Source organism: Gossypium hirsutum, chromosome D08, assembly GCF_007990345.1.
Source record: "Gossypium hirsutum isolate 1008001.06 chromosome D08, Gossypium_hirsutum_v2.1, whole genome shotgun sequence".
In the NCBI taxonomy this organism is placed as follows: domain Eukaryota; kingdom Viridiplantae; phylum Streptophyta; class Magnoliopsida; order Malvales; family Malvaceae; genus Gossypium; species Gossypium hirsutum.
In genome coordinates, this window is record NC_053444.1 from 34,276,533 (window position 1) to 34,348,621 (window position 72,089).

Below are 72,089 nucleotides of genomic sequence, written 5' to 3' on the forward strand. Positions count from 1 at the left end.
GGCTCAATAGCCACACATAGAGCATGATTTAATCACATCGAAATTTAAGCTCTCTTACTCAAGAACTTACCTCGGGTGTTGTCGAACGATCCCGCTAACTATTCGACCACTTTTTCCTTCCCTTTATCGGATTTATTTCCCCTTTGCTCTTGAGCTTAATCAAACAAATAAATTGATTTCATCATTTAGGCATCAAAAGATGAACACAAGGCACTTAGCCCATATTCATACATTAGACATTAAAGTCTCATACATGCAAAAATCATGCATCAACACAACATATTAGCTAATTTCTTTCCCCTTGGCCGAATATGCATGTCCATTTTTGGGGTCGATTTCAACACTTAATACACACATATACACACTAGTAAAGCATCCTCCCCCTTTTCATCGATTTAACACATGCATTGCTCATCAACATGCAAAGTTACATTCGGCCTTAGCACACATCTTGCTAGCCGATTCTTCTCCCTTTAGCAACCAATGCACATATGTGCTCACACAAAAATGCTAAAAAGGAGGTTCAAGAATCATCAAGCCATCATCACATGCATCATTAACAAGCTTCATATTTTGCATGCAATGGCATTAACACAACCCCCACCTAGGCCGAATCTTAACTCATCCTCATGCCTCATCACCACAACATCAAACACCAACCAAGAATGATGCATCCATGGTCAAGTGCCATTTCCATCACATAGCAAGATTTAGACCATGGGCTAGGTAGAACTCAAGCTAACAACTAAAACATGCATGCATCTCATGGAACATCATTAAACATACCTTGGCCTAGCTACATGCATGGCCGAATCTCTTCACCTTTCTTCTTCTTTCCTCCTTAAAATTTTTGGCCAAGGATGAACCAAAGGATGAGAAATTTTTTTTCTTTGTTTTTCTTTCTAATTTAGGCTAAAATGGAGGTGAGAAAGGATGAACACAAACTTTTCTCCTTTCTTCTCTTGAGCTCACGGCAATGGGGGGGGACAAACACTACACACACACATTTTTTTTTTGTTTTCCATTTCTTTATTACCCATACTTCTTATTTTATTCTTCCACTAACAAAACATGTTTCATGACATGTTTTGCCCATCATTCTTTGTCATGGCCGGCCACTACTCATTAGGGGGGGAAATTTGACATGCAAGTCCCCCCCTTTGTCCACATCACTAATAGGTCCTCACACATTGACCTATCACATTTTTGAATTTTCTCACATAAGTCCTATTGACTAAATTCACATGAAATCAACCAAATTGAAGCTTGAAATTTTCACACATTCATAATTACATATTCTAGACAATAAGTATCACATTCAAACATTTCGGTGACTCGGTTTAGCGGTCCCGAAACCACTTCCCGACTAGGGTCAACTTTGGGCTGTCACAATGATGAGTAATACTGAGAGTTAATATAGTAGGATTTTAATTTTTAGGAGTAGATGGATTTAGGAAAACTAAATTAGCATTTTATTATTATTAGGGGTTTTTTTATTTATTTATTTGCTAAATTGAATATTTATTTTATGTTATTTAGAAGGATTGTATTAATCTCTTTATGGATGATTTAAATTTGTTTTAGGAAAGGAATAAAAATATATCTTTAGTGGTTTTATTTTTTGTTCGGTTTTAATTTTTCATGTAGGAACCCCACACAAAGGAGACACAACAAATTGAACTATTAAATGAGCAAAGGAGGAAGCACCTACCATAGCAGTTGGAACGACCACGATCAATCAGGTAACTTATTTCCTTATCTTTTTATGGGCTACACATCGAGGATAATGTGTTAACTAAAGTGTAGGGGTAACATAGAAAATTTTCATTTTTATTCTTTTCTTTTCTTTTGATTTTTATTGTCATTTGTGTGCTTGAGCTTGTAGAAATACAAGTGATTGGTTAGGAACATGTACATAGGTTGCTTGTGTTTACAAATAAATTTGGCATGATGATAAGTGAGTTTAAATTTTTTATTATTAGACTACTAAGTTCTGTATGTTACACAATAAATAGGCATTAAGCAATCAACTGTACCAAATGATATAGAAAGTATAAGGAAATGAGTGTGCTAGTATGAATGATAAATAGTTGAATTTGAGTTTGTTTGGTTGATTAAATTTGTGCATATTGAGATATTTAAGGGATGAACTAAGGCATTTTTTGAAATATATCCAGAGCCAAAAAGCTAACATATATTTAGTCTCTTTTAGTATTGAATTTTGAGCTTGTTAACACTTCTTGATGAACCTCATTACAAATCCTGAGCCTGAAACATTAATTTGTATTTGCCCTTTTTCTTTGGTCTTGCACTACACGACAATAGACATCTGGTCATACATATTGAGTTTTAAGTAGATATATCATGGCGGATTTTTAAAAACAGAGTGGAATAGGAAAGATTGGTGGGATATAGGAATTATAGGGTAGCCTAAAGTGCAAAACAAAAGAAAAATCCAAAAAGAAAATCAGTACGAGTGGTAAAAGTTCTTGAAAAGAGAAGAAGGCATTTGTGAGTGATATGAATTGAAAAAGAAAGTCACAAAGTCACAAAAATAAGAAAAACTCATTCAGTAGTGCTAAAACCTCGTAGGCTTGCCGTAGCTACTATATCATGCTATGATTTCCTCTATGGAGAAACAAGGAAGGTGAAAGAAGAAGAAATAAGGTGGTGAGCGGGTAAGGGTCGCTAAAGGGGAAGAATAGGGATTGATACAATGTGTCAAACTATTTCATGTTTGTAACCCTTTTTGATGCTTACTATTTTTGAATTTCATACTTGTTCTAAGCCTGAGAACATTACAAACCAAAAAGTCTTATGTGACCTAAATATCCTTATGCATAAATGGACATTACATTAAACAATCACATACATTACTATTTGTATTATGCTCGAATAATCAAATTACTTGTATGATTTGTTGATGAATTGTTATAGGTGAGGCCTTTAATGATTGTATACTTTGAAATGCACTGAACTTAGATGTTTGGGGTCAAAAGTGGTAAATCAAATATTTATCATGTTAAAGTTTTTCATGAACATGAAATGCCTAGTCATATGCTCCAAAATCAATCCTTGTATTCTATTTGCTCAAGGTTCATCTCTTTTATTTCTTACTTTTTTTTATGTTGCTTGAGGACAAGCAATGACTTAATTTTAGGGGAGTTTGATCTGTTGTAATTCAGTGTAGTAGATTAAACTAAATTTCGCAATTTAGGAGCTTTAAAGGAAGCAATTTCATTAAGTTTTAATTATGTTTTTGTAAGTTTTCTTAAAGTTTATAAAATGTGCAAAGTGAGTCTTTTATTGACCACAGGGGCTAAATGCTGCCTAAGGGTGAGCTAATGAACTTTATAAGTTTGTAGGAGACCATTAGGAGTCGTAATAAACCAATACTGGTCACTATGTCATAACACGGAATAATTAATGTCGCAACATAGGGAGCAAAATAGAGAAATCACGAGACTACCTTTGATGTCATGATAGAGCCTAAGGATATTGCGACATACCCTTGAAGATATCTCAAGAGGAGTACATTGACTCCTATGTTGCAACACAGGTTCCGGTGTGTCGTAACATTGACAAGGGACGGCAATTAACACGGGCCAAGGGGCGTTTCTGTCCACACAATGAAACTTAAAGCTCAAGAACGTCAGCTAACCTAGGGCTAAGGACGATGACTACCTGAAATCTATAAATAGGCTCATTTGTCACACATTATTGAGACTAATTCCTTAGCTTATAATTTTCATCTTAAGTTTAGTTTAGTTTTTCTATTTTTCTTAGGTTTTAGTTTACTTCCGTTTCGTCTTTATTTTATTTCAAGAGATCTGATTTGTGAATGGGATAAGATGCTGTGGATTCATTCTTGCTCTTAATATAAATCAGGTGTTTTCCTAAATCTTATATTTTCGATTCGCTCTTATGTCTATCTTTTATATCAATTTTATAATATTTACGAAAACCATAAAGAACTAATCCTTCTATGGGGGATTAGCAAGTGGAGGTATGATGAATTGACTCTTTTGTAGGTTACTCAACGGATCAATTTTTCAGGAAAAGAATAACATGAAACAAACCCTAAGCTTGACAACCCTAGGAAGTTATCAAGGTGGAAATTAACCCAAAATTGGTATGGTCCATTCATGAACGCCTTAACCTCGAGTCGGTCTAGACTGTGAGGTCTGAAGATAAGTAGTCCTTGTTGACTCATTATTTTAGTGGAAGATCAGAAGATCTTGTTTAGATAGCGACTAGTTGATTAACGAGGAACCTGAAGCAACAGTTAATGAAGATTACCGAAGCGAGCTAATCTCCCATTACTAGATTGATTAAGTCTAATTTTCAATCTCTTGATATTTACTGCTTTACTTTATATATTTTATTATTATAGATATCTTAAAAACTCTTTTTATTTTTACTTTCGTACTATAATTTATTTCGAGTACTAATTAGATCTTTTGGTGTTTACATTAAAATCGATATATCATTAGCCTCCCTTAGGTATGATCCTCGGAGTACTCACCTACTCTGTTGTAACTATATTACATCTAGACCGATATGCTTGCAAATACTGCCTCGTATAGATATATTTTACTACAGTATTCACACATTTGACATTAGTACATCCAGAAGCGGTTAGTATGATTTGATGATCTAGGTCGCTCCACACCTAGAGAGGGTTTTCAAAAATTTGGTGGAGAAAACGTTAAACATGTGGAGTGTGAAAGAAGAGAAAAGGCTAAGGCTCCTATCAAGAGGGATGTTGGTCCCATTGTCATGGCTTCGCGACCCATTAAGTGGGCCAAAGATGATAGACCTCGGTAGAGTAATGTGGTAGTTAGTACTAGAGGTAGGACTCTGAACTGTGCTTTATACGGTATGCATCGTTCTAGTGATTGTTGGAGCAGGATGGGTGCTTGTTTGAGGTGTAGGTCCAAAGAGCATAAGATTTAGGATTGTTTGTGTCGTAATGATCAGATCCAAGGTTAGGTGCAGAGTAGGGTTCAAAATCAGAGGGCTGGATAGTAGCCTTAGAAAGGTTAGGGTTAAAATAGAGCTGGTAATGTTAGGGAAGGATAAAAAGCACCGTGTCAGGGTACGAATCAGATTGATGCTAGGTAGCCTGCCCTTGTCTATGCGGCCAAATGTAAAGAGGATCGTGATGCAACTGACATCATAGTAAATACTTTACATTTATTTTTGTTGAATACTTCACTTTGACAGATATTGGGTCTACCCACTCGTATGTTTCTTGTTTGATGGCTGATAAATTAAGGATTGGGGAAGAAGAAACTGTTAGTTATGTAACTGTAGTTAGTCCCTTAGGACAATCTATTACTATGAATAAGATATATAGGAGATGCCTGTTGGAAGTTCAAGGGGAAGTATTTCTTGCTGATCTGATGGAGTTGCCCTTTGGGGAATTTGATCTAATTTTTTGTATGGACTAGTTAGTAGAACACCAAGTCAGTTTAGACTGCGCTTTGAAGAGGGTCACTTTGACGACATTGATTGGTAAGGAGATTTTAATGGTTGGTGAGCGTAAAGATTAAATATCCAATGTGATCTCTGCTTTGGTAGCTGTGAAGTTAGTTCTTAAGGGATGTGAAACTTATCTGGCTTATGTTTTGGACCCAAGTGTTAGTGGATCAGTTGTGGAAGGTATCCATATTGTGAAGGAATTCCCAGTCGTTTTTTCGAAAGAATTACTTGGATTAATTCTAGAGCGGGAGGTCGAGTTTGGAATAAATCTATTGTTTGGGACTGCTCTGGCGTCCATTGCTCCCTATCGCATGGAACCTAAAGAGCTTAAGAAGCTTAAGGTTCAACTTTAGGAACTTTTAGACCATTGGTTCTAAGACCAAGTGTTTCTCCATGGGAAGCTCTGGTCTTATTTGTCAAGAAGAATGATAGGTTTATGAGGCTTTGCATTGATTACCGAGAACTAAAAAAGTTGACTGTAAAGAACAAGTATCCCTTACCAAGGATTAGTGACTTGTTTGATCAATTCAGAGGTGCTACGGTGTTTTCCAAGATCGACTTAAGGTCTGAATATTATCAGTTGAAGGCGAAGGAATTCAATGTACCTAGGACCGCATTCAGGACTCGGTATGGTTATTATGCGTTCTTAGTGATGGCCTTTGGTCTTATGAATGCTTCGACAGCTTTCATGAACTTAATGAACTGAGTATTTCAGCCATACCTTGACCAGTTTTTCTTTTTCTTGATCAACAAAATTTTGATCTACTCTAAGTCCGGATTCGAGTATAAGGAACATTTGATGGTTGTTCTAGATTCTTCGTGAGGAAAAACATCCTACAGGGCGCGTTTTCTCTGCCTGATAGTGAAAATGCACCCTGTAGGACGTGTTTTTTATCCAATAGTAACTTTTCCCAATAGGCAAGAATCTCAACGGCTATAGGATTTACAATTTTCCCCTATATAAACCCTCCAATTTTCATTTTTTTCAATTCAAGTCTCAACTTTCAATTTTCGCAATTTGATTCTCAAGTTTCTTGTTCTCGATTTTTTATTCTCAATTGTTAATTCTCACTTTTCTAACCTAAATTCCCAATTCCAAAGTTTTTTTTTTAATTCTTAAATGGCATTTCAACCTATTCTTTTGGATGACAAGCACATCTTTGGCGTTCAATTACAAAATGTTAAGAAAATATTATTTAATTATTTATTCTTCATCCATTAATTATTATGATTTTAAGAAAATAATATCAAAATATTTAATTTCTATTGTTTATATACTTAGCTCGAAGATCAAATTTTGGAGACATACATAAACAACTTAAATGAAGGTGCATTGGAGGTCATTCATGGACACTTGCAACATGCAGGATTTTTATACACGGCTTGCATGCTTGGTGGGACTAAATTGGATCCCCTACTCATTAGTGTAACACCCCTAACCTATATTCGTCTCCGGAACAGGGTTACAGAGCATTATTGTTTACAAAATAATTACAATTAATTCATGTCATTTACTATTCACATTTGAAGTTAATTATATTTTATTATATAGTCTTTTTAAATGGGCCATCAAGGCCTAAAATAGGCATTAGAAACAAATTGGTACAAAACTGAAAACTCAGAGAATTTTTCGTAAATTTTCAAAATTTTTCCTAGGTACAGGGGACACATGCCCGTGTCTTAGGCCATGTGGGCATTCGGTGTGGGACACACAGTCGTGTCCTAGCCTGTGCCCTTACCTGTGTAACTCTCTAACTTGGGTCACACGGCCAACCACACACCAGTCTGTTAGGTCGTGTTAAGGGTGTAGGGGTTACACGGTCACACACCCGTGTGGAAATACCTAGGCATTCTATTTTAAAATTTCAAGGTGCAAGGGACACACGGCCAGACTACACGCTCATGTGCATGGCTGTGTGTCACACACAACTGAGACACACGTTCGTGTCTCTGCCCGTGTGGATGAAAATTTCTCAGCCTTTTTGACATCAACCTACACACAACATTAAATACACTAACATATCCCAACCAAGCAATCAAATCCAACCCATACATGTTCTAAACATAATAAAACATTACATATACATCAATTACTTATACTTACCCATTTAACCCATTTCATTGTTGTCTCAAATTCTACTACTAATTACCCACATACAAACATTTAAGATTCACAACCACAATTCGAACTATTTTATTGCCAAACCAACCATATACATGCTATATAAACCAAAATTTACATTTCGAAAACTAGTAGATTAAACTGGATAGTGTGGCTTGATGTGTTGATCCAATCTCTCGATTACACATTAATCTATAAGAACATAAAACAACACAAGTAAGCTTAATGAAGCTTAGTAAGTTCAATAGATGAAAATGTAACCCCCTATAATTTGGGCCTAGAAGTATTAGGCCTTGAGCAAGGGAAAGATTAGGAAATTGTGCACAAAAGTATGTCTACTTTAGTGGTTAAGGGTCCTGAGAGGAGTTGCAAAAGTCCTAGGTTCAAACCTGAGCTTTAGCAAAAATTTTGGTTTTAAGTGGATAAAACCCTAGATGCTTGGATGTAGGCCTTTTAAATTATTGTGCTAAAAAATGACATAAAGAAGCATGTGGTCTAGTGGTTGTGCCATTATTAAGGTTGCAAGGGAGCTTGGGTTCAAGTCTTGGCTCTTGCAATTTAATTTGATTTTTCTTTTAAAGGAACCTGGACTTTGCCTTTTAGACCTTTTAATTCATTGAAGTTAAAATGTGGCACAAATGAGCTTGTGGCCTAGTGGTGGTGGAGTGAATTGGCTGAAGCGAGAGCTTGGGTTCGAATCCTTTGGCATGCAAAAAGTATTTATTTTATTTCCCTACAGCATGAGAAGTGAAGTTAGACTGAAACTCTGCAAGGTGAAGTTTGAATTGGTCTTGGAATTGTTATGGAGAATATCAATGAGGGATAAGGGGAGGGATTCGTGGAGATTTTCAAGGAGTTTGAAGGGGGAGGAGAGTAGTGGCCGAATGGGACTCTAAGGCCTTAGGAATTTCGGCTAAGGGGTTTTCTCTCAGTTTTGGTTAGTTTGTCATCAGTTTCTGAAATTGTGAATGCTCTTTTCTTTCTCTGCTCTCTTGTGCCGAATTTACAAGTGGGCATTTGTGCATTTCGGGTATTTGACTCCTACCATTCTGGTAAATTAAACTATTTTGTTTTCAAGTCAATTCCTCTCCCCCATTTTGCACCAACATCTGTCGAAACCTCCTCTTCTTCTCTATTCTTTTCAAGTTCGGCCAACTGCTTGTTTCATCCCTTCTTGCCTATTGATTCTTTCGGCCAAATCTATCGCTCTAGCCTTTGGGACTCTTCCTCCTTTTCGGCTTGTAACTGAAAGGTCTCCCCTCCCTTTTCTATTTGGATTCTTCTCTTCTTCGGGTGCTTCTTACTTTAGCCGAAACTCAACACTGTCCCCTTTCTGTTTCGATTCCGCAATTATTTTTGACAAGGCGATAAGTGGTAGTATTCCCTCTTTCCATTCAAATCTGGTTTCTTTAAACTTTTCTAAAATCTAAATATTCTTTTGGTTGAGAAGATGGTATTCGTGGATTTAAGCCACATTTTCAATCAACCCTAGCTAACAAGATCTTTTTATAATTCAGATTCTCGACAAGGCGTGTGATCAATTTTGGGTTAACGATCTTAGAGGATTTAGCCACCCTCATTCAATCAAGGTAAGGTGGGATTTTTGGGCTCAAAGTTAAGAAGTGGTTAACTTGATTCGTCAGTTAACTAACTGAAGGTTGGAATGAATGTTCGTTGGTGCTCAAGAGTTTTTGGCAAGTGTTCGCAAATAGGTGTGTACACACCCTGATCTGACTGTAACACGGCAAAAGCGAAAAAGCGGGAATACGGTGATTGAGGCCACATGGGCGTACAAACGCTCGTGTGGTGAACCGAGCCCACGAAACATGGGTTAGACTATAGAGGCCACCACGAGCATTCTCGTGCTCTTGGGCCGTTATGGGCCACGTTGGGCTGAAAGAGGTCACGTGGGGCCAAAGGGCTCGTGGGCCCCACATGGTTAAAATCCACGTTAAATGGAAAATTCTGTACTGAGCTCTGTAGTTCGCGTAGCCGTGATTGAATTTGGGCTAAATGGGCCACACGAGCGTGTGGGCCCACATGGGGCCGAATATGGACCGTGGACCCATTTACACCGTTATGACCATTTAGGTTATCTATGTCGCTCGAGGCGACTGTAGACCTTCAGAAAGGTTGTTAAATGACCGAAATACCCTCGATGGGTAAAATTATCGAAATACCCCCGGAGGGTAAAATTGCTGAAATACCCTCATATGGTAAAATGACTGTTATACCCCTAGAAATTGAAATATGTGTATGACTAACTTGTTCTATGATATATATGACTGATTCTAAGCATGGCATACTGCATAAACGACATACTGCATGGGGTTGGGATCTTGTATTGGATGAAGTGATTGATATGTGAGGGTCGCATGGGTCGTATAAGACGACTATTGACCCACCGATGGCTATAAGCCGATTATGTGATTGGCAGCTCTGCTGCAATATTGATTAGTGCCGCAACCGGTGCTACATAAAGAGTGTAGGGATGGGTGGGTCAATTTAATCCCCACAGGAGTGTAGGGTTGGACAAGAGATGGAGTGCAGGGTTGGACAAGAGATGGAGTGCAGGGTTGGTATGGGTATTTATGCATTGCATATACTGATTCTGATATTGAGATGGGCTTAGGCCCAAATATATGTGATATGTGCCACTTGTTATAGGCTTGGGTCCAACTGAGGCTGATGGGGGCTAAGGCCCAATTGCCACCGTTACTGTATTGGGCTAAGGCTACACTGTACTGTTATTGTTAAAGGGCTCAGGCCTAGACTGATTCTGTTTCTTAATTAGGGGAATTACACACTGAGTTTTCGTAAACTCACCCCATTTTTATCCTTTCAGGTAATCCACAGTGTTAGACTGTTCGGAGCTACGAGGGACTCGGAGAGGGCCATACAACCGCACTAGTTTTCTTATATTTTTCTCATTTACTTAAGCAATTTGATTTTGATTCGGTTTGTAATAAGGCCTCTATAACTTCTGGATTTTAAATTTGGGATTTGATGTGATTATGATTTATATCTGCTAGAAGTAGAACACAGTTTTCCAAAACAATAACTATTTTTCTAACACTAAGTTTCCGCACCTCAATTTTTAAATATAACGTTTTTGTAAATCATTTGCTTCAACTTAAGCTTCCGCAACAATAAGGTTTTGAAGGTGATAACTTTTTAATAAACCTCGATTGAAAATAAAAAAATGCAAATTGAGGTTTTATACAAGTTTTAAATGGCAAGAAGTTCGAAATTTCAAGAAAGGTTTTTAATGAAAACATGGTTTTTGAAAAACACTTCAATGTGACAGCCAGATTCGGGCCTAACTTCTAGGTCGGGTTTGGGGTATTACATAAACATTGATCTTACCAAACTTAATATAATAAACTAAATTGTAAATAAATCATACATTATCCCTGTTAAATACAACATAAGTCAATGAACACACTTCCTTCAGATCGATATCATTAATAATCAATATATCTTTCAATTCATTCAGATAGGTCTTTTACCAATTCTAATTGAATAGAGGAACGAATTACGGATATGAGTACATCGTTTTCTTTGTGCCATAGTCGAACTATGGTCTTACACATGCATTGCCATGGCCCAGCCATGGTCTTTCATTCATAGTGTCATAACCCAGTTATGGTCTTATCATCAGAATGTCATAGCCCAGCTATGGTCTTACTTATAAATACTGCCATGGTCCAACCATGGTCTTACGTTCAAAGTGCCATAACCTAGTTATGGTCTTTTCATTAAAATGTCATAGCACAGCTATGGTCTTACATATAAACATTGCCATGGTCCAACCATGGTCTTATCCTTCAATTCATCCTTTGCTATAAAACGATTGTACTCTATCCTACGTTCAACTTGTTTTAAGCATTCATTTCAATTTCATATTTTAACAATAAATTTTAATTTCAATAATAAAAATATGAATAAATACATTATATCATTCATCAATTAATAAATAATCATGAAAGTTTAACCATACGAACTTACCTGGATTGAATTGTAAAATTGGTAGTAGTTCAGGGACTCTTCAGCTAATTTCTCTATTTCTCGTTAATCTACGAGCTCTTGATCTAAAATGTAAAATTTTTTATTCATTAGCATATATTTCAATTTCAGTCAATTTCACAATTTATTCAGATTTTGAAATTACACAACTACCCCAACTTTTACAGTTTTTTTTAATTTAGTCCCTCACCAATTAACTCATTGAATGAACTAATTTTTCTCAATTAGTCCCTAACTTGCAACTGTGTCTTTAATTCCTTTAACTCAAATGGTGTCATTCTGTATGGTGTTACTGATATCAGAGCTGTTCTCGGAATTACATCAATTACAAATTCAACTTCACGATCTGGTGGTAAACCTGACAGTTCCTCAAGAAACATATCAGTAAACTCATTAACAACTGGTAATTGTTCTAACTTCGATTCAGAACCCCGAGTATCAAGAATGTAGGCTAAAAATGCCTCATTACCTTTTCGCATTAATCTCTGAGCTGAAAAAGCTGAAATAATTCTAACAATTTCTTTCAGATTCTCAGACTCAACAATAATCACCTCTCATGTCTGACATTTTAGATCAATCCATTTTTCCCTACAATTTACTATGCATGCTTCGTCAACCAATCCATTCCCAAAATAACATCAAATTCTCGAAAGGGTAGCAACACCAAATCAGTAAGGAATTCACAGCCTTTTATTTTCAATGGGCAATCACGACACACTAAATTAACTATTACACTTTGGCCTAATGGATTAGCAACTTAAACATCATAATTAGTAGGTTCAACAGACAATTTCTTTTCTGATGCTAATGCACTGCAAACATAAGAATGTGTAGACCCAGGGTCAATCAATGCATATACAGTAACATCAAAAAGATAGAATGTACCAACAATTTTGTCTGGAGCTGTAGCTTCTTCCCTTACTCGGATAGCATAAGTATGTGCTAGCGCTTTAGTCTCTGACCGAACAGCCTTATCTCTCATATTCGAACGAATAGGCCCAGTAGCACTGCTTTGACCTGAACATTTACTTCTTTGGGAAGTGCCTATTTTCTTTTCTTTTTGTTCTTCCTCCTTTTTTCACAGCTAAGGACAGTCTCGAATAAAATATTCAGTGTCCCTGCACAAGCTCCTGCTTTACCTCTACATTCACCGAAGTGATTTTTCCCACAATATTTACATTTGGGCTTAGGAACATTTTGCACACTAACCACACTAGTCGTAGGTCTAATTGTCACCCCGTAATCTTGTTGAGTCACCTTATTCTTATTTGATTGTTCACACATTGAAGTAGCTCGATTGAGTTCCTCTCTAGGCTTTTTAGCTAGAAATGCTGAAAATGATTTAGAGGAGCTTCTTTTATAGGATTTTTTATTTCATCTATCTCTCTGCATCTTTCTATTGTACACTTCTTCCATCTTTCGAGCATGATCTGATAAAACAACAAATTCCCTTATTTCAGTGCCCCCAATCATCATTCTAATTTCATCATTTAGTCCTTCCTCAAACCAAATACACATTTCTTCTTCGGTTGGAACAATTTCTCGGGCATATCTACTAAGGTATACAAATTCCCTTTCATACTTGGCTACCAATTGATTACCTTATCACAAATCAAGGAATTCCCTCTTCTTTTTGTCTGAATACCTCTTGTTGACATATTTCTTCTTAAATTCACTCTGAAAGAATTCCCAAGTGATTTTCTCTTTCGGCACCACGACCGCTATAGTCATCTACCAATTATTTGCTTCCTCTTTTAGTAAGGAAACAAAACATCTCAAATAATCATTTACGGAACAAGCCATTTCTTCAAAAACTCTTACTATATTCTAAAGCCAATATTCAGCTTTGACTCGATCATCATCTGACCTACCCTAAAATTCTTCGGCCCCAAACTTTCTGAGGTTTTCTATAGGAGTACGCTTACTGGATTCAGTTACCAGAAGAGGTGGAGGTACAACGTAAGGTTCTTCTGATGGTATAATAAGAGGAGGAGGTTGCTGAGCCTAATTTCTTTCTTACATAAATTCCTTAAACCATTGGTTCATAAACCCATAGAACATATTTTTAAGTTCTTGTTCTTGAATCGAAAAAATTGGAACACTACTACTTGTCCCACGTTCAAATGTTTATACTCTACTATTAGCCCCATCATGTTCAGCATGTTCGGATCTATTTGACATCTTTACAATCTATAAAAAAATGGGTTAGATCGGATCATACACATCACACTATCACAGATTTATATGGCATATATTTCTAGACACTTTACACGTTATTATCATTCTGAGAATTGACTAAATCAAAGCTCTGATACCAATAAATGTAACACACCTAACCCATATCCGTCACAGAAAGAGGGTTACAAAGTATTACTAGAGTTTACAGAAAAATTACAATGTCATTTACTATTCATATTTGAAATTAATTATATTTTATTATATAGTCTCTTTAAATTGGCCCTCAAGGCCTAAAATAGGCATTAGAAACAAATCGGGACTAAATCGAAAACTCAAAGAATTTTTTACAAAATTTTAAAATTTTTCCTAGGTGCAGAAGACACATGCACGTGTGGCCATGTGACCCCTGCAATCAAATTTTTCTAACCTTTTCTTAGACTTTCTAAATGTTTCCAATTTAGTCCCAAATTGTTTCTAAGGTGTTTTTAGGGCCTCGAAGGCTCGATTTAGGGACGACATGTATATAAATGGTTGGTTTATATTACGTTTATCTTGATGTATGAAATGAATGTTTAAATGTTCCATTTATATGGTAATGCTCTGTAACCCTAATCCGGCGACGGATGTGGGTTAGGGGCGTTACACAGTCCATTCAAAGAACAATATATACTTCAGTTCTCAGCAATCTTCTATCTCTAAGAATTTGTTCGAGTTTCAAAGGTAGTGCAGAAAATTGCTCCCTAAAAATAAAATTTCCTAAGTACTCATGTGTACTTTCTAGCCATAGCAAACATCTCCTAATTTACTCAGTTCATTTTTTACCTAAAATCAAGTTACTTTGAAACCCTTGCTTTAAGCATACTCAAAATATTTATTTATATTTTTTTTCCTTTCAAATCATTTAGGGGATTTAGCATGTGACAAAATTCTTTGACTTGATAATCACAATGGAGCATACATTAAATTACCTAGTACTCAATCATGTTAGAATTTATACAGAAATCACTCTTGAAGCTAAGCCTTTAACTGAGATGATGGATGGAGCAAACAACTACCTTCTTAGCTACTTAGCTTGTCACTACAGTGGAGTGCCCTTAATTTTCTTTTCTCTATTACACACTCCTACTTGGACTCACCTTTCTAGACAACAACACGATGGAGCAAACAAAGTGGTGTTAACTTACTTGGCAATTCTAAGCATTGGGTGTCTAGTGTCCTTTATTTAAGTAATGTTGTGGCAATGTGACTAAGTTTGGCTTCAAAAGTCTCTAAGTTTATTAAAAGATACTTGTTATAGTCCAAAAAATTTTGAGGTTAGGACATGTCATTTTTAGGAGGTAATCTTCAAGCAACAACACCTAAGATAAATTCATCTAATCCTCTGTCACATGTTCTAAGTATATTGAAGAATTTAAGTTCATCATCGAACATCATAAGTAAATATTGTGCTCCGCATAGACAAAACAATACTTTGTAGTTACGTGGAAGTGGCAAAACAAATTTAACGAGACTAGAATGTACATACATACTAAATATATAATGCAACCTAAATGCACAATACACCCCCAAACCTAAGGGATGCATTGTCCTCAATGCATGTACAAATATGTAACAGAAAGACAAAAATATATATATGTACAAAAAATGTCATGGCAAAAGAAATAAAATGCATGAGGTAGGGAAGAAAAACTTCCCTGGCTTGGACTAGAGTGTAGTTACTTCATTCGACCTTGCGAGTGGATTTATGGGTATTGACTTTATACTGCAACTTCCTCTTCATGGGGTTCAAGTCATCCCCCTCACTATCAAGTTTGAGCTTATCAATAAGATTATCGATGTCACGATCTTGTGCAGTCGTAGAAGTTGGTAGGGTGGGTGGAATAGGCTCCTTACCCTCCGTGGTGGTAGTAGTGGTAGTGGCAATTTCATATTTCTCTTATTCTTCTTTATTCTCAAGATTTAATGATGTTGTCTTTTCAGGCTCCTTAGGAACAATTTCCCCTTCATCACCAGTGCTTCCCAAATTAGCGAATTCGGCTTTGGTAGCAAGAGTTTGAGTTGGCTCCTCTATAGCTTTAGGGTTTGGGAGCAAAGAGGTGGGGAAGGCAGGGAATTCTAGCATCGTCTTTGTAAATTTCTTCTGCAGGGATCTTTTAAGAGCCAAAGCTCTGCTCCTCATGTAAGTCCAATATTAAGCCTACTGCTCTTGGGCCTTGACCATCTCTTCAGCTTTTTGGAACTGCTGAATCGTAAAGAGGGAAATCCACTACAGGAAATTAAGCTTTTAGTAGCGGCGTTTTCAGTCCCGTAAAGGTTATACATTAGTGGCACTAACCGAAAAATGCCAATAAACGCCGCAAAAGGTTAGAACTATAGCGGCATTTTTCTTATAAACGCCGTAAATATTTATTAAAATTTATTGAGACGGTGTCGTTTTGTTAGCCCCGAAATCCCTTAGTTTTTCCCCAAATCAGTTCCCCTCCCCGAAATCCTAAGATTTTCCCAAATCCCTTTCTTTTTTCCCCAATTTCTTTTCCCCAAATCAATTCCCCTCCCCGAAATCCCTAAGCTTTTTTCCCAAATCCCTTTGTTTTTTCCCCAACATCTTTTCCCCAAATCATTCTCCTCCGCTAAATCCCTAACTATTTTCCCCAAATCCCTTACTTTCTTTCCCCATCTGCTGCATAGCCGTTGCTAGTCCTCTATTGCATCGTCGTCGATAGTTCTCTGCTGCATCACCATTGACAGTCCTCTACTGCATTGCCGTGTAAGTTTTTATGTTTTTCATTTTATTTGTTTGTTAATTTATTTTCTCATCTTTCAAATCCTAACCCTTTTCTCTTCTGTATAAGTTCTTCACCAGAAACAGCAACTAAAAATTTCTCATCGCCGTTCTCTTCGCTGAAACCAAAAAATTCTGGTAATTTTTCATTTCATTCTATATTTTTTATATTTTTTAAATTTCAGATAATGTTATTGAGTTGTTAAATTTCGTAAATGATTTTTTAAAATCTGTCTTAGTTCTTAATTCTTGTTTCATGTTTATTTTTTAAAAAATTAGTTACTTTATTTGAAGGTCTGAGCTTTAAGCAAATCACTGTAATTATTGTTGAATAGGCAAACAAAATTGTCTCTTTTTGTAGGTTCCTGGGTTATGCATGTGAAATGTGTGACAAAATGACAATAACAAAATTTGGGTTTCTTCGAATGAGGGGAAAAACGGTGATTTAGTGACTGCATGGGGTGAAGATTACATTGATGTTGGACTATCCTTTTTTACACTGTTTGCTGGTTTAGTGAAGTATGCCATTGATGTTGGACTATCCTTTTTTACACTGTTTGCTCTGCACTTATTTTGTAGTATCTAATACAAAAAGAGCTCTGCACTTATTTTGTTATTTTGAGTAGCCAAAATTTGAAAAAATTATTGTTACTTTACATAAATATTTTCAAATAGTTTGCCAACATTTTTAACTTCACTCCTACTTAAGAAACAATACTACAAGAAACAGTCCAATTCAAAATTTATTTCAAATTAGATGATCACATATTTGAACTCAGCCTTTTAGAAATGATGTCTAAACACTCAGCTATAGCTTAATCTATGTATTTTAATAAAAAAAATTAAAAAAGTAGCTTCTATTTTCGAAACCAAACAAGGCAGAAGCCGATCACAATAATGGGCAACTTGTACAAGTATGTTTCCGTATATCTCAGACAAAGATTTGGTGAACCACATTAAGTTGATTTAAGCACATATATAAACGAAGCAGTTAACTTTTTCATTTTCTTTCATTGATATTATTCCAACCTTAAGCATATGATTTCTAGATACACATCTTATGGACCAATTTTTCTTTGTGCTGTACAATAAATATAATTAATAGTTTTAAACTAACATTTTTAGCATGTGAGATATTCCTTTGCTATTACAATAATTTAGAAAAGGTTTGAATATTCTCCATTTTAGATTTGAAAGATCTCTGGATATTTTAAAAAATACATCACTTATTTAATGTATAAATTATATTTTTATTTAACATTTTGATATATTTAACTATTTGTCTTTCATTGTATTTAAATAAATTATATAATAATGGGGATGAATTCATTTATACTTCTATAATATTTTGTACTTTAATAGTTCAGTAGTTCAATTTACTAATATAACGATACTTATAGTACATATAATTTTCAAATCAATCTAATATTTAATATTGATAAAATATTATTTTTATTAATATATATATATGTAACAGGTGAATTTTTTTACATAAAACAAATACTTAAATATTTTATTTTATAAAAATATTGAGGTATATAATTTATGTGACTGAAACATTAATTAATTATAATAATTAAAATATTTATCATATATAAAATTATAAAAAAATTTGTACCACAAGTAAATCTCTGCCATATATAATATATGTTCGTTTTTGCTGCTTTTTAATATAATTTGTATGTTCACACAAAAGAATCACAAAATCCAGCTGTCGTCCTTCTCTCTTGGTGCACTCTGATGACTTCATAGTCCCCATCATTATTATTATAATTTTTTCATATTATAAAGATAAAATTAACCCCTAATATTTATTTATTTTTTCATTTTCGTCCTTATTTTTTGGAGTCATTTTGGCATTTAACCTTTTAAATTTAGTTAAATTGCTTGTTTTTGGGCGAAAAATGTGACTGAACTGTTAAAGATCGAAGCATCATTGATATGGCCACTAGTGAAGTATTACGGACTTCTTACGAACATTGTTGAATTGGATTACTATGGCAAACGGAAGGTTATCTTATTTCGATGTGATTGGGCTGATGTTAATACTGCTCGTGGAATTAAAAAAGATCAATTTGGTTTTACAATGGTGAACTTCTCTCGATTAATTCACACTGGACAACAATTGATAGATGAGCCGTATGTATTTTCTTCTCAAGTCAAACAAGTTTTTTACTCGAAAGATCCAACTGATGAGGGTTGGTACGTTGTACTCCGTAACACCCCTAGAGACTTGTTTGACATGGGCAATAGAAGTAGAGATAACATCGATGAAAGATTACAAACTTTGCCTTTTCTAAAACAAAACTTAAATGAAACTATCCCTAATTCTAGTACACAATTTCAATGGGTTCGCCGGGATGTGGATGAAGATATTTACGAATCATGATGTAGTAAGATTTTACAATTTTTTAATTATATGTAATATTAAAATTTAAATCTTGATCTTATTAAATATTTCAACTATTTTATATGTACTATTATTGTTGTGATTAGTTACTAATATTTCAACTATTTTATGTGTATTGCAGATAATATGCCTAGAAGAAGATTGCGAGATCTAAGTATTATTCAAAATCCTCCAAAATCAGAAGAAACAAATAGTGAACAACAGACTGCTATTGGATCTTCGAGTGTTCCGAATACAATTGACGAAACTGTAGAAATTCAAAGTAATGTTAACTTTAATTTACATGCATGTTGACTTTTATTATTGATTTTTGTTTTAAATTCTTATATTATCATATACCAGTTTTTTAGCTGAAAGTGGTGGGAGGCGCAAAACTCGAGGATGTACACTATGAAAGTATTTATACGATCTAAATTCTATGGAGCGTGTCAAAGTATCTAGAAACAGTCATGATCATCCTATTGGATCAGAAGCTCAAATTTTAGCAAGATACTTGGGCATTATAGCACGAAATGTCAATCTGTTGCCAATCAATTGCGAGTCATGGCATCATATGCCTGATAGTAACAAAAATTAAGCTCTCGATAATATTAAGGTAATAACATGAATGTAATTTATAATACTTTGGATTTGTTTCATTTATATTTACTTTCTAAACTTCTGTTATTTACAAGAGAGATTTGCTTTAGAGGTCTTGGATAATTATGTAAAAAAGGCATTAGGAAAGAAATAGAGAGGCCATAAAAGTACTTTAAAGAAGGAATATTTTAAGAAAAATATCTCGAAGAGAAATTGCAAAATGTCCCGCCGAGAATGCTGAGGTACCAATGGGAAGATGCAGTTAGATTTTGGAATTCAAAGAAAGGAGAGGTATTACGTACTTCCACACTCTTATAATTATTTCGGTTTATGGTATTTACTATATACGTAATAATAATTTTATAATGTAGGATCGTGAGCGGGTTGGAACTACAAGTAGGAAAAAACAAAAATTCACGCACACAGCTCGGTCGAAAAGTTTTTCTTATGTAGCTGATGACGAGGTATTTTGAATTTATTAGTTGTGTCAAATATTAATAACTTTCTACTAAGTAATATTTTTCCTACTATATTGTAGGAACTGTCGTCTAGTTAAAAGTTGGACGCCTTCAGCTTTTTGACTTTACATAGAAAGAAAGATGGATCTCTTATGACTACTGAAGCTGCAAAAATTATAGTATATTTACTTAATAAAATTTGAATTATTTTAAATATTTATCATGTTTAATTATAATGATTTAATTTGTTGTTTGTAATGCAAATAATGCCAAGTTATGTTGCATTTGTTTGATTATATATTTCGTTTATAACTAATTGATTGCTTTATTAGGAGAAACTAAAGGATAAAAGGGTGGAGTATGAAGCGATCGCTTCAAGTTATAGTTTTGTTAATCTAGACGAAATTGATAACTGAATTATTACTGAAGCTTTGGGTCTTAAAAGGTATGGTCGAGTTCAATTTCAATGATCTTTTGTTAATCCAACCCAATATTTTGGATCTAGCTCGTAGTAATACATGCCTTCGGTGAATTAGGCTCAAGTTGAAGTTTAGAGGTTAAGAGGCCAGATGGCTCAGATCCAAGCAAGCATAGTTGAGCAAATTGCTCAACTTAAAGTGAAGACAGCGTTGAGAGAAGCAGAGGCTCAAAGAAAATATGATGAACTCCAGCTACAACTTAAAGCGGAGGCAGCAGCGAGGCAAATAGAGGCAATAAGAAAATATGATGAACTCTAGCTACAGCTTCAAAATATGATGAAGATTTTTTAGTAGAATCAATCGTTGAATCCACCATCTTAGACTTTTGTTTCCTTATTGTGAGAATATATAACTTTCGAATATATTTTGTTATTTAATTTATTAATTTAGATCATATGAAATAAAATGGTGTTTTCTATGTTTCATGATAGTATCATTTAGATTTGAAGTTTTTGGTTGGTTTGATGGTACAGGAAAATATGTTGAAAATTTGGGTTCTATATGAAATAAAATGGGCTGGTAAAATCTGCTAAAGTCAATGGCGTTTTCTCACAAATGCCATTAAAGAACATGATCTATAGCGGCGCTTCTCATAAAAACGCAGCTAAAGAACATGATCTTTAGCGGTGCTTCACATAAAAACGTCGTTAAAGAACATGATCTTTAGCGGCGCTTTTACTAAAAATGCCGCTAAAGATCATATTCCTTAGCGGCGCTTCTCATTTTCTATAGTGGCGTTTTCCCACATAAACGCCGCTAAATTCTATAGCGGCATTTTTTTGCGGCACTTTTCAAAACGCCGCAAATTGTTTTAACAGGGCTTGCCAAAAAAATGCTGCAAAAAACCTCTTTTTCTGTAGTGATCCTTTGCTCTAGTTTCTTTTATTCTGTCTCTGAAAATCTAGAAAAACTGCTCATTAATCAAAGATAAAAGCATAAATGAAACAACATTAAATAATTAATGATAACTGATAATAAAAATGAAATGAAAGTAGAGCAATTAAAGAAAGGAAAAATAAAAACAAAACTGCTAAATCAAACATCTCGGAGGTCAATAGATTGCTTGTCACGATCCATATAAGCACCCTAGTAATGCTTTAAGCGTTGTCCATTAACTTTGAATGTGAACCCCGTTTTCAGGTCTTTGATACTAACAACTCCATGCGGGTAGACTTGAGCTACTTAAAGGGACCTAAGCAACAATATTTTAATTTACTAGGGAACAATTTGAGCCCAGAGTTGAACTACAACACATGTGCCCTTATTCAAATTGCCTTGGCATAATTCTGTTATGATGCCAGTGCTTGGTCTTCTCCTTGTACAGTTTAGCATTTTCATATGTTTATGTCTTGAATTCTACCATTTCATTTAGCTCTAACAATCTTTTATGACTAGCAACAACCCAATCCATGTTCAACTTTTTAATAGCCCAAAATGCTCTGTGCTCGAGCTCAACAAGTAGGTGATATGGCTTTCTAAAAAAAAGCTTAAAAGGTGACATCCCCAATGGTGTTTTAAATGCAGTATGATAGGCCCACAAAGCTTCATCCATTCCAGATGACCAATCATTACGAGTTGGGTTCACCACTTTTTCTAAAATCTATTTAATTTCTCTATTATAAACCTTAGCTTGTCCATTTGTTTGGGGATTATATGCCATGGCAATCTTATGTTTCACCCCACGTCGATGCAAGGCATTAGCCACTAGCTTACAATCAAAATGAGATCCTTCATCACTAATAATAGCTCTAGGTGTACCGAATCTTGTGAAAATATTCTTGTGTAAGAACTTCATTACTGATTTTGCATCATTAATAGGAAGTGCAACAGCTTCGACCCACTTAGATACATAGTCCACTGCCAACAGTATGTACAAGTTTCCTAGTGATGGTGGAAATGAACCCATAAATTCTATTCTCCATACATCAAACAACTCAATCTCCAGAATATTTTACAGCGGCATTTCGTGTCTCTTAGATGGATTTCCTGTCCTTTGACAACAATCACACGATTGATAAAATTCATGAGCATCATTGAATAGACTCGGCCAATAAAATCATGATTGAAGTACTTTGGCAGCAGTTCTCATTCCTCCAAAGTGTCCTCCGTAAGGAGCTAAATGACAATGCTGCAGAATGCTATGTATTTCAACATCAGGGACACACTTCCTAATTATCTGATCAGCACAATGCTTAAATAGGAAGGGTTCATCCCAATAACAATGCTTGGCATCATGAAGGAATTTTCGTCTTCTTTGGCTGTTGAAATCAGGTGTCATTACACCACTTACTAAAAAGTTCATTATTTTGGCATACCAAGGTAATGGCATGGCTACTAACAACTGCTCAACTGGAAAGTCTTCTTTAATAAGTTTTTCATTACCATCTTTATTTCCAAATTCTAACCTCGACAAGTGATTAGCCACTTAATTTTCAGTCCCCTTTCAATGTCTAATTTCTAAGTCGAACTCCTACAACAAGAGTATCCACCTAATCAATCTTGGCTTGGCATCTTTCTTACTCACCAAACACTTAATAGCAGAGTGATCCATGTAGACTGTGACCTTGGTACCAACTAGATAAGAGCGAAAATTATCGAATGCATACACCACAACCAATAACTTATTTTCTGTGGTAGTATAGTTAAGCTGCGTATCTGTCAAGGTCCTGCTGGCATAATAGATTGCATGTAGTACTTTATCTTTCCTTTGCTCCAGAACTGCTCCCAGAGCATAATCGCTGGCGTCACATATGAGTTCAAAAGGTAGTTTCCATTTTGGAGCTATTATAATTAGTGTTGCTACCAGCCATTTCTTCAATTCCTCAAAAGCTACCAAACAATGTTCATCAAAATTGAAAGGTCTATTTTGTTCCAGCAAGGTGCACAAGGGTTTAGATATCTTCGAGAAATCCTTAATGAGTCTTCTATAAAGACCCACATGACCTAAAAAAATTCTAATACCCTTGACACTGGTGGGAGGTGGCAACTTTTCTATTACTTCAATTTTTTCTCTGTCCAATTCAACCCACGCTGCGATATCCTATGCCCTAGAAAAGTTCCTTCATGAACCATGAAGTGGCATTTTTCCCAATTCAAAACAAGATTTGTTTATTCACAATGAAACAAAACCAATTCCAAATTTTTTAAGCAATCCTCAATATCATTACCAAACACAGAGAAATCATCCATGAAGACTTCAAGGAAGTTTTCCACCATGTCTGAGAATATGGCCATTATACAATGCAGAAAGGTTGCTGGGGCATTCCATAACCCGAATGGCATCCGTCTAAATGCAAAGGTTCCATATGGACACGTGAAGGTGGTTTTGTCTTGGTCATTAGGAGTTATGGCAATCTGATTATACCCTGAATAACCATCCAAAAAATAGTAAAAAGCTTTCCCAGCTAATCTATTTAAAATCTTATCAATAAATAGCAGGGGAAAATGATCTTTCCTAGTTGCCTTGTTAAGCTTGCGATAGTGCATTCATACTCTCAATCTCATGATAGTGCGAGTCGAAATGAGCTGGTTGCTATCATTACTCACTTCTATGACACCTCTTTTCTCCGGTACACCTCCTTTCTTCGGTACACCTTATACAAGACTCACCCATGAGTTGTATGATATTGGATAGATAATGCCAGCAACAAACCACTTGATAATCTCTTTCTTAACAATTTTCATGATTGGATTCAACCTTCTCTGTTGTTCAATAGAATTGTTATGGCATTCCTCCAACAAAATTTTATGCATGAAGAGAGCACGGTTAATTCCCTTAGTATCAGTAATAAGGGTCCATCTTAATGCGTTCTTTGATCGCCAAAGGACTTCTAAAAACTTGACCTCTTGCCCGAGTGTCAACCCGTAAAAATTACTATAGACAAAGTGTTGTTGTCTCCAAAATATACATATTTTCAATTCTACCACAAAGGTTTCAACTCCAGTGTAAGAGGTTCCTCTATAGAAGTTTAGGAGGATTAAAAGAGCGATCTGATAAATCCAAGGTTTCAAACTTCTTCCCTGGTCTATCCATAAACTACTTGGCTTCCATAAGTTTACCAATGTCCTAAAAAATTACTGCGCCACTCCGCTCAAGCGAGTCTTCATCACTATTAGAATTGCTGTGAAAAAATTTTGTGAATTCTGCCTCTACTAATGTTTCTATCAACCCAATGGCATAGAATTCTTTATTCTTATAAGCACATTTCAAGGAATCAAATACATGGAAAATAATTTGTTGATCATTTACCCTCATGGTCAGTTTACCTTTCTACACATCAATTAAAGTCCTACCAGTAGCAAGAAAAGGTTTTCCAAGAATAATTGGCACATCTTGGTCAGCTTGACATTCTAAAATAAGAGAATATGGAGGAAAAATAAATTTATCTACTCTTACGAGCACCTCTTCAATTTTACCTTCCGAATGCACGTAGGATCGATTAGCCAGTTGCAACATAACCGTAGTAGGTCTTGCATTTCCAATTCCTAGCTTCCTGAAAATAGACATAGGCATTAGATTTACACTCACTCCTAAATAGCATAATATCTTACTAACATAATGATTTCCAATTGAACATGGGATAGTGAAACTCCCTAGGTCCTACAAGTATGGAGGTAATTTATTCATCAACATTGTTGTGCACCCTTCAGTGAGAGCAACGGTCTTAAATTCTCCCAATTTGCACTTCTTTAACAATATGTCTTTCATAAACTTCACATAATTGAACATTTTCCCCAAATCTTCTACTACCGGTATGTTGATATGGAGTTGCTTCAAAACATCCAAAAATCTTTTGAACTAAACATCATGTTTAGAATTATGGAATCGCTGAGGAAAAGGTAGAGGTGGTCGTCCTTAAAGTTGTTGATATTGTTTTGCTGTGGAATTTTTGTTGGCAACATGATCCGATTCTGTAACAACATTCTTTTATTTACCCTTTTCATGTGCAGTATGCTTTTCAATTGATTCTGAAGTCTTTTCATGGTTGAGTTTGGAGTTGTCCTCTTCTACAATGGTGTCTTGGACAACATCATCCAACTTCGTCCCACTTTTAATAGTGATGGCTTTGCACTGCTCCTTCCCTTGTGTTCTCAAATTCTTGGTACCGCTTGACAATGTTCCTTCTGGCCTCGAATTTAAAGTATTCTCTATCTACCCCACTTGATTCTCAAGAGCTCTGAGGGATGTAGCCTGGCTCTGAATTACAGCATCATTCTTGGCCATATATTCCTTCAACAACGCTTCAATAAAGGTAGAAGATGATGTTTGACACTGTTGAACATTTTGTCTCGGCATAGGATGATTATAACCAAGCGATGCACTATTAGCATTTTGTCTCACAACAATGTTTAAATTCCCCGCCTATTGATTATTCCAGCTAAAGTTTGGATGCTGCTTCCACCTTAGATTGTAGGTGTTGGAATAAGGGTTATTATTCCAGTTAAAATTACCCATGTAGTGTATAGATGTTGGGTTTTATGGGTATTCATCAAACACATGGTCTTCACCATAATAAACACACGATAGTTTGACTGATTTTCTCTCATAGACTACAGTGGGCCTTTTCATTGTTTTGATCATATTAGCTAAAGAAGATTACTAGGTTGTCAACGACGTGATTGCATCAAGCTCCATAGTACCAGTAGCTTTCTTACCCGTCCTAATTCTCGTGGTAGGATATTGATAATCATTGTTGGCAATTTTTTCCAAAATCTCATATGCTTCATTATAAGATTTTTCGAAAAATGTATCATTGGCAGAAGCATCAACTACCATTCTCGTATGCACATTCAACCCATTATAAAATATCACCATCTACGTCCAATGCTGGAATCCATGCATCGGGCATTTTCGAAGTAATTCTTTCAATCGTTCCCAAGCTTCATATAGTGTTTCATCCTCCACTTGTCGAAAATATGTGATGGCATTTCTAAGCTTGGCATTCATATTTTGTTGATTATACCGTAGGAAAAATCTCTAGCAAAGATCATTCCATGATGCCACTGTTCCCGACAGCAAAGCATTCAGCCATGCCCTTGCATAATCTCTCAAAGAATATGGAAATAATTTAAGCCGCAAGGCGTCTTCAGAAAACCCCTGTTGTCTAAATGAGCCACCGAGTTCTAGAAAAAGTCTTAAATGCAGTCTTTGATCTTTAGTGGGTAATCCACCAAACTTTCCATATCGTTTGCAACATCTTAAACATTACTGGTTTCAACTCGAACTGCTGAGCTTGTATGTGTGGTCTTACTATTCTTGGATTCAAATCATCCAAAATTGGGACAACATGTTCCTGAATTGTTCTATCTCGATCATCTATCACACGATGAATAAGAGGATTAACATCCTGACCAATGGGATTATCATTGAGACCATGATCATTTAGGCCAGGATCATTTCCTTCCCTAGCCATATTACTTAACTCCCTTATTCTCCTTTGCAAAGTTATTTTAATCTCTAGCTCAAAAAGATACTCTTCATTAGCAGAAATGCCTTTTCTTATAAATTGAGAACAAACCTATAGAAATTAAATACAACTAAGTTAAATAAAACTAAGAAAACAAAAAGGGAAATAGCAAAACCAAATTTCACCTATTTTCAATCCCCGGCTACAGCACCAAAAACTTGTCGCGCGTGAAATGATATGCGAATTATGCAAGTATACATGTCAAATCAAGTAATAAGGTGCTAAGTGAGATCGTCTCCACAAGGATTAGAACGGTATAATTTGGTCAAGTTATTAGAGTGAGGTATGATTAATCTTATGACAAAAATAATTATAAGAATGCAGTGGTAAGTTGAAGGAATAATGATGCATGCAGTAATAGAGAATGCTATGACATTACCAAAGAAAAGTAAGAATCAATGGAAAATTTGAGAATAATTACATGAATATTATTCAAATGAACAAGTAAAAAACTAAAAAAAGGCTATGGTAAAGACACTATGGAAATGGATAACAGGCCTACGATGTTGACTTGGAAGGTCGAGATTTCTAAGAATCAGCCCTTACTAATAGTAATACCTCGGCAAAACCATACTCAATCTAGTGCTCAAAAGAATTCTAAGATGGTCTGCTTCTTTGGAGAACAAGACATCAAGCTACCTTGCCTTAAGCGATATATGTATATAAGCCTTTAGCACGATACCCTACACTGTTTTGCTTTCTTACCATATGAATGCTTCTCTATGTGTAGAAGCTGCTACAATTATTCGATCGAACACTTGCTTATATCATTCACTTTCAATCTCATTAACCTAACCTTGTTAGAATTAGATTAATTTAATGAGCATGTTGTACATCCATCTATGTCAAGAGTTTGCAAACATGCAATTTTATAAAAAACCATTGAATGACATAGAGTATTAAAGCAGATCTACGCTTCAGTCATTAAAGAAATTAAAAGTTTCATCAAGTAATTCCAACCCTATGTGCAACACCCCAAATTCGGTCTAAACGTTATGACCGAATCTGGTGATGTCACATTGTAACACCCCTTACCTGTATTCGACGCCAGAATAGGGTACCAGGCATTACCAGAACACATACACTTATAAACATGTTAAACTAAGTTATAAAATTTCTTTCAAATTTAAACTCTTCAAATTTTTAACATGCTTTTATAAATCTTCACGTTATAACTTCAAAATACTATATTCGTAACAAATACGGCTTCTGAGACCCAATACATACTCATGCAATTCAATACTTCATTTCCATTTTATTTAATTCACGATTCTCATATTCACGATTCAATTCAATTTCTCAATCCAATATACATTTCAATACCACAATAATTCATATCATTTGCATCATATCATTTGCAATTTTCATTTAATTCACATACAATTCAATTTCATTAAGTTCAATACTAATACATATTTATCGTTAAACTTAACTTCCCCCTTTTGCATCATTTTACACTTCAAGCATGAACCTAGTATTTCATCTCCTTTCCACTCCCGTTTCCTATGCATATCACACAAGATATAAACATTACACTCAACCATTATCGCAAGCTAGTCTTTTTGAAGACTAACCACATGATAAACCATTTTAATAAATATTACAAACTTTCAACCTTACCACCCTTTTATGATCACAAGCATATTTCCATCTAGACATTTACCATCTCAATGCATAATTTTATAAATTTAATGTGGCGTAATTCAACCACAACTTGACCAAAGCCTAAGCATACATACCAAACATGCTAGCCAAATAAACATATAGTATAAGCATTATAAGCATGGATAAGCACCACATTTATTTATGCACTCGAACTTATCAATATGAGTTAATTCATAAACCATTTCTGACATTACTACATACCAAATCATATACCAAGTATACCACATACACATACTATGAAACTTTATTTTCTCACATGAACTTTAACTATAACTAATAATGCACAATTATAAACATAATTTCTTTTCAATCGTTTATCGATTATAATCGAGCATATGGCCAATTATACACAAATCATTCATATGTTCTTCCAATTTTCCTCATCCTCCTCTCCATTCCACATCCTTAATGTGTATAACACACTTAAACAACATTAACTACAATTTCACTATTCACTCACATGTATATTGAAAGTTGTTTATTCGAGTCAGATTCACTAAATTATTTTTACCCGGAGCTACAGAACTCCAAATTAAGATACACAAATTTTCCCCAAAACTAGATTCACATATCACCCTACCATAAAATTTTCATAATTTTTGGTTTAGCCAAAAAGTACATTTTATTCTTTAAAATTTCCCCTATTTCACTGCTCGATAGTTCTGACGTCTCTTCACTAAAAATTAATTATCTCAATGTACAGAATTCAGATATTGTTTCCGTTTGTTTCTCATGAAAATAGATTCACTGAGGATTCTAAACATATAAAATTTATCCATAATTCTTTTTGGAAAATTTTCCAAAGTCAGAATAGGGGATTTCAAACTCATTTGGACTCTGTCTAACTAAAATTCAAATATCTCAAAATATATAACTCTTTTCCTTGCTCTGTTTCTTTTATGTGAAAATAGACTCATTCAGATTTAGTTTCATATATTATTCGGCCTTAAGTTCAGTCTGCACCATTTTTGGTTATTTTTCAAAGTCACACAACTGTTGCTGTCTAAACTGTTTTATTGCTAAATGTACTCTTTCATAATTTCACTTTTTCACTTTCAATCAAAATTCAATTCAAAATTCATTTTTCCATTTCTAAGTCGATAATCAATTCAATTCCACACATATATTCATTACTCAGTTACACTTAGTCAATCTCCCGATGAACACTCCATAATAATAATAGATACTTGGTGGATTCAGCACATAGCAGCCACCTTATTAATCAATGATGTCTGGTGGAATCAACACATAGCAACCACCTTACTAATTAATGATGTTCGGTTCACATAGTAGTGTGCACATAGTACTATACATGTGACCATTACCATCCGATACACGTAGTAGCCTGCACATAGTACTACACACGTGATCGAAACTATCTGGTATGCATAGTAGCCTACACATAGTACTACACATGCAACCTATCATTCCGGTACACGTAGTAGCCTGCACATAGTACTACACACGTGACCATCACTTTCACTTTTACATAGTGGCCTACACACAATCTGTGCCACACATGTGATCATTTCTGTCACTTCATTCGTATCCCTTTTTATTCCAAAGGTTCATTCAGAAATTTTTTACTTTTTCTCACTTTTCTTTTTATCGATCAATTTCAATTTCTCGTCTTTCTTGATTTAAAACAATATATTTAACTTATATAACATTCACACTATTCATTCCAGTCCAAAAATCATACTTTGGCAAAATTATATTTCTGCCCCTAAAGTTTCACAAAATTACGATTTTGCCCCTAGGCTCGTAAAATAATTTTTATTCAATTTCCTTGCATTTTAGGCCTAGTTGAACCATTTTCACAACTATAGCAGTCCACAATACTCACTTATTCACACACTTGTGACATATTTTATAACTTTTACAAATTAATCCTTTTAGGCATTTTCATCGAAAATTACTTAGTACAAATCGTTTATCACACTCCAAACATTCATATTCTTCCATAAAACATCAAAATACATGCATATCATTCATGGATAAGCTTTTAAACACAAACCCTAGTTCAAAACAATGGTAAAAATAGGTAAATCTTGTTACGAGGATTTCAAAACCGTAAAAATTATTAAAAACGGGGATAGAACGGACTTACAATCGAGCTTTAAAGCTTGAAAAACCCTAGCCATGGTTTCTCCATGCAATTTTCAGCCTAAGGGTTGAATATGGACAAAAATTGGCTTTTAATTTTGTTTTTAATTCATTTTAATAACTAAATGACCAAAATACCCTTAATGAAAAACTTTGGAAACATGCCTAACCATACCCATTTTTGTCCACCAACTTAACCAATGGTCTAATTACCATATAACGACCTCCAATTTAAAATTTCATAACAATTGGACACCTCTAACATATAGAACTCAAGTTTTGCATTTTTTACAATTTAGTTCTTTTGATTAAATTGAGTGCTCAAACGTCAAAATTTTCGAATGAAATTTTCACAAAATCATTTTTTGAAATCGTAGACCATAAAAATATAATAAATTTTTTTTCTCATCGAATTTGTGGTCCCGAAACCACTATCTGACTAGCCCCAAATTCGGGATGTTACAACTCTCCCCCCTTTAGGGATTTTCGTCCTCGAAAATCTTACCAAATAGTAGATTAATGATTTGCTTCCACACAGTACATTTCAAATTCACACGTAATTTTGGACTTTCATATCTTTTATAGATAATCACATAGATTCATAAGAAAATCAGGATAGCAATATTTCAGCATCTGAAACTACACAAAGTATCGAAAAATTACAATCTATATAGAATGATATCCATTCCGATGATAAAAAAATGTCTAGAAAGATTAATGTCACTCATAATTAATGGAATCAAAAGTAACAGAAGCAATATAATCTTCACGTATATTCAATACAAAAATAACCAGTAGAAACAAAATATTAGCCTCACTCAGACTTTACCGTCGATTTTCATATTCACACAAGGGAATAAATACAAGAAAAGGACATGGCAATGTCAAACATAACCCTAACAAACCAATAATTTTTTCATCTATTAATATGTTTAGCTAATGTTCTCATACGATAAGAATTTTTTTTGAAACTAAACAATCACATATACCTTTGAGGATAATTGTACACACAGAATGTCTAAAAGGAATCATAGTAATTACCCTATTATAGCTACTGTACTCAGTTATTAATACAATACAAACATTACTCAATTGTCTAATTCTGTCATCAAAATTTTCATATTATCTCTTTACTAACAGAAATCGATCCAGAAAAATTTCCGATTAATTCTTTCTTTAAATGACATACCTAAATAAATCATTTAATCGGATTTAACTACTTTTGTGACAGTAACTTTGCATAATCTGAGTAGTTTTTAGAACTATCCAATATCTCTCTTTTTATATTGTCTTCATTTGCTAATTCATTCACTTTTCTGACCACATTATTAATCTTTCGTACACAAACTTTTGTAACACTACACTCGTAAGCTTATTCAACCAAAATCTTACAAATTTCATTGTAACATTTTACTGATATGGGGGTGAGTGTAATAAAGCCTCAAATTTATCTTAGACATAAATGCGCATAACACATACTATCACAAATAGCCAATTCATTACTAATTTCACATTCTCAAAGCATTTAATAAACATTTGCTTTTAATCACTTTTGTTCTCAACACATAATTCATATGACAACTCAAATCACTAATTCACAATTGAAATTTCTATATAGCATCATAATCCAAATATCATAACTTATGTGCTCATATAATTATAACATTTATCAATAACAAAATATTATACTCTTTTATCCATACCTTTATGAGTTTCAACTCATAATCAATACATTTTCACTCAAACATTTAAGTGTTTACTTTTATACTATCAGAATTAACTCAGTTGAAAAACATATCTGTCTTATCAAGATAATTTTAGTCATAAAACAATACTGATAAGGGGGTGATGGTGAGGTCATAAAGCTTCTAACTTGCTCTCATAGATACATATATATATGACTTTGCATTCATCATCAATGTAATACCATCATAACCACGTAGTTTATTCCAAGCAAATTAACACATCTATTTATTATGAATATTTTCTGTCACCCACAATTTTACACAATGAATTTACTTACTCGAGCTCAATATTAATATCTAATTAAATTCCAATACTTAGCTTCTATTTTACTTACCGACATTTTTTCAATTAGAGAACGTCTTACAAAATTGAGTACTTCGTTTTCTCTATGTCATAGTCCAACTATGGCCTTACACATATATACATATTGATGCCATAACCCAACTATGGTCTTACACAGTAGCACATATCACACCGATGACATATCTCAGATATGGTCTTATACGGAAATCACATATCACATGTTGCCATGGTCCAACCATGGTCTTTTTAATCAATTCATCACATATCACTGAACGAAAGTACTCATTCCTGCATTCTACTCAATTTAATCTTCTAATTCAGTTTTCATACTATTATAATATTCATGGTTCAATAATAAAGATATAAAACAAAACATCATATTACCTTTAATTTAACTATTAAATATAAAATTCTATCATATGAACGTACTAATTTCACTTATTCAAGCAGATGTACATAAACAAACGTTCCATCTATTTAAGTAAATTCGCTTACCATATTCACTTAATCAAATATGTTGAGCACATAGCATCATATAATCACCAACATACTTGAATGAGCTTATCACAACATAAACTTTTATTTCGGTTTTTTTTTTCAACTTATGATCATCTCTTTTCATACATGAACACATACATATCACGAATTTTTTTTCTTACCTTTCCAAATTCCAACATAACCTGAGCATATTTCATTTATGTCAATATCATTTTCAGCATTATCGAAAATAGCTCGGTTGAAAATCATCTCTGTCTTAACAAAATTATTTCGTTAGAGCCTAGAGATATCACACCATCATAAGCCATAACATGGCATGTATAGCTGGACTCACATTGTTACGTTTGGTCTGAGAATCTACTAAACCGTAGCTCTGATACCACTATTTGTAACACCCTAAATTCAGTCTAAACGTTATGACCGAATCTGGCAATGTCACATTGTAACACCTCTTACCTGTATTTGACACCGGAATAGGGTACCAGGCATTACCAGAACACATACACTTATAAACAGTTAAACCGAGTTATCAAATTTCATTTAAATTTAAACTCTTCAAATTTTTAACATGCTTTTATAAATCTTCACGTTATAACTTCAAAATACTATATTTGTAACAAATACGGCTTCTGAGACCCAATACATACTCATGCAATTCAATACTTCATTTCCATTTCATTTAATTCACTATTCTCATGTTCACGATTCAATTCAATTTCTCGATCCAATATACATTGCAATACCACAATAATTCATTTAATTCAAATCATATCATTTGCAATTTCCATTTAATTCATGTACAATTCAATTTCATTAAGTTCAATACTAATACATATTTATCGTTTAAATTAACTTCCCCTTTTTGCATCATTTTACACTTCAAGCATGAACCTAGTATTACATCTCCTTTCCACTCCCGTTTCCTATGCATATCATAAAAGATATAAACATTACACTCAACCATAATCGCAAGCTAGTCTTTTTGAAGACTAACCACATGATAAACCATTTTAATAAATATTACAAACTTTAAACCTTACTACCCTTTTATGATCACAAGCATATTTCCATCTAGACATTTACCATCTCAATGCATAATTTTATAAATTTAATGTGGCGTAATCCAGCCACAACTTGGCCAAAGCCTAAGCATACACACCAAACATGCTAGCCAAATAAACATATAGTATAAGCATTACAAGCATGGATAAGCACTACATTTATTTGTGTATCAAACTTATCAACATGAGTTAATTCATAAACCATTTCTGATATTGCTACATACCAAATCATATACCAAGTATACCACATACACATACTATGAAACTTTATTTTCTCACATGAACTTTAACTATAACTAATAATGCACAATTATAAACATAATTTCTTTTCAATCGTTTATCGATTATAATCGAGCATATGGCCAATTATACACAAATCATTCATATGTTCTTCCAATTTTCCTCATCCTCCTCTCCATTCCACATCCTTAATGTGTATAACACACTTAAACAACATTAACTACAATTTCACTATTCACTTACATGTATATTGAAAGTTGTCTATTCGAGTTAGAGTCACTAAATTATTTTTACCCGGAGCTATGGAACTACAAATTAAGATCCATAAATTTTCTCCGAAACTAGATTCACAAATATTCCTACCATAAAATTTTCATAATTTTTGGTTTAGCCAAATAGTACAGTTTATTCTTTAAAGTTTTCCCTGTTTCACTGCTTGATAATTCTGATCTCTCTTCACTAAAAATTAATTATCTCAATGTACAGAATTCGGATATTATTTTCGTTTGCTTCTCTTGAAAATAGATTCACTGAGTATTCTAAAAATATAAACTTTATTAATCAATAATGTCCGGTGGAATCAGTACATAGCAACCACCTTACTAATTAATGATGTTCGGTTCAAATAGTAGCCTACACATAATACTATACATGTGACCATTACCATCCGATACACGTAGTAGCCTTCACATAGTACTACACACGTGATCGAAACTATCCGGTACGCATAGTAGCCTGCACATAGTACTACACATGCGACCTATCATTCCGGTACACGTAGTAGCCTGCACATAGTACTACACACGTGACCATCACTTTCACTTTTACATAGTGGCCTACACACAATCTGTCCACACATGTGATCATTTCTATCACTTCATTCGTATCCCTTTTTATTCCAAAGGTTCATTGGAAAAATTTTTCACTTTTTCTCACTTTTCTTTTTATCGATCAATTTCAATTTCTCGTCTTTCTTGATTTATAACAATACATTTAACTTATATAACATTCACACTATTCATTCCAGTCCAAAAATCATACTTTGGCAAAATTACATTTTTGCCCCTAAAATTTTACAAAATTATGATTTTGCCCCTAGGCTCGTGAAATAATTTTTATTCAATTTCCTTGCATTTTAGGCCTAGCTGAACCATTTTCACAACTATAGCAATCCACAATACTCAAAATTACTTAGTACAAATCATTTATCACACTTCAAACATTCATATTCTTCCATAAAACATCAAAATACATGAATATCATTCATGGGTAAATTTTTAAACACAAACCCTAGTTCAAAACAATGGTAAAAATAGGTAAATCTTGTTACGAGGATTTCAAAACCATAAAAATCATTAAAAACGGGGATAGAACGGACTTACAATCGAGCTTGGAAGCTTGAAAAACCCTAGCCATGGTTTCTCCATGCAATTTTCGGCCTAAAGGTTGAAGATGGACAAATATTGGCTTTTAATTTTGTTTGTAATTCATTTTAATAACTAAATAACCAAAATACCCTTAATGAAAAACTTTGGAAACATGCCTAGCCATACCCATTTTCGTCCACCAACTTAACCAATTGTCTAATTACCATATAAAGACCTCCAATTTAAAATTTCATAACAATTGGACACCTCTAACATATAGAACTCAAGTTTTGCACTTTTTACAATTTAGTTCTTTTGACTAAATTGAGTGCCCTAACGTCAAAATTTTTGAACGAAATTTTCACAAAATTATTTTGTGAAATCGTAGACCATAAAAATATAATGAAAATAATTATTTTTTTCTCGTCGAATTTGTGGTCCGGAAACCACTATTCTAACTAGCCCCAAATTTGGGCTGTTACACTATGAGATTTAGCTCATGGGTTGGTAATTAAAATTCGAATCCAAAGTATCATTCAACATCATTTTCATTAAATCAACACGAAAAGTAGTCAAGACGTAACGAAAGAACTTTAAGAAGATAGCTTCGGCTTATCCAACCCACACTCCAACGATGTAGTGTCTTTTGATAGCTGAGAGGGAGTGTCTTCGTCTTCCTCTTCTACTCAACCGCTACCCTCTATTTTCTATCATTTTTTGTCTGCCCCCTCTAGGGTTTCCTTCTTTATCTTTTATAATCGTTTTCCCTAGGGTAAATCCAATAGTCCATGATTTTGTTCCCTCTTTTTCAGGTAGATATATCTGGTATAAGTTTACCTAGGCCTAAGACTAATATGCTTTGACTGCTGACTGGAAATCTTCCCAGGATTGCCACGGTATTTGGGTTGACAAATTGTCAAACCCTTTGCCCCGACAAACCTTCACTTCTTTACTTCTCTTTCTTCAACCTGCACTTGCCAATCCACCACCTCACACAACCCTTCCACAAGTAATTAAAAATAACTAACATTTAAATACAGTCCAAGCTCCTAATGTAATGCTAAAATAAAAAAAATTAATGGAATGTCCTAAAATGCAACTAAATGTACCTAACTACAAGCAATTAGCTAGATCTAAAGGCATGAAATATAACTCTTTTCAAGAGTTATCACTTACCATAGAGCATAATGATAATTGAGATTTATTAAGTATAATAGTTTAATGGATTTACGTTATTTATTATTAATTAATAGATGAGTCACATAAATAATGTTACATCCCAAAATTTGGTTTAGCAGTTTTTGATTAGTATATTAGGTATTCGATTAAGATTTCAGAATTATTTTCGAAAATTGAGGGCCTAAAATTAGATTCGGGAATGTAGAATTAAGTAACCAAAAATTATTTTCCTTAAAATGATTCTAAAAAATAAAGTCAGATTTAAAAATTATTAAGAAAAAAGTGTTTTAATTAAAAAACACTGAATTGTAAAAGGGTCACACTTGAAAGTTGCCCTAAAGCAATTTCACCAAGTTTTAAAAATCAGTTTTTTCTCAATGTTCTTATCCTTCTCCAAAGGTTTTCTCACCTCACAAACACTAGATTTTCTCTCAATTTTAAATGAAACACTCAAATTCTTCCTCAATTTCCTTATCCTTCTCCAAAGGTTTTTCAACAAATTAAATTAGATTCTGATTCTTGATGATATTTTTATGTATGTTGCTTTTACAAATCAAGATTCGATCACTTATAATGAAATTTCTATGGATATAAAATTTTAAGTCGAAAATGAGCTTGAAAAGGGTAGAATTCATATTTCTAAGTTAAATAACTACTTTTAAATTATTTTCATCTTATTTTGATCTGATTAAAAGGTTTTTAAACACAATTTAATAGATCATTAAATGATTTTAGAGAATTAATGATTTTCCCTCTCGAATGCTCACAAGTGACGATTTTTCTGAAAAATTTGAATTTCAAGTTTTCATGTGTCTAAATTGTTTTAAATCTACTAAAAATGATTAGTAAGAATTTTAGAATCAAATTTAAACAATAGAAATCATAATCAATTAAGGAAAACTAAGATTTTGAAAAATCTAGTCAAATTTTTTGTTAAGAGGGGAGTGGTTGGATCTGCATTTTTGTTGATGTTTAGATGTGTTTATGGTTGTTAGTTACCATACTATATTGTGTCCAATGTGTTTGTTAAGTTCTGGATCCATTGGAGCCCTTTACGAGTAAGGCGAAAGGTAAGGAGAAGCTCGTTGAAGCTCTGACAACCAACCGAAAACTAAATCGATAAGTGATCGGGAGTGCTTCTTGTAAGAAAAATCCAATGAGTTAATTGGGAGCTTAGGTTAGCCTGAACACCTATCCTAAGTTCTAAATGTAAGTTTTCTTACTCAATTGTACTTTAATTTGCAAATAATACATTTATGATGTGATATGTAATGCATGATGAACAATTAAAGCAAGTATTATGTGTAAATGTTTGTATATGATATGAGCTTTGTTGGTGTTATGCACACATATGAGATCTAATGTGATTGTGGTTCATTGAGCATAGTTTTAGCACTTGTAAGTACAATAAATGTGAATGTGATAGTGATGTGGATATGATGAACATGAACATGTGAATATGTGCATAAAAATAATAAACAATTGTGTTTAAATGGATATGTTGGCCTTGTGACCTCTTGAAATCATTGGATATAAATGACATGCCATAGGGTTTGAGTACTCAAATATGTGTTTGATATTCGAGACATGTTGGAGAGATAAGGGAATGTTAAGCTTTGACTCCATTCAAGTGGACATGTTGGTCTGTTGGAGAGTGTTAGCTTTATGCTACACTTTGACTTGGACATGTTAGACTCTTTGAGTCATTAGTGTGTTGGAGATCCATGTATCCAATGAATGTGTTTTCTTATATGTTCATTGTTAGAGTATGCCTAAAGATCAATCATGAGATGGTTGTAATAACATACTTGATTTATCATGTTTATTAATATAAGGCGTTACCATTATTATTTCAGTTTCTTTTCTGTGTATATAAATAAACTGTTTTATAATAATGTCCTGAGAATAATATGATTATTCTTAAAAGTTCCTTAGTCAAGTATTATTGTTGGATAGGGCAACGATAATGCATTAAGACTAACGTGTAGTTGATTGATGATAAAGAGTTGTCATTGATATGGAATGTCAGAATCATTACATGAATATGTGTGTTAGAGAACAACATATTGGACTGACCCGTTATGAGTATGTTTCTTGGATTATTATGTAATTGTCACGACATTACTCATAATGATTAATATTTATATGATCCTCAGACTTGAGATCATCATAATCCCAACATCGTGAGTTGTATATTTTGATACAGTCAAACGTACACCGTAACTGGTTGTTCTATAAAGACTGATGTTGGATATACCACAATCTATGTAGAGGGATATGGTTGGTCGATATAGGATAAGTCCCTCCTACATAATGGGAGTAATATCTTAAGCCACTTGATTAAGTGAGACTAGAAATGCATGGCGATGCTCAAATAAGTTGATATTAGATGTCATACTTATTTGTATATCGTAGTCTGCTTAAGATATCAAGGAACATGGAATGGACAATGCAAGTGTGACTATTCCATGACTTGTGTCCAATCTAGAGATAAAGGACTTAAGGATTATTGCATAAAAGGTTAATCATAAAAAGGTTATGTCGAATCATGATCTCTTGTGACTTAGGTAGCAATGATGCATTGCTAGATGCCACTCATTGTTCGTAGCATTAGAATCGTTCTAATGTTACTGCTAACGTTACAAGAACCTACAGGGTCACACCCTATAGTTGAAATGAACGGAAGAAACCATAGTTGGTATTGTTTTTGGGGTCGCTTGAATTAAATTAATTATAGAATTAATTTAATTTGGTAATCAAATTTCCAACACATTATGTACAAGGTTGTTGTACGTATAGTGAGGACATAAATTTGGTTAGCATAAGAATTCAAATAAATATATGGTTTACCGAACTTATATTATAATTAATGTAATTATAATTTTCGGATTAAAATATTATTATATTTATTTAATTCTTAAAAAAAACCCTAAAACAAAAGGATATATATAATCCCGTTTTTCTTTGTTTGAGTCTAGCAGCCTTCAAAGAAAAATAACTCTCAAAATTGTTTTGGGCCGTTCGTAGTCAACTGGGTGGATTACGTAGAGGCCGGAATCACGATAGATTGCGGTTTGATTCGACAGCAGATTAGACTACTCGTTGTTGAGGTGTTGCTGTCTACTCTGAATAAACATTAGGTAATTTCGCAACCTCTTTCACCCCGATTCGTTCCTCACACATGGATCCCTAGTTAAGATCGCCGAATTTTTATTTTTCGCTGCGCCATAGGGGTGCCGACGATCCAACATTCATAAACCACAAGTTGCCAATATATCAATTTTGAATTATGTAAATAATGCCTAAATGTGTCATGGAGTGAATGCTTTTAGTATACTTTCTTTTAATCTTTGACAATGACTTCTTGTAGCATTCTTGGGCACTCATTGAGCTTCGTAAAGCTCACACTTGTGTTAAATATTTTGTAGAGATATAGCTTTACCGAAGAATGGGAAGTGGGCACGCAAAGTGATCCAAACAAGGCATTACGGTTAAGTATGTGCTTGTGATTTGAATTCCCTTAATAAAGGCAATGTGGGTTACTTTGGTAGGAATAGACTTTTCTTTTTGGTACTACAAAAATGGACATTATGGACTGTTGTTAAGGACTATGAATTTTGTCTTGTGTTTTGTTTGATGTTTGTGAATGATGATTTTGAATGTGCATGATGTTGGTTGAGGTTTTATGATAAAGAATTGCATGAATTTTCGTTTAAAAAGTGATAAAAACGTGTGAACAGTATTCAATAAGTTTTGGTATGTTTTAAATGACCAAATAGGTCAAAATAAGCATGTAGAATTATGAGAAAACCATGATATGCAAATATGGTGTGTTGAGCAATTGAATTGTTGTTAAAAAGCATGTCTACTAGCATGATCATTTACTTGAGGGGTCAAATCTTGCTATTGAATGTTATCAGGTATTTGAACATGTTTTAGATGATGAATGTATGTTACGTGACTTGTTATAATTAATAAATAGGCCTAAATGCACAAAATTGTATGCTGGGTAGTGTTCAAAGTTGAAAAATGTAGGTTTTGGGTTGTTTCTGTAAAAATCTACAAGTGATGTCATGATGACGTTCAAGAGTAGTCGGGATGACCAAAATCTTGTCGTCGTGACAAGAGGCCCTTCCTAGATCACGTTGCAATGAGGTAAGTCGTGTGGTCATAACTTGGCACACTGAGTGTTTAAGTCTTGTTTTGTTAACTTTGCAATTTAGTCCAACACATTTTAAATTAAATTGGAGTCCAAAAACACTATGAAATGCTTTGAAAATTTTCACACTAATGATTTAGATGTTAAATTGCGTAATTCTTAAAATGATTTTGAAATATGGTTATTTTGTACATTTTGTTTTTTTTACGATGTAGTCCCTAAAGCTTAGGTTTTAAAATTAGATAAAAAAAATATTAACCGTTATAAACTTATTCTTTCAAATAATGAATTTAATAAAACCCTAGAATAAAAAGGTCCCCTAATTTGTTGTTTTATAAGTGTTATCTTATGTTGAATGTAAAAAGAAAAAAATACCCTTGGATGTCGTTTGAATGTTTTGTTAGCTAAAAATATATATAAAAAAAAAAGAATGTTTTGTTAGCTAAAAATATATAATAAAAAAAAGAGAATGTTTTGTTAATTAGGATTCATTTGTTTATCTTTGTTTACTTTTTGTTGGTTATGCATGATTATGTTGTGATGCCAATGGTGGTCTGTAGTGTGGTCACGTAAATGACAAATGTGCCGTTTCGGATTCGAGTTGGACCGTCCCAACCGAATTTTTGGCACCGCAAATGATGGAGAATTGGAAGGTGAGACAAGGAGTAATACAATCAATCAACCCAAAGTTGACAAGAAATGAGATGAGTGAACCCATTTTTTTTTCTTCTAGCAAGCTATGAGTTGAGCTCCACAAGATCTAATTGATTATTAATTCTAGGAAGGGATAGCAAAGGGCAAAGGGAAGTGGGTTGATTGCTGCGAGAAATTGCAATCTTTAAAATACATATCTGGATGGGACACAAAGACTAAGTTAGAAACTATTTTTAGGGATCATAAATAAATTATATTTTTTTTAAAGTTAAAATGTAATTTTATTATTGTATTAATTTATATCTTTAAAATGTTTAAAAGATTAAATTAAAATTTTATTATCTTCAACATGAAAATGGAATTTTATGGTTTACTCATTTATATTTTATAAAATATAAAAGACTAATGTAATAATTTTTCATTTTAGGGACCTCTACCCCTATGTCATAGTGCAACCTTGTAGTAGGGGTGTTCATTCGGTTAACCGACCCGAAATAATATTAACAAAATTAACCGACCTTTCAAAATTTTTAACCGTTAACCGAACCAAAATTTTTTCAAAAAAAATTAACCGAACCGAAATTTTTTCGGTTAATTTGGTCGGTTAACCGAATTAACCGAAAATTATATATTTTTTATTTTTGGTTAAAAATTAACTGAATTACCCGAATTAACCGAATTACCCGAATTAACCGAATTAACCGAATTGAATCACTACATAATTAAATTATTTTTAGACTTTTAGACTTTAGTTTTAGTTTTAGAATTTTATTTTTATTTATTAAATTATTTGTAATTTTTATGATTGGGTTGGGTAATTGGGTTGGGTTGAATACTTGGGTTTGGATTGGGTTTAGGTGAATAGTGGGCCTATTTATATATTATAATTTTATTTATTAATTTTTTTGATTAAACCGAAAAAATTCGGTTAACCGACTGGTTTCGAACCGAATTAACCGTTAACCGAAAAATTAAAAAATAATTAACCGACCCCGACCAAAAAAATTTGGTTAACCAACCGATTAACCGAATTCGGTTGGTTAACCGAATTTTTTCGGTTGTACCCGAATTTTGCACACCCCTACCTTGTAGTGTCATGATAGGGTAGGATGTCAAGGGGCCATTCATATATAGGGCAATGGCAAAGGATAGGGAAACCTGAGGAAGGGTAAATCTTTTGTATTTAAGAAAGTTTCTTCATTTCAAACATATTTACGTTTTCTGATAGTGTTTCTATAAAAACGTTTTAGCATTTTATAAGGATGGACAGTCTATAGCGGTTGGGCTGAACCACCAGTTATGACTATTGAGATTATTAACCGAGTTGAGTGGGAGCCTCCATCCAAATGTCTCACAAACTTACAACCGAGTGAACAAAGTTGTGTTTATGACACCCTGTCAACTCCTTTCGTGGCGCTCCTGAGGCTGATGGTAGGCAGGTTCTAAGCTAAGGCCCTAATACTGAAAATTAGTAATAGCATCTATATTCTACAGTAACTGAAGATAGGCCAAGCCAACTTGGCTCTCTGTGGATGACAGAAATCCAACTGTGACAAACACCTTAACACATGAACCACAAACTCAGATTTTTCAACCAAAAAAAATATCCAGAATGAATGGCCCACTTCTAAAGCAAGCATCCAACAATCTCTTTGAAACAACATGAAAATGACAAAAACACAAGCCCATTTCATATAAAACTCCCTCAATCACCCAACTCCTTTAGTAGCAACTGATCTTTTCTGCGATTCAGAAGAAAATGGCTGCACTCACTTCAATTACCCCCAACCCAGCTTCATCCTCTTCAGTATACTCCAATTTCAGGACCTCTCCATTGACTCTCTCTTCCCAGATTATTGCAGACTGTTCTTGCCTTTTGAGTGTAAGATCAGGTCTAGCATCAAGGCAAAGACTGGCTTCCCGGAATCGGCGGTGCCTAATTATCCGAAGTGCAGCAACAAAGCCTGCAAAATCACCAGGTACCACTACTGTTGTAGTCCAACCTTAATTTAATCATAAGATGAATGGTCGATTGAACCTCAGGCTCAGGAACAAAACAAATTGGCTGACCTGATTTTGATTTTCTTCTCTTCTTTTGGAGGGATTAGCTGAAGAAGATTGGAAGGTCAAGAGGGAACTTCTCTTGGAGAAAAGGGTATTCCATCTTCCACTCTCATGCTTAAGTACACATTTTGATGCTGCATACATACTTGGAAAATTTAAAATCGTCACTCTCACCGGTTGATACAACAAACAACCCGTTCCCCTTATAAGTTGCTACCTAATGATTCTATATTTAGAGGATGGAAGTAAAAAGCTAGAAATATTTATAAATACCATCAAATATCATGAATTGAGAAGAAGAATCCCCTAAGGGGGGATAAAGCTCCTGTACACAGGTGAGTGTCTGTAAGGATGACAACGCAAGCATAACAACAGGATTACCCTTTGCTTGCAGGTAAGAAGTGTGGATGCAAAGGAAGCTTTTCGCCTTCAAAAAGAGAATAACTTTGTGATTCTCGATGTACGTCCTGAAGCAGAATTTAAAGAGGTCAGTCGGTTCATTACAACAGGAAAATAATCAGTCACGAAAGGGGCGTTTCAGTTAATGCTGCTAAATTTGATGCCTTTTGATGCAGGCTCATCCAGCAGGTGCTGTTAATATTCAGATATATAGGCTTATAAAGGAGTGGACGGCATGGGATATCGCCAGGCGTGCAGCATTTGCATTTTTTGGCATATTTTCCGGCACAGAAGAGAACCCTGAGTTTATGCAAAGTAGAATCAAGTTCCCTATTTTTCTTCTATTGTCCACCACCATTTCCTACTTAGCAGTTACAAAAGGAACTAACTGTTTGTTATCTAAGCAGGTGTAGAATCAAATTTTGGCAAGGACGCAAAGATAATAGTGGCGTGCACAACTGGGGGTACAATGAAGCCATCCCAAAATCTACCTGAAGGTCAACAATCCAGGTATTTACAGCATTTTGATTTTATACAAGCTTATAGCATGCATTATAGGCCTAATTAGAAATTACAAGCTTAATGTAGTTCAAATCTGATAGCTAGGTGTGGTGCTTAAATGAGAAGTAGATAGGATTAAACTAGTAACTAAACAAACCATCGACATTGATTAAAAGTGAAGCTCAAAAGGCCTAATTAGTAATTAGTAGTTGATGTTTGATGATTTTTCATTTCCCCTCAATCTAAGCAATTAAAGTTATTTATTTGCTGAACTTTTTGTCAACTAGAAGATACAAGTGCTTGCTTTTGAATCCTTGCAGATCACTCATAGCGGCTTACTTGCTTGTGCTCAATGGGTACAAAAATGTTTTCCATTTAGAAGGGGGTCTTTATACATGGTTCAAAGAAGGACTGCCATCAGAATCTGAAGAATGATATATCAAATGATTAGATGGTGCTTCCATCGAAGCTCAAATTTTGTCCTTAAGACTGATTTCTACCATTTTCCTTTAGGTTTTGAATGTGATCTCTTTTAGGCATTTTAATCATACTAAGAATCTTGTATCACCTTAAGTTATGTATGACTTTTTTTTTTCTGTTAAATGTGAAAAATTGAATGTATAAGTAGTAAAACCGAAGGTTTGCAACTAGTGGCAACAGCCAAATCATCAAATTTGACGTGATTCACAATGACCTGTCAATTATCAGTGTACTAGTTTAAACCATTTCATGTTTTACACGTAATTAAGGGTACCTTAAGACAAGGCCTTCACTCTTTCCTACTGAGTTTAGTGGTAAAAATCCATGGCCAAATACTTTGTTCAAATCCAAGCTGATGTTAATCGTGACAATATCGGGTGGGATAGAAGATAACTACCCCATTTGGGCAGTGAAAACGAGACCATATTTGAGTGCTTTTGACTTGTGGGATGGTTTTGAAATAGGTAGAGAAATGTTGAAATAGGTAGAGAAATAACTCTTTAGAGAGTAAATCCTATTATTACTCAAATGAAACAAAACAGAGACGAAATTGCCAAGAAATTCAAGGTTCTCTCTTGCACTCACTCTGTTGTCAGTGATGCAATTTTCACAAGGACACTATAGCAAATAGACTTTTAGCGGCGTTTTTTTAGGCCTATAGCGGCGTTTTTAAGCACTGTTAAAACTATTTGCGGCGCTTTCACAAGCGCGGCAAAAAATGTCGCTATAGACAACGCTAAATTTTGCGGCGTTTATGTGAAAAACGCCGCTATAGAACATGACCTTTAACGGCGCTTTACCCACAAACGCCGCTAAAGATCATGATCTTTAGCGCTTTTATCACAAACGCCGCTAAAGAACATGACCTTTAGCGGCGCTTTTATCACAAATGCCGCTAAAGAACATGACTTTTAGCGGCGCTTTACACATCAAAAACGCCGCTAAAGATCATGACCTTTAGTAACTTTTAAAAACATTTAAAAATATTAAATATTAAAATCAAACATTATTAATATAAAAAATTAATTAGTATTGAATATATACTTCTAGTCAAAGAGGTAGTATTTAAACATATAATAAATTAATATTTTTTAGTTAAATTATTGAAAAATCATGTTAATATTTAAATAGCAAAATTACAAGTTCAAATAGTGCAACTAATTGATTGCAAAAAAAAATGCACAAGTTCAAAATGTGCAGTAATAAACTTGAAAATTTATGGACTAAAATGGAAATTAAAAAACCCTTTGAAATTAGACTAAAATGGGTTTACTACATTCACTGTTTACTACATGGGTTTATTGCTTCTATAAACTCCAATTAGACATTGTTGAGGAAATATAACACATTCTGATAAAGTAACAAGCTAATGGATATTTTACTTCTGAGTTGTGACTTAATTGATTTAATTCACTCACTGCCATTGAAGGTGGTCTCTCCTCTTCAGCAGGTATTTCATGCAAGAACCTACCTCTGAGTAGTGACTGCAAAATTAAGATAAGAGTGCTGCTAGTTTAGCATGGCAACATGTGAAAACAAAAGGATTTTCATAGAGCAAAACCATATATATATATTAACATCAATCATCAAGACATGTGATCACATAACAGTCCAGAAGTAGTTTATAAAAGCTAATTCCATCACCGGCATACTTTTAATATTTTACTTTCATAAAAATTAAAACGTTTTCTAAAAACATACGAATGATGTTACTTTCATTCTTAACCACTATATAGCAAGTATTATCCTTCTACAAAGAAATAAAAGGTTAACCTCCTCTAGTTTCCAGCCTAGCATGAATCTATGAGAAAGAGGGATGAATGGTGAAAAACTTAGGTAACAAAAACTTATTTAAGGATTTACTATAAAAATAGAAGTCAACCAAGAGCATCATTGAAATTAATGGCAAGCGACTAAAATTCTAAAAATTCATTATGATAAATGACGATGGCAAACTTCGAAGATTTTTTTTAAGAAAACTTATTAGGGAACATAGAAATAAAATACCTTAAATTTACTTAAATTTGAAGCAAACTTCTAAAAAAAAAGAAGTAAATTAATACCGAAAACAAGAATGAGAGAGAAGCTATGAGAGATGGAATATTGATTCCGAATATAGTGACAAGTGGCAAAGCATTTGTGTCAATCAAAGTTCATAGCTATGCTAAGGACAGATGCTCCATAAAATAGAAGTCTAAACTTAAGTCAAATTTTCTTTATAGAACAGTTTTAAACAAAATCAATTAAGAAATAAAAGAAAAATGGGAAAAAGAAAGCCAACAACAATTACCAAGGAATAGAACCCATTTTTGGCAAAATGTTAGCAAAAACTAACAGTAATAAAGCAGTCATACAAACTTATTACCCAGATTTCAATGCAACCTAAATGCCAGCCAAACAAACATCCAGACAATCAATCAAATTTCAACAAACACCCATCAATCACAGTATATTTGTTAATGTTTTAAAATATCACCCAATTATGTGTCCTTGACAACCGCCTAGCAAGAGCATAGATGCAATATGCAACGTCAGCCCGAGGCCGAGCAGCAGAAATGGCAGCGAAAATGGCTGTGAAAATGGGAAAAAAAACCAAGTCTTATACTATTTTATCAAACTAACTCAAAAATAAATTATATTTATAAAAATAACCTAAGTTTAAAAATAATCACCAAAATAATCTAAAATAAACAGTACTCACTCTTTTTTTGCACCAATGATTGCCTAATCATTTTGTCAGACTTAAAAAATTATTTTTTTGAGTTTTAGCCTGTTAATGGTCGGAACCCATGTATTTTTTTTAAAAAATTGTATAATACTGATATACGAAAAATAAAAAAAAGAAAAAAAAGAAATTTTTGGTGCTGGCTTGTCAATGGCCGGCACCCAATGGTAAAAAAAATTTTTGCTTTTTTTTTCGTGTCAGAGTCAGATATAATTATACGAAAAAAATAAAAAATTTTTTTTGGGTGCTGGCCTGTCAATGGCCGGCACCCAGTACAATTTAAAAAAAAATTCTTTTTTTTCGTGTTAGAGTCAGATATAAATATACGAAAAAAATTAAAAAAAAATTTGGGTGCTGGCCTGTCAATGGCCGGCACCCAGTACAAATTTTAAAAAAAAATTTCTTTTCTTTCGTGTCAGAGTCAGATATAAATATACAAAAAAATTAAAAAAAAATTTTAGGTGCTGGTCTGTCAATGGCCGACACCCAGTACAATTTTTTTTAAAAAAATTTCTTTTTTTTCGTGTCAGAGTCAGATATAAATATACGAAAAAAATTAAAAAAATTTTTTTGGGTGCTGGCCTGTCAATGGCCGGCACCCAGTACAAATTAAAAAAAAATTCCGTGTCAGAGTCAGATATAAATATACGAAAAAAATTAAAAAAAAGTAACTTTTTTTTACTGTTGGGTGCCGGCCATTGACAGGCCAGCACCCAAAAAATAATTTTTTTTTCTTTTTTTTTCTTTTTCGTATATCAGTATTATACAATTTTTTAAAAAAAATACATGGGTTCCGGCAATTGACAGGCCAAAATCTAAAAAAATATTTTTTTTAAGTCTGACACAATGATTAGGCAATCATTGATGAAAAAAAGAGTGAATACTGTTCATTTTAAGTTATTTTGATGATTGTTTTTAAATTTGGGTTATTTTTATAAATATAATTTATTTTTGGATTAGTTTGGTAAAACAGCCTATTTATAACGAATCCATAAAGTGCTGAATCACTGTAATTAGAATGTGGGTATCCACCTCTAATGTGTTTTTCTTTTGCAGGGCGTTCATGATGATTTGTGGCCTTGACCATAGCAACATCCAAATCCTGCAAAACAATAATAATAAATGCATAATCAATAAAGATCAGCAACAGCCATAGAGTGTAAGTTTATTTATTAATTTAAATTAATTTTTAAGAGTGTAAGTTTTAACAAATAAAAATTAAAATCGAATGTTTATTTATTCATCATTTATGATATTATAATGATGGTAAAGATATTTTGATATATGATACTAAATTAACAAAACAAATTTTTAAGTGTATATTTATTTCAAGATTTTTAATGTAATTCCATATAAATTAATAGTAATATATGCTAAATATGTATATATTTATGTTAAAAATTATCGTAATTATTGTAAATTTTTAAATAATCTAATTAATTAATATAAAAACCAATATGGAAAAAATAAAAGAATATACGTATTTATTTTGATATTTTTCCCACATTAATTATATTCATTTAAAAATGTTTAAACCAGCCTTAAAAGAACTATAAACTAATTTTTTTATTAAAAAAAACTAAAAATTCCATTTACATGATTTATTCAAAATATAACTGGACAAAATTCAATTTAATAAATATTTTAAAAAATTTATTCAAATTCATCATTATTAATAAGCGGTTATTTCAAAATTAAATGTAACAATTAAAATTTAATAAGGACTAACATCATAATTAAAAAAAAAGTAAATTGATTTCAAGAAGAGAGATTAAGTGTAACAACTCGATGATTGTATTTACTTTTTTCTATCTTATAGCATCATCCTAAAGCAAGATTAATTGGGGAAACATCTCCATTCTTAAATCCTAATATCAATTCCAATCCCAGGCTTGTATTAAAACGCATTGCGGGGTACAAACAAGTGCATTTCATTCAAGTAATTATCTAATCACAATGCACAAATTCTCAATGAATATCAATGACTTAAACCAAATAAAAGGTCCCAAACTTAGTCTATTATGTTCATTAACATCATAAAAAAACACCAATTACATCCTAATAACAATTTCAACTCCAAAGTTGACTAAAGAAGAAGCTTTGCAAGATATGAAAACATAAGTGCATTTCCATTCAAGTAAATTGTTGTGTTGTAATCACAAAGTTCAAATGAAAACCAATGACTTGAACCCATAAAAAATTCAACTTAGTCTATTGTATTCGTTAACATCAACATAAAAACATCAATTACTTCTAATAACAATTCCAACCCCAAAGTTCAATTAAAAAGCATTGCAGGATACACAAATGCAAATGTATTTCCATTCAAGTAATAATAGTGTTTTAATCACAAAGCTCCAAATGAAAACCATGACTTAAACCCATTATAGATTACAAACTTAGTCCATATGCTCATTAACATAAACATTAAAAAAACATAAAATAAAATACTTACTTGATACCAAGATCAATGTGCTCTTGGATACCGAATCCAAAGCAGCCAGTATCACTGAAGTTCCTTCTCAAAAGCTCATATTCTTTAACCTTCAAACCACTCTCAAGAAGCTGCATAACATTATGACATAGCAGAGGTAAAGAGCAACCTGTAACCAAGAAAATAAATTACATTTTCTCTACGGTCTATAGAGAACTGACAATCGAAGAACCAAAAGTAATAGACATAATATAAATTATTAACTTGAGAATAGTTGATCTTTTCTCTTCCAGCAACCTGCACAACTCGACTTTTAACCCTACAACTTGCATGATAGATTGACTTGTATTTGACTCTAACTCTAATTGTTGGCATGGGATAGGGGGACGACCGGTATTATAGGAGAACAATTCCTACGCCTACGCATATTTACACAACAAAAAAAAGAAGAAGAAGAAAAAAGAATTTTTTTAAGCAAAGACATAAAAAGAAACTGAAACAGAGATTCTTCACCTTCTTCAACCTTTTTTTTTATCTATTTATTTCAGCGAACAACCAATGGCATCTTAGTAAAGGCAATGTAAAAGAAAGGAGGGAAACAAAGCGCAAAAACCTCCTTATTCCCCTCTTTGTTTTCTTTATCTTTCAACTTCTCTTCCTCCGATTTCTTCTCATCTAGGGTTTCTGTCGCCATAGAAATCACCAGTAAAATTAAAGGAAACTGTGTGTTCCCTTGAAAGCCTAAAATTAAAAGAAACCCTAACAGATCGAGAGAAAATGAGTAGCTAAGGTGAGTGAATTCAGTGTAGTGAAGTGAAAAGGAAAAAGAAGTGTGATTGGTGTAGGTGTATTGACTGGTGTTGTTGGAAATGGGAAATTTGGAGGATTTTAGCTGAAGAAAAACAAACTTTTATTTGGGGGATTTAGGGCGCACGACGGAGATGAGAAGAACGGATAACCAAAAATCATTTTTTGGGACGGGATTTTGATTATCTTTTGCGGCGTTTTTGTGAAAAACGCCGCAAAAAATCATTTCATTTTAAACAAAACGACGTTGTTTTGTTTTGCTAAAAATCTTTTATTTTGGCTGCTAAAAATTATTAGTCAAGTTATTTTATAAAACATTTATTATTACTATTTTTTATAAATTGGATTAAATTGCTGTAATTAATTATTAAGTTAGAATTATCCAATGTAAGCAACCAATCTCTCACATATCAAATTTCTATTAAAGATTGTGACGTGAATTATGATTTTATATTATTCTTTTTCGATCTAATCTCCATTTTATTAGAGATATTTCTTCCTAACTAAAATATAACTATTTTGCTAGATGTTCGATGTGTAATGATTTTAGTTTTTGTATTTCATTTTTATTTGTTAATATATAAATTAAAAAACACTAATTAATATAAACCCTAAACCACTAACCCCTATCCTCTAAACCCTAAATCATAAACCATAAACTATAAACCCCAAACTCTTAACCCCTAACCCCTAAACCTTAAACCCTAACCCTTAAACCATAAACCATAATCCCTAAACCCATAATCCATAAACCTTAAAATAGTAACTCCTAACTTTAAACCTTAAATCATATACCCTAAACCATAAACCCTAAACTATAATGATAATTAATTCAATATTTTAAAATTAATACTATCTATTTTACGATTATATAAGAAATTATTTAATATATAAATTAAAAAACAATCAGTCATGTACCCAAAAAAATTTAAATTATTTTAAATAATAATATTTTAATATTTTTATTTTTAACAAATATTTTTCTATAGCGGCGTTTTTCAAAAAGCGCCTAATGCTCGATCTATAGCGGCGTTTTTTAAAAAGCGCCACTAATGCCACTAAAGTTCAACATAAAACGATGGCGTTGTGCTTAATTTTTTTTGAGACGTTTTTCAAAAAGTGCCGCTAATGCTCGACCTATAGCGGCATTTTTCAAAAAGCGCCACTAATGCTCGATCTATAGCGGCATTTTGACAAAAAACGCCGCTAATGCTCGATCTATAGCAGTGTTTTTCAAAAAGTGACGCTAATGCCACTAAAGCTTATCATAAAACGAAGGCGTTGTGCTTAAGTTTTTTGCGGCGTTTTTTCAAAAAGCGCCGTTAATGCTCAATCTACAGCGGCTTTTTTTAAAAAGCGCCGCTAATGCTCGTTCTATATTGGCATTTTTCAAAAAGCACCGCTAATGCTCGATCTATATTGGCGTTTTTTGTCAAAACGCTGCTAAAAATACCGCTAAAAACCTATTTTGCTGTAGTGGGATAATAATGACCTCTAAAATTGCCAAAAATACTTGGGACAAACTTAAGGAGGAATTTGAAAGAAGTGACAGGACCAAACAAATTGAAGGGCTGAATTTAGGGAGGAAGTTTGAAGTTCTTAAGATGAAAGAGTCTAAGATTGTCAAAAATTATGCTGGTAGGTTCACGAAGGTTGTGAACCAATTTAGGTTGCATGGTGAAGACCATTCAGATAAAAGGATAATTGAAAAGGTGCTTGTAGGGGTTCCGGAGAGGTTAAGTAAAAAAGTATTCCCATATCAACTTTGTCCCTTTATAAAAATTATTTTGTAAAGGATTTTACACATTTAATATTTAATTAATTTTTTAAATATTATATTTTTAATTACAGTAATTAATTTAAAATAATATTTTTCATTTAATTTATTGACTATAATTAAAATATATTAACTTATCAATTCAGATATTATAATAGAAAATTTTCAAATAATAATTAAAGTATTTTTAACATATTCAACATACAATATAATTTTATTTTATATAATAACGTAGAGTAACATTATTCAAACTAATAACTAATTAACATAATTAAGTTTAATATTAATTAAGTGATAATTAAAATACTTAGAATTCTATTCAAGTAATAACTTTATTTCACATCAATAAAATTACGACAACTTTTGTTTACATAAAAAATTAACTAATAATTATAAGTTATAAATTATAAATTATAATTATAATCATAAAAACTTTTTCCTTATATTTTATAATTAGAGATCTATTCAAGAAATAACTATTTATTTTTTTAAATGTCTAATTATTTCAATTTCTATTAAATTATAATTATTTTTAAATGTGAATTTAGTAATATGCTGCAAAATAAAGGGGATTCTCGTAAGTTCAAATTTTTTTCCAAACTCATGCTTATATATATTATAGATAATTAGAGTTGGCATAATGAAAGTTTTAGAATTTTTTTGAAACAAACTTTTAATTGTGATATCAATAGCAATATATCCGATCAAATTAACTTCAAAAAGGTGTTCGAATTTGTTGATCAATCCAAATTGAAGTCCAAATCTCTCAAGTTTTCAATCGAATGATCTTTATTGTTCTCGAACTTTCAAATGCTTAGAAAGTAGGCTCTAACTCAAAAAATTGAACACGACGAAAACCAAGACTTCCCACGGGGATGTTGTTAGCTCATATGATCAAATCGAAATTACAAAGAGGGGTGAATTGGCTTTTAAAAAAATTAGGAAAGCTAGAGAGAAGTGATAGAAAATCGAACACAAGAATTTAGAGTGGTTCGGCCCCAATTGCCTACTCCACTACCTTAGCTTTCCATAACTAAGTATTTTATCAAATTCACTAATTTGATCAACCTTTGAGGACAATGTTTAACCTTACGACTCCCTTAAGATTTCTAGCCAAATCTTAAGACACAAACCCTCTCAAAGAGATAAAAATAATCAAATAAAGAAATAATTCGTAAAATATCAAAATGTTTACAAATTAAGCTCAATTATAATGAAAAACACTTGAGCAAGAGAATAGAAATAAAACTCATAAGTGTATGAAGGACAAATATGGAAGTATTTGGCACAAAGGTTGTTTGATTGATGATTTTTGATTGAATATGTTTTCTTGTTGTTGTAGGATCTTTAGAAGCTAGTATTTACACCCCTTAATTGAATTCCAACTATTGTGGTTGTTAGAGGTACGAATAGAGCAGTTGGGGATGTGAAAACCATATCATTTAACTCACCTACAACAACAATTATCAATACCACATAAAAATGTATCAATATTTTTTGCAATAAATGCTAAAGTCACTGACTGTTGGAGCTGAAATACTGATACTGGACAAATTTTATCGATAACATATAAAGGTATCGATACCTGTAATGCCGCAAAACATTAAGTTTTTGATTTGTTAAATGTTGTTAGGTAATTTGTTTTAGTTTAGTGGTTAAGTGTTGTGGGTAGTGTGTGAGAGGTTCTGGGTCTGATTCCTTCTCTTTTGAATTTTTGTTATTTTTGTCCCTATCTCTATCCTTGAGCATTTTTTTTAAATTTTATTTTTGTTCCATTTGTGACAGAATGAGTTTGTTGGTTTAGTGGTTAGGTGTTAGCTTATACTTTGGGTCTTGTATTTGAATCCCTGTAGGCGCAAATGAAAATATTTTTGCTTTTCCCCAATTGTGCCACTCATATGGTAGAGTTTGAATTTAAATTGAATTATGAGGGAATCTGATTAGTTATCAGTAAATCTAGTTAGTGGGATAATATTGTGTTTTTTTAAATAATTATTTTCCAAAAAATTCTCCCATTCCCTTTCAAGTTTTTACCATTTACCTTTTCCCTAATTTTTCCCCAAAATTTCCTCACACGTTTTTCACTTTCTCACACCCTTCTTTCACTTAGTTTTTTTTTCAATTCTAGTGATTTATTTTCTTCTATTGTTACTCATTTGGGTTTATCTTCTTTTTTTTTATGATTTCTTTTGAATATATCTCTTCTTCCATTCTTTGGTTCATTTGTGCCATCGTTTTGGGTTGCTGTGCAATTTTGATTGATGTTCTTCGCTTGGTACGGTGTATATCTCTGTAACTAAGTTCTGTTTAATTTTGGATATAATGTTGTTTCGTTTCGTAAGCAAGGTTTGGAGGAGTATGCGTGTGTGTGTTTTTGTGATATTCGGTCTAATTGTTGGTATTGGTGTACTATTAGGGGAAATTTGTGAGTCTCATGATGACCTTCCGGTGAGTTAAGGAAATTTTGGGGGTTGCTATTATTTGGGTTAGTTTTCGTGTGTTGAAGGATTGGTTTGTGAAATTAGAAGCGAGTGATCAATTGCTGATAGTCGAATTGGTGATTTGGTTTTGTTTAATTGAGGCTAATTAGTCGTGTTAAATCTTGATTTTAGGTTCAATAATTGTGAACAATGCAAAGTTAAAAAAGGGACTGTCGACGCCACACTGCCGTGTGCACCACATGGCCGTGTGAACCATACGGGCGTGTGGGCTCATTTCTTAAAATTTTACCCTAGGTCTGTATTTGATGTGAAAATCAAAATTTCTGTGGAGTTCGTATGGTATAAATAAGAATGTAAATCATGATGTTTGATGCTCTATTTCTATTAAATGTGACTAATGAACACATTATATGTATGTTATATGTATTAGCATGATGTGTTTTATGCCAAAGTGATCTAAAATCTGATGTGTATAACATGTATGTCCTACACATATTAGTTTTCCATGTTCATCTTGGTGGGATTATGATTATGGGGGAATTGTTGGCAGTTTAATAATATATCTTATATGATGGTTAATGCCATAGATCTGTTCTGGTGGCTTTGTTACACCTATCTAATTCTGGCAGCTAGACTGCAATTTTTCTAAAAAGTGACATACTATCACTTAGTGATGTGTATGGTTGGATAGGTATTTATTATACTAATTGGTGTGTAGAGACGGTCCGAGATGGTGTGTAGCGAATGGGGGTAGGATTGGATTCTGTATCTGTTTATGCATCAATAAATGAAATGAATTTGATTTTGTATTTAAGCATATATATGTATATTATTTGCTAATTCATATGTGTTTGAATTATTGATTGAAATAAGTTACACATTGAGCTTGTAAGCTCGCTTTCTGTTTGTTTGCTCTCAAGTAATCCACAGACTTAGGATGGATCAGTGTGACGGAGCTCGGATATACAAAAATTGCAATTCTTTTGATCATGTCAGTTTTAATATGATTTTTCGTTGGATTGTTTATTGTACTTTTGAGGATAATTATATGTTTTGAGTTTTATTTTCATTTGAGCTATTATTAACGTCTTTGGTATATTAATTTGAACTGCAACATGTCGAATTTCAAAATCCTGATTGTGTTTCCAAAACTCAGTTTAACTCAAAATTTTTGCTACAAAACAAAGTGATTGTATAAATATTCTTCCACAAATTTTAATGAATTAGTAAGAGAAAGTGCTTTTCGAAAAAACTGGAAATTTTATCAAAAGCTTTTAGTGTTAATTTTATGGATTCAAATTGACTTATAGTTTTCCGAACGAGTTGTAGTAATTTCTCCAGATTTGACCATAACGTCCAGGCTGAGTTTGAGGTTTTACATTTGGTGGTATCAGAGCTTAGGTTCAAAACTCGGGCTGTGTTTTTTTTGGGTTCAAATTCTTATGAAAATATTTTGAACAAATTGTATTTCTGATTAATTCTGAAAAATGAGTTTATGAGAATTCCGAGTCTCCGATGCTGGTCTTATAAGTACTTCTCCTTTAGTTATACTCTGTAGTTTAGAAAGACACTGTAGTGTTAGAAATACTTTGCTTTAGCTAAAGACTGTAACAACTCTATAAAAGTTTTGATAAAATCTTAGACATGAGATTTCTGATAATAAACTTCAATTGATTCATAAAATTTTGAAATTATAGATAATATAAGCATAATGAGTATGCGCGGAAACCATGGATGAGGTACCCGTGGACATGGTGAGCGTCGAAGAGGGGCTCGAGTTGAGCCATCTGCGATAGGCAGTATGCCCAATTTAGATACGAGTGATATCGTTGGGACGCCTACTTTTGAGACTAAGTCTCAGGATTAGATTGTTGATGATGATGCATTGTCCCAAACTATGTTGAAAGTGTTGGAGAGGGTCGCTGGAGCCTATACTGGATCAGGTAGCCGTGGGTTGATAATGGAATGACTCTGAACTAATAGGGTCGAATTATTTAAGGGCATTGCTGGGGTTGCCTCGAATGTGGCTGAATATTGGTTGGAGGCCACTGAGAAGATCATGAATAACTTGGACTGCACCCCGAGCAAAAACTAAAGGGTGTAGTGCCTTTGCTTCGCAATGAAGCCTACTAGTGGTGCAAACTGTTGAGCAAAACACCCAACCAGAACGGGTGACTTGGACCTTTTTTTGTGGCACCTTCCAGAATAAGTATGTGGGGGCGAGATATATTGAAGCTCTTAGACTCGAGTTTATTGGGCTGACTCAGGGGATAGATCTGTAGCTGATTGGGAGGCTGAATTCCTATGATTGAACAGGTATGCTCGAAGCATGATTGAGAATGATTATGAGAAGAGTGTTTGTTTTGATAACAGATTGATATATGACATTAAGGTTCTGGTAGCTCTGTAGAGAGAGCGAGTCTTTGAAACTTTAGTGAAGAAGGTGAGAATAACGGACGAGATTAAACGTGTGGAGCACAAAAAGAGGGATAAGGAGAGGGGCCATAATAAGTATAATATGTATAATATGAAAATAACGGAGGAGATTAAACGTGTGGAGCACGAAAAGAGAGATAAGGAGAGGGGCCATAATAAGTATAATATGGATTCGGGTCCTTCTAGTTCTACTTAGTGGCCTAAGAAACATGCCAAGTTTGGTGGGCCTATGCAGGTTGAGGCATCGGTTGTTAATGATGGGGTTCAAATTTGTCAAGACTTTGGTGGGCACCATTCTGATGAGTGTTAGAAGAGATTGGGAGCTTGTCTGCGACACGGGTTTGTGGAGCACTGTATTAAGGACTATCCACTTTGAGTCGATTAGGTGAAAGTTATAGCTCCTAGTTTGGTTTTGCCTCAGAGGGAAATTCAAAAACCACTCAAGGCTATGGTCAAGCTAGGGGTGGTAATGGTATAGGTAGAGGGCAGAGAGCACCGAACAGAGGTGCTAATTAGGCTGAGGCAAGACAACCTGCTTTGGTATATGCGGCTAGGCACCATGAGGATAGAAACATGATCCATGTGATAGTCGGTATTTATCCATTCTCTTCCTTATTTTGTACTAAAAGATATCTGTTTAACCCTTTCATACATAGCTAGTATTGTTTCTGTTAATTTGGGAATCCTTGTTAAGAGTACTTCTGGTGAGATTTCTGTGATTAGTTCGTTGGGTCAGTCAGTGCGAGTTAATAAAATTTATACGAAGTGGTCGTTAGAGATACAAGGTGTTCTATTTCCAACTAATCTAGTGGAGTTACCATTCGGGGAGTTTGATCTGAAACTAGGTATGGACTGGCTCGTGGAGCATCGAGTTGGTTAGGATTATGCTTCTAAGAGAGTAACTCTGAGATCTGAGGATGATGTGAAAATTCTTATGGTTGGTGAGCATCTAAATTACCTCTCTAATGTAATCTCCGCTCTAGTAACTGAAAAGTTAGTCTGAAAAGGGTGTGAAGTGTTTCTAGCATATGTGCACGACATGAGTTTTGTGGAATCTTCTGTTGAGGATATTCAAATAGTTAATGAATTTCCAGACGTCTTATAGGAAGAATTATTGAGGTTACCACCGGATAGAAAGGTTGAGTTCGATATTGAGGTTTTACTTGAAATAACTTCAGTGTCCATTGCTCCCTACTGTATGGCATCGAAGAAGTTTATGGAATTGAAAGTACAGCTTCAGGAACTTCTCGATCGAGGGTTCATCAGGCCTAGTGTGTCTTCGTGGGGAGCACCAGTTCTTTTTCTTAAAAAGAAACATGGTACTATGAGGATGCGCGTGGATTACTGCCAGCTGAATAAATTGATAGTAAATAATAAGTACCCACTTCCAAGGATTGACGATTTGTTCAATCAGTTTCGTGGGACATCTGTATTTTCGAAAATTGATCTTTGTTCTTGGTATCATTAGTTAAAGGTGAGAGAGGTTGATGTGCACAAGACAGTCTTCAGGACTCGTTATGGGCACTATGAGTTCCTTATTATGTCATTCGATTTGACTAATGCTCTGGCTGCATTCATGGATCTCATGTATCGGGTCTTCTAGCCATATTTGGATCAGATCATCGTGATTTTCATCGATGATATTCTAGTATACTTTAAGACTAAGGTTGATCACGATGAGCATCTTAGAGTGGTTATTCAAATACTCCAAGAGAAAAAGCTCTACGCTAAATTGAGCAAGTGTGAGTTCTGGTTAAGTGAGGTCACTTTTCTGAGACATGTGGTTGGAAACACAAGAATATATAGACTTTTTCAGCACCTTTTGAGTACTAATTCATGCACTTTCTAAGTATTTTTTGTCGAATTTTATAGTTTAATTATAAAATAATTAAATATCACTCCATTTATGAAACATATTGAATTTTAATTATTTTTATAATACATTTACACAATTTTATTTATTTTGGACAGTTTTACACAAAGGGTGAAAAAACAGCTCGGTAGTTGATAACTCTTAAAAATAGTTATATTTCATGCCTTTAGACCTAGCTAATTGCTGGTACTAAGGTACATTTAATTGCATTTTAGGATATTTCATTTGTATTTTCATCACTTTATTAGGACCTTGGACTGTGTTTAAATATTAGGTACTTTTAATTGCTTGTGGTAGGGTTGTGTTTGGTGATTTGACCAGTGCAGGTTGAGGAACAAGAAATAAAGGAGTCTAGTTTAGCCCAACTGTACTTGTAGTAGGAAAATCTACCTAAAAAGAAGGAGAAAATAATCTGGGATGTTGGTTTTTATCCTAGAAAAAAAATAATTTAAAAAGAGGAGAAAATAATATTGGGTTGTTGAAAAAAATTTAAAACAAGGAGAAGATAAACATAGGTTGTTGGATTTACCCAAGGGAAAATGCTATACAAAGCCATAGGAGGAAACCCTAAATAATGAAAAAAAAGGATGGAGATCCATAGGTGAAACTAGAGGGTAGCGGTTGAGTAGAGATGAAAAGAGGAAGACGAAAATAGTCCCACCCAACCATCGCAGGTCACTGTGCTGCTGGATTATGATTTGGACACGCGAAAGCTGTCTTCCTGTCGTTATTCTATTATGTCTTAACTATTTCTCTATGAAATGATTTGATGAAAAGAATGTTGAATGTTATTTTGGTTTTGAATTTTATTTGCCAACCCATGAGCTAAATCTCATAGGGTTGGGATTATATGATGAAACCTTTATTTTTTTCAATGGTTGAAGCATAAATCTGAATTAATTTACTGTTTCATTCAATTATTTTTATTTCAAAATTTTACGCGTGGAATCCCTAGACATAGACAACTATGAAGCATGGCCATAAACTAATTTAATTTTGAAAAGGTTTGATTAGTTGTACCAAAATTGAATGATATGAGCAAGTACTCGATAGATACTTGTAGTAAACTCTAGACATAGAGCAACGTTCATATAGAAGGAAACAGTGCAGGGTACCATATTAAAGGCCTATAGACACGGGTAAGGTAACTTGAGGTTTTTATTCTCGAAAAAAGCAAACCACTTTAAAACTCTTCTGAGTAGTAGATTGATTATGATTTGGCCGAGACATTTCTGACAGTAAGGGTAGATTCTTAGTAATTTCAACCTTCCATATCAAAATTGTATATCCCGTATCCCTTGCCGTAGTATCTTTGCCACCACATACTTAGTTTTTTATTTGTTCAGTTACATATTATTCATATAATCATTTTCATAATTGTCATTACATTTCTTCTCTCATTTTGCCATAGCATTTCCAAGTATTCATTAATTTCACATATTGCATACATCATTATTCCTTTTAATTGCCACTGCATACTTACCATAGTTTTACCATATCATTAATCACATTTTATTATAATAACTTGACCGTTTTTGTTCCTCAATCTGTTCCTCATGGGAACGATACTCGCTCATCAATTTATTACTTGATATAAGGTGTATACTTGCACAAATCACATATCATTTCACACGCGACAAGTTTTTGACGCTATTACCAGGGATCGACATTTTGGTGAAATTTGGTTTTGTTATTTTACTTAGTTCCATTAGTTTTATTTAACTTAGTTATATTTAATTTCTATAGGTTTGCCATCAGTGCATGAGAAGAGGCATTGCTGCTAACAAAGAATATCCTTTTAACCTAGGGATTGAAAGAACTTTACAAAGAAGGTGGAAAGAACTGTAAAAAATGGCTAGGAACGGGAATGATCCTAGCTTCAATGATACTCCGAATGGTCAACATGCTAATCCTCGTGTTAGTAGGGTGATAGATGATCGAGACAGACCAATCCAAGACCATGTTGTGGCAATTTTGGATGATTTGAGTCTAGGGATAGTCATACCACAAATACAATCTTAACAGTTTGAGCTGAAACCGATAATGTTACAGATATTACAAAAAGTAGTACAATTTAGTGGATTACCCACTGAAGATCCAAGACTACATTTACGAATTTTTCTAGAGGTTTGTGACTCGTTTAGACAATAGGGTGTTCTTGAAGATGCCCTGCAGCTTAAATTGTTTCCATATTCTTTGAGAGATAGTGCGAGAGCATGGCTGAATGCTTTACCGTCGGGAACAGTAGCATCATGGAATGATTTTCGCAAGAGATTTTTTCTATAGTATAATTCTCCAAATATGAATGCCAAGCTTAGAAATGACATCACAACTTTTCGATAATTGGATGATGAAACACTATATGAAGCTTGACAGGTGTTTAAAGGCTTAATTCGGAAGTGTCTGATGCATGGATTTCAACACTAGACTCATATGGAAATATTCTATAATTGTTTGAATGCGCTTACGAGGATGGTAGTTGATACTTTTGCCTATGGTACATTGTTGGATAAATCTTATAATGAAGCATATAAGATTTTGGAAAAAATTACCGACAATGACTATCAGTACCCTACCACAAGAGTTGGGACATATAAGAGAGTTGTTGGTACCATGGAGCTCGATGTAATTACTTCGTTGACAGCCAGGTATCTTCTTTAGCTAATATGATCAAAACAATGAAGAAGTGCACTACAACTTAGGAGATGAACTCAGTTGAACTGTCATGCGTTTATTGTGGAAAAGGTCATGTGTTTGATGAATGCCAACCAAACCCAGCACCGGTATACTACATGGGTAATTTTAACCACAGTAATAATCCCTATTCCAACACTTACAATCTGAGGTGGAAGCAACATTTGAATTTTAGTTGGAATAATCAAGGTGTGGGGAGTTCACACAATGTTGCAAGAGAAAATATCCACAATGCAGTGCCTGGTTATAATCATCTATGCCGAGGCAAAATGCCCAACAAGGTGAGGTATCATCTTCTAATTCTATTGAATCCTTGTTGAAGGAGTACACGACCAAAAATGATGCTATGGTTTAGAGTCAGGATGCGTCTCTCTGAGCTCTTGAAAATCAAGTAGGGAAAATAGAGAACATTCTAAATTCAAGGCCACAAGGAGCATTGCCAAGCGATACTCAAAATTTGAGAACTCAAGGGAAGGAGTAAAGCAAGGCCACCACTCTTTGAAGTGGGGCTCAGTTGGATGAAGTTGTTCAAGATGCCACGGTAGAGGAAGACAAATCTAGTCGCAATCAGGAAAAGATCTCAGAACCTACTAAACAACAAACAACACCTGAAAAGGGTACACAAAGAAATGTTGCAGCAGAATCAGATCATGTTGTCAATAGGAAGCCACGGAGAAACAATATCAGCAACCTAAAGGATGACAACCTTTACCTTTTTCTCAGTGATTCTAGAAATCTAAATAGGATATTCAATTTAAAAAGTTTTTAGATGTGTTGAAGCAACTCCATATCAACATACAGTTAGTGGAAGATTTGGAGCATATGCCCAATTATGTGAAATTTATGATAGCTATACTATTAAAGAAGCGCATATTGGGAGAATTTGAAACTGTTATTCCTAGTGAAGGGCGTACAGCAATGTTGATAAATAAACTACCTCCAAAGCTGAAGGATCCAAGGAGTTTCACTATCCCCTGTTCAATTGTAAATCATTATGTTGGTAAGGCGTTATGTGATTTAGGAGCGAATATAAATCTAATGCATATGTCTATTTTTAGGAAGCTGGGAACTGGGAAAGCAAGACCTACTACGGTTACGTTGCAACTGGCTGGTCAATCCTACGCCCATCCAAAAAGTAAAATTAAATACGTGCTAGTAAGAGTAGATAAATTTATTTTTCCTACGGATTCCCTTATTTTAGGATTTAAAGCTAATCGAGATGTGCCAATTATTCTTGGAAGACCTTTCCTTGCTACAAGTAGAACTTTAAACGATGGGTAGAAAGGTGAACTAACTATGAGGATGATTGATCAGCAAATCACGTTCAATGTATTTAATGTGCTAAAATGTGTTGATGAGAATGGAGAATGTCATGGCATTGGATTGATAGAAACAGTAGTGGAGGAAGAGTTCATGAGATTTCACCACAGCAATTCTGATAGTGATGAAGATTCATTGGAGCGGAGACTCTTGTGCACTTTGCTGGGGCAAAATATACCTTTCAATTTTGATGAACAATGCTTGGTAGCTCATGTATATTCACATGGAGCTGTTGATGTCAAGGACATGAAAACGGGGGACACATTTAAAGTTAATGGACAACGCTTGAAGTGCTACTAGGGTGCTCATGTAAAGTGAGACAAACAGTCCATTGATCTTCGAGATGTTTAACTTTAAGATCTTATTTTTTTATTTCATTTTGTCAATTTAAATTTCTCTTAGTTGTTTCATTTCTTTTGTTTAATAAAATATAGGAGGGGAAAGGATGGGTGACATAGAGCCCATTGATATGAATCCTACCAATCAAGAGAATGCACCCAAAGCACCGGAGGAAGAACCAGAGAAAACTGAGTCTGTCAGCATTGAGACTGACCGTGAGGACAAAGAGGAAGTAGAGGTTCAAGGTTGCTGCTCGTCAATCAACCCATCAAATAGAATGAAGTATCTACAATGCAGTCCAAGCAAGGAAAGTTTTCTTTTTCTTACATACATATTGCATTGCATATATTTTTCCATGACTTTTTCTATATATAAATAGTTTGCATATATCTATTCATGCATTGGGGACAATGCATCCCTTAGGTTTGGGTGTGTATTGTGCATTTAGGTTGCATTACGTATCTAGTATGTATGTTCATCCTTCTATAGTTAAGTTGTTTGCCAATGACATATGATTATTAAGTACTGTTTTATCTATGAGAAGTTCAGTATTTACTTGTGATGTTCGATGATGAGCTTATATTCTTCTGTATATCTAGAACATGTGACATTGGATGAGGTGAGTTTAGCTTAGTTTAGATTGCGTGAAAATTAATTCTTAAAAATGAGATGCCCTACACTCAGTTTTTTTCCTTTTTGATTATAGCGAATGTTTTCTTATGAACTTAGGGTTTTTGAAGCCAAACTCAGTCATTTTGCCTCGGCATTACTTAAATAAAGGACAATAGGCACTCCAATGCTTAGAATTTTCCAGTAAGTTAGCACCACTTTGTTTGCTCCATCGTGCTGTTGACTAGAAAAGTGAGTCCGAGTAAGAGTGTGTAATAAAGAAAAGGGGGACTCCACTGTAACAACAGGCTGAGTAGCTAAAGAGGTAGTTCTTTGCTTCGTCCATCTTTTTAGGCAATTCGGTGTATAATCCATTGTGATTATCAAGTCAAATAATTTTATGACATGCTAAATCCCCTAATGTTATAAAAGAAAAAAAATAAGAAAAAGAAAAATAAAAAGAAGAAGAAGAAGAAAAATAAATAAGTACAAATAAATATCTTAAAAAGGCTTCGAGCAAGGGTTACAAAGTAACCTGAGTTTAGGTAACAAATTAACTGAGTGCATTAGGAGATATTTGCTATGGCCATAAAGCATATATGAGTACTTAGGAAATTTTTGTTTTTAGGGACAAATTTTCTACACTACCTTCTTTGAAATAAAACTTTAACATTCGACCAAGTTTTTAGAGAAGGAAGACTACTGAGAACTGATATATATGTTGTTCTTTTAATAGATTAATAGTAGAAGATAGCTATATGTAAGGGAAAAAATTTATGCATTCATGCATTCATATGTATTTTGCTTGAGGACAAGCAATAACTCAGGTTTGGGGATGTGATAACTCTTGCAAAGAGTTATATTTAATGTCTTCAGACCTAACTAATTGCTTGTAATTAGGTACATTTAGTGTTCGTATTTTCATCATTTCATTACGAACTTGGACTGTGTTTAAATATTAGGTACTTTTAATTGCTTGTGGTAGGGCTGTGTTTGGTGGTTTGGCAGGTGCAAGTTGAGGAACGAGAAATAAATGAGTGAGGGTTTACCAAGGAAAATGGTTGGACATTTTGTCAGCACAAATGCCGTGGCAATTCTAGAAAAACCGAGTTAACACTCAATGCATACCAGTTTTAGCCCAACTGTACTTGTACTAGAAAAATTTGCCTAAAAAAGAAGAGAAGATAATCCTAAGATGTTGGTTTTTTCCTAGAAAAAAAATAATTTAAAAAGAGGAGAAGATAATCTTAGGTTGTTGAAAAAATAATTTAAAAAAAGGAGAAGAAAAACATGGGTTATTGGATTTACCCTAGGGAAAAAGCTATAAAAAGTTAAAGGAGGAAACCCTAAACGGCGAACAAAAAAAGTGGAGATCTATAGGAGAAACTAGAGGGTAGTGATTGAGTAGAGACAGAAAGAGGAAGACAAAAGCAGTCCCTCTTAGCCAACGCATGACATTGTGCTACTGGATTGTGAACTGGACATGCAAAAGTTATCTTCCCATCGTTCTTCTGTTAGTTTTAACTATTTATCCATGAAATTATGTGATGAAATCGATGTTGAATGATATTTTGGTTTTGAATTTTATTTGCCAACTCATGAACTAAATCTTATAGGGTTGGGATTACATTATGAAACCTTTATTTTCTTTAATGGTTGAAGCATAAATCTGAATTAATTTATTGTTTCATTCAATTGTTTTTATTTCTAAATTGTATGCGTGCAATCCCTAAATATAGAAGACTGTACAACATGCCCATAAACTAATTTAATTCTAAAAAGGTCGGATTAGTTGGATCAAAATTGAATTGTAACAGCTGTTGTTAGTGAAATTGAAACAGTAGTTTTGGGACCACAAATTCGATGAGTAAATTATTATTATTTATTATTATAATGCCTATGGAATTTTAGAAAGTTCGTATAAAAATTTTGTTAAGAAATTTTGACATTTGCATGCTTAATTATGTGAAAAGGACTAAATTGCAAAAGGTGAAAAAAATGGAGTTCTATTTGTTAAGAGGGCTAAATGGCTATGAAACTTAAATGTGAGTGAACTTAGATGGTAATTAGACCATTTAAATAGTTAGTGGACTTTTATGGACACAAATTAGGAGATTTTTAAGTTAAAATGTAAGGTTAATTAAGTAATTGAATTAATAACTTAAAGAAAAATAACTAAAAATAATGTATCATCTTCTTAGTTGGTATTTTCCACCAAAAATTGATGAAGAAGAAGTCATAGATAGGGTTTGAAGCTTCGGTCACTTACATAGCTTTCATGTAAGTAAATTTTGATCACATTTGTAATGATTTCTATGTTTTTAATGCCATTGTAGCTTAATATAGCTAGCATGGGGATCAATTTGCAAAATTGTTAAAGATTTAGGGTTTTTCCATCAATGTTCTTGCATGATTCTTGATGTTTTATGAAAGATTATGAATCCTTGATGAATAAACAAGTTTTGTAAAGTAATTTTTGATGAAATTGTCATTTAGGGACTTATTCGTAAAAATGATAAAAGGTCATGGTGAAATTGTGAAATGATGGTTTGTATGAATTGATATAGAACCCTAGTGAATTTGGCTAGCATGAGATGAGGATTAAAATGCTTAAATTTAAATTTATGAGCTTAAGGACTAAATTGTAAAAAGTTAAAAAGTTAAGGCAAAATAGTAATTTTACAAAAATATGAAATATGGGCTAAATTGAATAATAGAAGAATTAAATGGATTGAATTTGTGTATTAAGATCAAGATAGACCACGTACGGATCTAGATAGAGGAAAAATTAAAGCCTCAGATTAGTTGATCTCATTTCTACATCTTTGCTATCAAGGTAAGTTCGTATGATTAAATATCATTTTAATGTTATAATGATCTATATGTTAACGTGATATTTGCCATGTAACGAAAAGATGTATATCCAACAATGTTATGATGATTCTCGAGCCCTGTTTGAGCCTTAAAAATTCGTAGGATACAAATGACATGTCATTAGGGTTTTCATGTTTCGGGTGCTGGTCTTGAATGTCCTACCAATGGAAGATGTCCTACATTTGTTGGAAATACTCCACAGCTCATGTGAGCAACATCGTGTAGCTTACATTTCGACCCACAGCTCATGTGAGCAGACCGATTTAACAGCTCGTGTGAGCGACGATGTAAAGGAAAGGTTATGGTTATATGTTTAGCACACTTCATGTGAGCTTTCCCAAGTATCCAATGGTATTCTAAATAGTTCAACGGGCATGAAATGGAAAGGAACGGTAAATTTTCAAATGAATTATATCATGAAATTGTGAAAAGGATTGAAATGGAAAGCTTCAATAGAAGTATGTTTATGTTCATGAAAATGATGTGTTAGATTAATTGCATTTTGTTCACTTAAGATTATTAAAAATGTGTTTGTATTGTTGTTAGGTCTCACTAAATTGTTCAATTAAATAAAACCATGCTTTTGTTATGCTTGCATTTTAATTGTAAGGTAAAAATTGAATTAATTATTTAAACGAATTGAAATTGTAATTAATGGACACAATATTTAATTGGTGCAGGTTTAATCTTCTAAGGTAACTGAGGGTTAAATTAGCGACGATATTAAATAGTACATTAGTCTTTCATAACTTGCAAAATTATTGTGATGAAATTGTTTCAATATAGAGATATATTGTTACCTCACTTAATCCTTTACTTGCTCATTAGAATTTGATTAATCATTTGAATTAACATAGAGATATGGTCAAGAGATTATTGAGTTTTAGTAGATATGTATGTGTATTACTGAGCAAGTTATCGAGTTCTGTGCTATTGTTCGTAACAACATGAACATGATTTTAATAATTCTAAGTTAAAGAATAAAATTAATCTAACAAATTTATGTCATATTGATTAAACTCATTGTTAAAGATATATTGTTACCTCACTTAATCCTTGGTTGCTTCCAGATGAGATCTTGTATAGGTGTGGTAATTTTGATTGGGTTCCGTTGCTTGGTATTTGGGGAGCTGTGGGATATGCCCCATTATTGGTGCTAAGGCAATATAGGTCAAGGCAATTTATACCTGTGACCCAAGGGATAGCTGATTGTGAATTTTCGTACAAGGATGATGGTTATAGAAGGAAGATTCAAGAGATGTCTAGTGCGTGGAAACAGACTCGCTGAATGAAGAGGTTAGCTGTGGGTCCGATGACAACCCTTGAGGATCATGAATGGTGGGTTAGGAGGATTAATGACAATACACCTAAGTTAAATCAGGAAAACAGCCAGTCAATAGAGGAATCTTTGCGAGTCGTCCCTTTTCAGTTGGAAATTATAAGACAGGATTTTGAAAAAAGAATTGCGGATTTAGAAAAGAAAATAGAACAGATGGAGGAAGAAAACATGAACTTGAGGTTAGACTAAGATGTTCAGAAGCTCGAAATTGAGAAATTAAGGAAAGATAAAAACAAGGCTGAGGAGGAGCTAGGTAGTCTGAAGATGAATTATAAAAAGTTGCGTCTGTCGATGAGAACTGTCGGGCTAGGAAAAACTTCAGAACAGTGGCAAGCAGAAATTCGAGAAGAAAAAGACAAAGCCGATAGATGGGAACAGAAAGTCCAAGAGATGCAGAGGCGAAACGAGGCTTTAGAAAAGAGTTTGTCAGAAAGCCAAAAGGAAAAGGGCAAGTTAAAGGATAGGGTGACTGAGTTGGAAAAATCTCTTCATCAGTATCAAAATCGAAATTCCGCAATAGAGTTGATGTAACACCCCGAACCCGAGACCGACACCGGAGTCGGACACGAGATGTTAACAAACTTTGAAAAAAATTTTTCCAGACACTGCCCAGTCTGAGTACTAGTCGCTTCAAAAATCATATCTTGAGTTTCACAACTCAAAAATCAGTTTTGTGATTTTTCCCTGAAACTAGACTCATGTCCCCACCTATGGATTTTTTTCTAGAATTTTTGGTTGGGCCAACTAGTACAGTTTATTAGTCAAAGTCTCCCATGTTACAGGGGTCGACTACACTGACCTTTTCCCATTACGACTGGGATATCTCTCTGCACAGAGCTTCAATACTGATGCCGTTTGTTTCTATGGAAACTAGACTCAGAGAGGAATCCATACATATATGGTATGACCCCTAATTATCTCTGGTCAATTTATAGTGAATTTCCAAAGGCGGAACAGTGAATCCAGAAACTGTTCTGGCCCTGTTCCACAAGAACCGGAATATCTCTTTCTGTACTGTTCCTATAATTGTTTCGTTACTTCCATATGAAAGTAGATTCATCAAGGTTTGATTACATAATTTATTCACTATTTAATTCCACTCCTACGAATTTATGTGATTTTTCAATTCTACACCACTGTTGCTGTCAAAATCTGTTTTCAAGATAAACTTTACCTATTTTGTGGTCACCATGGACCAACTAGGATTTTGCCCTACATAGGTCCACATGTGATCATATTTAGCCATTCCAATGGCTGATCATTAGCCCAACACTTCCATTTCAAACCATAGTCACATCATGAAACCATATATATACATACATACACACAAATGGTCTAATGCCATACTCCACTTTTACAAGCCATTTTCGCATGGCTTTACACACATACATCACAAAAGAACTTAAACAATAGGGGGTAGTCCTATACATGCCATATCCAGAGTTCAACTAAAGGAGTACCAAAAGAGCTTGATAGTGTAGATGACTTCGACTTCGCTGATCCCGAATCCGATAGCTAACGAACAAAATCTATAAAACAGAGAGCCAAAGCAACCGGGTAAGCATTTAAAGCTTAGTAAGTCTCAAGTAATGAAATCGGCTTTGACTACAGTATTACATTCACATAGTTAACTAAATCACTTTATTAACACACATTCTCATACTCATACTTACTTCACACTTCACCCACATAGGTACACAAGGTATCAACCTTTATAAAAGCCGAGAATTCGTTAGCCGATCGCACGAATACCATTTAAAACAAACCGACTTTCCAATGCACATGCAAACATACCTTATCATTCGGGTTGGTCAAGCATAATTATTAAATTAGTTACAGCACAAAATGCTCACATTCAACCCAAGTTTCTTCGGTATTTAACCGAATGCAACCGCAAACACATTTGCCTTCGGGTCTTAGCCCGGACATATCAACTCGCATAATTGCCTTCGGGTCTTAGCCCGGATATATCATCTCGCATAATTGCCTTCGGGTTTTAGCCCGGATATATCATCTCGCATAATTGCCTTCGGGTCATAGCCCGGATATATTATCTCGCATAATTGCCTTCGGGTCATAGCCCGGATATATCAACTCGCATAATTGCCTTCGGGTCTTAGCCCGGATATATCAACTCGCATAATTGCCTTCGGGTCATAGCCCGGATATATTCCAATGCTCATGCACACATATATCAATAATCATAACACATCCATATCATTTCTTCGTTACTAAGGCTCAAACACAAAACATTTATTAAATCTTTCAAATTTCGGCTCAATAGCCACACACAAAGAGCATGATTTCAATTGGCTTTATAACATAGTCTCTATGCACATTCGACTATCCGTCATAATATGACTAACCATTTCAATATAATTCAAGTAGGGTCATTACTCGAAGACTTACCTCAAATGTCGTCGAACGACTTCAACGGCTATTCAATTACTTTTTCCTTCCCTTTATCGGATCTAGTTCCCCTTTGCTCTTGAGCTTAAGTTCAACAAAAATTAAAATAGTCATTAATCGACTATTCAAATATTACTTTCCGAATAATATTATATATATTGATCCGACTTTCACACACATAGATTATAGCAAGCTTTATATTAATCAATAAATAATTCATCGGCAAACTTTCATTAATGTTTACAACAAAATCACATATTCACTACGAGCTGTTTTCCTGAGCAGTAGTTACTAAATTACTTATAACTGGAGCTACTAAACTCCAAATCACTTGCCGTTAATTTTCCCTGAATATAGACTCGTATATCTTCCATCCATAAATTTTTCAGAATTTTAGGCTTGGCCAATCAATACCAGATTTTTCTTAAAGTTCCCCTATTTCACTGTTTGACTATTCTGACCACTCTTCACTACGAATCCAATTTCTCACTTTACAGAATTCCAAATGTGTTGTATTTAATCTCATTTGAAACTAGACTCATTAAGGAGTCTAAGCATATAAATTTTATCTTATAATCATTTTTGTACAATTTATAATGATTTTC

At 33.8% G+C, this 72,089-nt stretch overlaps 1 protein-coding gene, 1 long non-coding RNA gene and 2 other non-coding genes across 4 annotated transcripts; 2 read left to right on the top strand and 2 right to left on the bottom strand.

The window, feature by feature from the left end:
- Positions 1–26,349: 26,349 nt before the first annotated feature.
- Positions 26,350–26,456, top strand: LOC121220476 (small nucleolar RNA R71). The gene has a single exon (XR_005917677.1). It is a non-coding gene; the product is annotated as a small nucleolar RNA R71 (small nucleolar RNA).
- A 16,721-nt stretch (positions 26,457–43,177) lies between these two features.
- LOC121220119 (rhodanese-like domain-containing protein 14, chloroplastic) lies at positions 43,178–45,628 on the top strand. The gene is made up of 6 exons (XM_041099307.1): positions 43,178–43,942; positions 44,072–44,118; positions 44,422–44,514; positions 44,603–44,741; positions 44,834–44,936; positions 45,248–45,628. Exons 1-6 carry the CDS (start codon positions 43,723–43,725, stop codon positions 45,360–45,362), a joined length of 717 nt encoding a protein of 238 aa, XP_040955241.1. The 5' UTR covers positions 43,178–43,722; the 3' UTR covers positions 45,363–45,628.
- Positions 43,668–44,160, bottom strand: LOC121220120 (uncharacterized). The gene is made up of 2 exons (XR_005917301.1): positions 44,034–44,160; positions 43,668–43,927 (listed from the first exon to the last, which is right to left on the bottom strand). It is a non-coding gene; the product is annotated as an uncharacterized lncRNA (long non-coding RNA).
- Positions 45,629–62,210: 16,582 nt separating the features above from the next.
- On the bottom strand, positions 62,211–62,317 carry LOC121220613 (small nucleolar RNA R71). Its single transcript, XR_005917833.1, has one exon. It is a non-coding gene; the product is annotated as a small nucleolar RNA R71 (small nucleolar RNA).
- Positions 62,318–72,089: the final 9,772 nt, after the last annotated feature.

Bases quoted from the DNA above. Each gene is read 5' to 3' on its own strand.
- LOC121220119 (XM_041099307.1), top strand. From the start codon at position 43,723: ATGGCTGCACTCACTTCAATTACCCCCAACCCAGCTTCATCCTCTTCA. The intron at 44,515-44,602 runs GTCAGTCGGTTC...CTTTTGATGCAG, and splicing joins CTGAAGCAGAATTTAAAGAG to GCTCATCCAGCAGGTGCTGT. The intron at 44,937-45,247 runs GTATTTACAGCA...GAATCCTTGCAG, and splicing joins CCTGAAGGTCAACAATCCAG to ATCACTCATAGCGGCTTACT.